This window comes from Hibiscus syriacus, unplaced genomic scaffold (assembly GCF_006381635.1).
Source record: "Hibiscus syriacus cultivar Baekdansim isolate YM2019G1 unplaced genomic scaffold, ASM638163v2 tig00110890_pilon, whole genome shotgun sequence".
Taxonomy (NCBI): Eukaryota; Viridiplantae; Streptophyta; class Magnoliopsida; order Malvales; family Malvaceae; genus Hibiscus; species Hibiscus syriacus.
In genome coordinates, this window is record NW_024062900.1 from 10,307,408 (window position 1) to 10,379,496 (window position 72,089).

At 34.6% G+C, this 72,089-nt stretch overlaps 2 protein-coding genes and 1 pseudogene across 2 annotated transcripts; 1 reads left to right on the forward strand and 2 right to left on the reverse strand.

Annotated features, from left to right (window-relative positions):
• The first annotated feature begins 15,952 nt into the window (after nucleotides 1–15,952).
• Nucleotides 15,953–19,267, forward strand: LOC120144619 (annotated as a pseudogene).
• Nucleotides 19,268–20,804: 1,537 nt separating this feature from the next.
• Nucleotides 20,805–48,083, reverse strand: LOC120144620 (tRNA (cytosine(38)-C(5))-methyltransferase 2-like). The gene is made up of 10 exons (XM_039158651.1): nucleotides 47,864–48,083; nucleotides 23,375–23,485; nucleotides 23,079–23,172; nucleotides 22,855–22,973; nucleotides 22,628–22,750; nucleotides 21,805–22,156; nucleotides 21,605–21,699; nucleotides 21,417–21,482; nucleotides 21,261–21,325; nucleotides 20,805–21,148 (listed from the first exon to the last, which is right to left on the reverse strand). The coding sequence occupies exons 1-10, from the start codon at nucleotides 47,936–47,938 to the stop codon at nucleotides 21,070–21,072; spliced, it is 1,179 nt and encodes a 392-aa protein (XP_039014582.1). The 5' UTR covers nucleotides 47,939–48,083; the 3' UTR covers nucleotides 20,805–21,069.
• A 12,152-nt stretch (nucleotides 48,084–60,235) lies between these two features.
• On the reverse strand, nucleotides 60,236–63,304 carry LOC120144795. Its single transcript, XM_039158764.1, has 3 exons — nucleotides 63,119–63,304; nucleotides 61,166–61,397; nucleotides 60,236–60,554 (listed from the first exon to the last, which is right to left on the reverse strand). The coding sequence occupies exons 1-3, from the start codon at nucleotides 63,232–63,234 to the stop codon at nucleotides 60,258–60,260; spliced, it is 645 nt and encodes a 214-aa protein (XP_039014695.1). The 5' UTR covers nucleotides 63,235–63,304; the 3' UTR covers nucleotides 60,236–60,257.
• Nucleotides 63,305–72,089: the final 8,785 nt, after the last annotated feature.

Here is a 72,089-nt window from a genome sequence, read left to right on the forward strand (position 1 = left end):
GCTGCTAGAGTCTCCTCTTGAGCTCTTTCGATGGCCTTAGCTCAGTTAATAACTTCTTGTAGGCTAGGCAAATTTAAAGCCAATATCATCTCTTTCAACTTAGGCCTCAAACCCTCGATGAACTAATCACATCGAGCCTTATCATTGGGAACTACCTCAGTAGCAAAATAACTCAGCTTGATACTCAGTCTCGTACTCATGTACTGCTCGATCACCTTGATTCATGTTAAGAAACTTTGGTAGCATCGCCCGCATAAACTGCTCCCCGATGTACTTGTTCTTAAATTCATCATGAAAGAATTGCTAGGTCACTTGCTTAGGGGATGCATACATCGTAGTGTTTGTCCTCCACACTCGAGTTGATCCTCGAAGTAAAGATACAACTCTGCCCAGCTTTTCAGAATATGAGAATTAAAGACATTCCAGCATCACCATAACGTTGTTTAACCATAAATCAGCATCCATCGAACCTTCATCCTTTTCTCCCCGGAACTCAGGAGCTCTCAAACTTTTCAGCTCATTTGGGATTAACATCTTCGCTGCTGAAGGAGCAGGATGAGGTAAAGGAGATTGGAACTGAGTCAAAATGGCATCGATAACTTACATAAAAACTCCAAACTCTGGCATGAGCATACCCTGATGTGTCGGTTCACTAGCATTTTCGGACGGGATCGGATGCTCACTATTGGCTTCATAGTTCTCGCTACTCGACCCTTCTGTATCTTCTTGACCAGTCGCTCTTCGCGAATTCGTAGATTCCTACATCTATTAAAACATACATAATAATAACACTCAAGTTAGTAAGGAGTGATATCAATCATATTCTAACTATACCATGTCAGTAACCTTGACATCTTAGTGGCATGTAAACCCTTTTTAAAGTGAAATACACCCTGTTTCGGTCGAGAATCTACTAAACATGTAGCTATGATACCAATAAATGTAACACATATTTCTCGTATACGTTTTCGAACACAAGTCACAGGTGTCACATGACTTTTAAAACATTTCGTTATTTGTAAACCCATAAAATTTTATTTCTAAAAATAAAACATTTTAATAAAATAATAATAAACATCATAAGTTAAATACAATCCATAGCATTTTCATAAATCCAATACATGCCATCTAATTATTAAAAGTCGACATAATTGCCCTACAGTTACTGATGAGGCAACCTTTGATTGATGATATCCACTGCACTCCTTACTCCACTAGTCTTTGCTCTTACCTACGCGTGAAATCAACACACGCTAATTATTTACTTAGTGATGCAATAATAATAATGAAGTGAAAACAATACATAAGTAAATCATAACTATCAAAATATGAATTAATTATTGCAACTCATTATAAGTTCTGTGGGGTGCACACGTAGTGCCAATACGGTCGTTCATAAACTTATGAATTTGGTGGGTTGCACATATAGTTCCCATACGGTCATTCATAAACTTATTATGAATTTCGTGGGTTGCACACTTAGTGCTGATACGGTCGTTCATAAACTTATTATGAATTTCGTGGGTTGCACACTTAGTGTCAATACGGTCGTCATAAACTTATTATGAATTTCGTGGGTTGCACACTTAGTGCCAATACGGTCGTTCATAAACTTATTATGAATTACGTAGGTTGCACACTTAGTGTCGATACGGTCGTTCATAAACTTATTATGAATTATGTGGGTTGCACACATAGTGCTGATAAGATCGTTCATAAAGTTATTATGAATTCCGCATGTTGCACACTTAGTGTCGATACGGTCGTTCATAAACTTATTATGAATTTTGTGGGTTGCACACTTAGTGTCGATACAGTCATTCATAAACTTATTATGAATTCTGTGGGCTGCACACTTAGTGTCGATACGGTCGTTCATAAACTTATTATGAATTTCGTAGGTTGCACACTTAGTGTCGATACATAAAAATACAACATATGCATTAACCAACATGCACTTATAACTCTCAATGTACATAATAAATGCACTCAACTGATTTACCTCACTATTATGCACTGATGTAGTCAGACTATTCTACGACTTTATCCTTGTCTTTCTGTTTGCTTAACTCGGGAGCTTGATTACAATTTACACAAGCATCCATAGTCACACATACAAATATGATGTTAGTATACTTACTAAGGTTTATATAAGACACTAATACTCAAAAGTACTATTAAATTTCGAATTCTATTAAAAATTTACCCAAACATAAAATTTCTGACTGAATAGTATCGGTACCCTCCTATGGTATCGATACTTCCCTATTATGGTACCGATACTCCTTTCAGTGTCGTTACAATTTTTGCATTCTGGAATCCATTTTTCAATAATAGTATTGATACCTTCCTCTTGGTATCGATACTCCACTTCAGTATCGATACTTCGTGTATCAGTATCGATAATGCTCATCGTGTTCATCCTCTTTCCTCAAATTTAACCCTATAGTATTGGTATTGTTCTTCCAGTACCGATACTTTTACCCATATTTTATATATTTCACATCGATTTTTACCCAAATTTTGCCTAAATATCTTATTCTTATCTCCAACCATACCATTAAACTTATCCTTACTTAATCCAACTAATATACATCCATAAATCTTCCTATACTATATCTCTCGATAACCCTTAAAACTAAAAATCACACCCAAATTTCAAACATGATTTTAACCACTTCTAAGGCTCCAAATCTCTTATTTACCTCTTTAGCAAGTCAAATATACCTGTAAACATGGTCTTTCGAGATCGTTCACCTTATCGGAGAAACTCCGTATAATATTAAAACTTTGGTGCGTTTGGACCTATGGGTTCGTCTACCATAGCTGAGCGATTTCACGTCGGTATGAAATTTTAGCCTGCATCACCTAGATAGACCTTTATTAGAGTTTACTTTGGGCGTCCTTATAATATTTCATGATGATACATAAATAATGTTGTTTCTATGCATGATATACATGAGTTGGTTATTGATGATTATAAGCATCACATACACGTGTTTGCTACTGGTTATTATGAGCATGACATACATGTATTTGCTACAGATGATTATATGCATGATATATATATGCTTTCTAATGATGATTATATACATAATATACATACGCTTACTACTGATAATTATATGCATGATTCACATGCGCTCGCTACTAATTATTATAAGCATAATATACATGTGTTGGTTACTCATGATTATATGCATGATTTTTTACCCATGTCGATGATAGAATTAAATATGTTAATCTGGATAAGGTAATTGCCAAATAAACCATTAATGATGAGACTATTATGATGGGAACCACTTTAATGAATCAGATGATTATCTAAGATTAGATAATTACCTTGCCTACTACATAATGAACTTAGAGTTATTAAGATCATAAATATGATAGAATGTAAGATGTAATCTGACGAGAAAATACATTATATCCCTAGACTTAGGGTAAATATAATGAACGTAACTGATAACGATAAGACTATGAGAATTATTAAATAATGTCTTAAGATCATAAATGGCTAGTACGTTGAATTTATGAGACTCGTGAAATATAGTAGGGTCGATGTATACTCACTGGGCTTAATAGCTCATTCGTTTAATTATTACCTTTACAGGTTCAAGTTTCAAGGTCACGATGGGACACTAATGTTATGAGAGGAGACACAGCAAGAGTACGAGTACGATGATGATAACTTTGAGTGGGCATGTAAAGATTACAAATTTGTTTAAGTCGGTTGTAAAAAATTATTTTGATCATATTGGTCTTTAGTAAAAGTAGGAGCAAGCTAACTTGGCATAGATACAGCCGGCCCCTGGAAACCATCCCCCAAACTTGCTTGCTGTCTACCATTAACAACAGCCACTTGAACATTCTTGCCTTTGGAGAACTTGAAATAGGGTGGAAACCCAATTAACCTATAGCAACTCTCTTTTTTGTGACCCTTGATTTTACACTGATCACAAACCCCTGAAAACCGACGACAAGTAGGAGGATTAATCGAATTGGTAAAAAAATACAGAGGAATCTTTGGACAAATTTGATTAAGTAAGAACCCGTTGTGACTCCTCCTGGACGATCATGGAGTACGCCTTGTTAACCGAAGGAAGGGGTTAAGAAAGCAAAATCTGGCTCCGTGCGATAGCATACGCATCGTTCAACCCCATTAAAAACTGGAAAAGCCTTTGTTGAACTCAATGCTGAAGATTTTGTTGTGAAATAACACATTTAAAGGAAGCAAAAGGTAGAAGAGTATCTAATATTCATCCCACAACAATTTGATACGAGTGTAATATCCCGAAACAGTTAACTCACCTTGAGAAAGAGTAGCAATCTCACGATGCAGAAAATAAACCCTAGAGCCATCAATTTTATCAAAATGCTCTTGTAAATCCTTTCAAATGAGGGCAACACTAGGGCGAAGAAAATTCCAACTGAGAGCTCCTTACTCACCGTGTTTAAGATCCAAGAAATTACAATAGGGTTGCACCGATCCCATTGTGACTGAAGAAGATCATCAAAATCACTCCGACGACATGACTCATCTATCAATCCGAGTTTATTCTTGGCCATTAAAAAAATCTTCATAGTGCGGCTCCAAATGTTGTAGTTCTCCAAACCCGTCAACTGGTGTGAAACAAGCATCGTTCTTGGCGTCTCAGACGGATGTAGGAACAGAGTGTGATTAAAATCAGCAACATCGGACAGTAAGGCCGACGATGTGGTTGAAGTAGATGATGGCATCAGGGGAGAAATTGGGAAGAAAACAAATCGGCAAAGAAGAGAAAAATGAGAATAGGCGAGAGAAACAAAACTGAGAAAAAAGCCTCTAAACGGCCCAAAGCAAGAAGCCCAAAACAATCAATAAATCTATGATACCATTTTAAGACTGTAAATTGAGGAAATATTCTCTCATGTATATTCATTTAACTAAGAGCTATATATACATATATGCACAGCTAAAATAATCAACCTAGAAAATTAACAGTAATGTAACAGAATGAAACTAACTAACTATAATTACACATGTTAATCTCTAATAGTATCAATATTAATTATTGAGGTATTGATACTTTCTATAGAAAATTATAAATAAAAAAAAATCGATTCTAAATGCTTTCTAACTCGCTTAAATGAGGTTTAAACGTATGGTGCTGATTTGGATAGCTCATAAACATGAGAATCTAGTAGGAAGTTCAACCAAAAGACTTTGAAAAGCAACTTTTATCATATTTATTGTTTAAAACCTACAGTTTAATTCACTTTTATAGAAGAATTTGAACCCAAGTTTTTGAAAAGCAACTTTTGATACAAAAAGGACTTCAAGTTTCGATTCAACTTGACAAATTTATAATTTGAACAATGTTGAAGCTAAATACACATCAATTTTCATACTAAAGAAATAGATAGAGCAAGAAGTAGCAATCAAACACCCTTCATCAAACACTTAAGCACTTAAAGTCATGCATCATTTAAAGACCTTTACAACCTCATTAACTTATCTTATAAATTTCCTTACTCTACAAAATAAATATATACATGCCACTACAAAAAAGGAAGACATTGGTTGAAAATACTTGAGAAGCAACAATGTGACACCTTCAAGCTTTCATCTTACTCAAGGTATAATCTTGCATTGAGCAGAAACTATATACCAAGTCATAAATTCATGATATTATCATCAACCATGCGCGCTCGCACACACATCATGAGCACATATAATGTAACTTGAACCTGTAAACATGAGTACTAAAGTACTAAGCACACAAAGTTTGTACTTGTAATAGGAGCACATAAGTGTTAAGTACACAAATTGTTAACTTAAATTTGAAAGTTATGAATATTAGTTCACTCTACCCTTTAGGGTTAATCATAAGTACCATTTAGATTCCACATTCTCTACATGGTCAAATAACATATAGCATGTTCATTATATTTTTCATACTTGTGCATAAGATATTTATAGTCAATTTTTCATTATCATAATCATTAAGCTTATTGCATCATTTATTCATCATTATAACATTTTAAAGAATCGTATATCATGGCAAAGGGATATAAAAAGAACTCATACATTCTTGCTTGTTCCTCCAACTATCACTAGCCACTTGGGCCTTTACCAAGCCAATTTTGAAACAATTAATTTAAAGACTTAGCTCAGTTTAGTGGGGCTTTTGAAAAGTGACTTTTGAAAGTGCGGTAGAAAAAACTTTTAAAAGTGTTGTTTAAAAGTGCAGTTTAAAATTTAACTGTTTGAGATTTTTTTTTTAAATGAGTTTGAAAAGATAAAATGCCATTATAGACATTATGTTGTAAATTAAAAATATAGAATTTAAATTATAATATTATGATATATAAAATATATAAACTTAAACTATAATAAAAAGATAAAAATATTTTAGGATAACTCATTAATAATATTTTTATAAATGAAATATTTTATTAAGAAAAAATATATTATCAATGCTTTTTTAAAATGTGGATATAAAATTATCAAGAAATATTAATTTAAATACTTGTTTTAACAAAAAGGACATGACGGAATCAACGACCCGAAAGAGATGTATTGAAGCTCTCAAGCGGCCAAACCTATATCGAGAGGGTTACAGCGGGCAATCATTAATACGCCTTAGGGAAAGTCATGCACCTGGCCGAGACAGATAAAGGAAAGATTATCTCACCAAAAACAAGTAAACGAAATAATTACTAGTGCCCGATCGAAATGTCACGTAAGGTATTGTCGCTCCCGGAAGAGCTAATTCGGATAGTGAGGGAAGAAAGAGAAAGGAGTGACCTTTACTCGAATTAGGGGCTAACCTTGAATGTTGAGGTGAGTCGGCAAGATCAGGGAAAGAACCTAATGAGACCCTGTATAAAGCTCAAGTGTGTTAGCATGATAAGTCAACATCAATGCTTCTTGTGATGAGTCAGCAACAATGATGTTAGTACTGCAACGTGTATGAGCTTAGACTGTATGGGATTATTACTTGAATATTTAGAAGCTTCTTAAAGTTGTTAATAGCAGTTAAGCTTGTTAGGTTGTTAGCATGGTTAGTTGAATAGTTAAGGTTGTTACATTAGTCATTAGAAGCTGTATATAAACAACAACATCCTTGTATTCAATACATAGTCTAATACTCAATATGCAAGTATTATTCATTTGTTTCCTGAATTCTCAACATGGTATCATTCGCTATTGATCTTGGGATCGTGTCTTCATGCTTTTGCTTGTGATCTAAACATTGTTGAAGTGATGACTGATCATGGATTTTACCTCTAGTGTTCCTCGAGGTTTCACCAATAAGAAGGTTAATGTGGTTCTTGATTAAACTAACTTCTTATTGTGGAAACAACAGATCTTGCTCACGATTCGGAGTCCTTGACTGGAGCGAATGTTGATTGGTGGTGTTTCTCCTCCACCTTTGACGATTTTTGATGCTAATGATGAGACTCAAGCGAATGAAGCATATGAAGATTTCATCAAGCAAGACAATGCTCTGGCATCTTGGTTATTGTCAATGGTAAGCATGCATCTTTTACCATAATTTGTTGGAGTTGAAACAGTTGTTGCAGTTTGGGAGACAGTGATCAAGTTATTTGCAAATCGCTCAACTATGTCAGTTATGAGTTTGCACTATAAACTGGAATCTATAAGAAAGGGAAATGACAGTATGCGAGTGTATCTAACGCGCATTAAGGAAATATGTGATGCTCTTGCCTCGTGTGGGAGTGATGTTCCTCCAGTTGAACAAATAGTAAGCATTTTGAGAGGTCTTCTTCATGAGTATCATCCATTTATGGTTGTTGTCTCAACAATGAAAGAAGCACTCTCCATAGATAATATACATGCTATGATGATGGATGCTGAGGTACAGCTTACTAGATTTGATAAGCAGTATGACAACTTGCCTATGAGTGCAAATTATGCACGAAGTGATATTGATCGTGGTTCCTCTAATCGTCAGGAACACAAATCTGATCGTGCATCGTCTGGTGCAAGAAATGGTGGTCGAGGGCGAGGTCGAACGCATGTTCAGTGTCAGCTCTGTGGGAAGCTAGGTCACTTGGTTGATCGTTGTTGGCATAGATTTGATGAAGACTTTACTTGTGTCTCAGCCAATAATTATCCTATTTCCAATGATAGTTCCTCCAGCAGTTACTCTTCGACTGGTTCCACATCTACTAGTGGTAGTCAAGGCTATGAGTGTTGCTCTCATATGAAAGCAGACTCTCAAGTAAATGTTGCTACTGCAACTTCTGAGCTTTGGGTGGTGGACTCGGGATACACTCTCCATGTCACACCTGATAGAATGAATCTAGTAAACAGCTCTGACTTCCATGGCCCAGGTAATCTTATAGTTGGTAATGGTAATTCACTAGATATTTGACTCATTGGTGATTCAAGTTTACCTAATGCATCTAGAGTATTGATGTTGAATGATTTATTGCATGTCCCTCTTATAACAAAGAACTTGCTTTCGGTTTCGAAGTTTGCTAGGGACAACAACATATTCTTTAAGTTTCATGCCAGTAGTTTCTTTGTACGTGATGAGTTTACTAAGCAGGTGCTTCTGACTGGTGAAGAATCTGGAGGGTTTTACTCATTTGTGATAAGTAAGACAGCAAGAGAAGATAGGTGTATTGATGTTGATGTTAGTTTTGTTGCTAAAACTGCACCTACTGAGATAGAGGAGTTGTGGCATCGAAGACTTGGTAATCCTTCTAATGACACATTAAGACAAGTTACTAAAGAACTTAATGTAGAAGTTGCTACAGAAGTAAATAAAAAATGCACATGGACAAAATCCATAAATTACCCTTTGTGCAATCGAATACGTCTTATGATACTCCGTTTCAGCTTATCTTTACTGATTTATGGGGACCTCCACATGTTTCCTCGAATGGATTTAGGTTTTATGTTTCTTTTGTGGAGGTATGTACTCAAGATACATGGGTTTACCTCCTAAAAAATAAGTCTCAGGCCACTGAATCTTTCTTATTGTTTCAAAAAAATGGTGTTAACTCAATTCGGTGCTTCCATTATAGCAGTTCAGATTGACTGGGGTGCTGAGTTTCACAGTCTCTCACCACTACTAGTCAAAGCTGGTGTTGTTCACAGGCTATCATGCCCTCACACATCTAGGCATAATAGAATTGTTGAAAGGAAGCACAGACATCTGGTTGAAATGGCACAGGTGTTATTGGCACAAGCATCTTTACCAATGGAGTACTGGTCATATGCTGTTATTACTGCTATTCAATTGATTAACAAACTGCCTACTAAGGTTTTGTAGGGAGTCTCTCCTAGTGAGAAGTTGTTGGGGAAGAAACCAAACTATAACGACCTGAAGGTGTTTGGTTGTTAATGCTTCCCTCACCTGCGACCTTTTCAAGCTCATAAGCTTGCATTTCACTCTCATCCATGCACATATCTTGGTGTCAGTCCCCAGCATAAAGGGTTTCAGTGCCTGGCAGCTGATGGAAGGGTCTACATTTCTAGACATGTAGTTTTTAAGAAAATTATGTTTCCTTTTGCAGGAAGGTCAACCTCAATTAAATCACATGTGGATAAGAATCAACAACCACAATCTCTTGAGATTGTGACTAACATACAATGTGTGCCTATGCAGCAGCAGGCTTATTCTAATAGTCAAGGAAGTGCTGAGTCAGGATCACCATTACCTTATAACATGGAAATGTATGTATGGAAGAAGATGCAGGTGAATCCTTGAGTGTGGTTGTTCCTACTGAAGCAACTACTGAACCTAGTTTAAAAAATGCTCCTGGAGAAGAAGCTGTGGAAGAGCCTTCTAGCCTAGCTGCACCTAACAATATTGTTATTAGAATTGGTGCCAATATTGAAGCCTTTTTTGTGGTTGATGTGCCACGTGTGAAAAGTCACTCTATTCTCACAAGAGGCAAGTGTGGGATTTTTAAGCCCAAAGCTTACTCAAGTCACTTTGATGAAGATGTTCCCTCAACTGTTAATGAATCATTACAGTCTCCAAAGTGGGCTGTTGCAGTTCAGGAAGAGTTTGATGCTCTTAAGAGGAATGAAACTTGGACACTTGTTAAGCTTCCTCCAGGACATGTTGCAGTAGGTTGTAAGTGGCTATTTAAAGTAAAACAAAATCCATATGGCTCATTTTACAGGTACAAGGCACGAATGGTTGCAAAAGGATTCTCTCAAGTGCCTGGGCAAGACTACCTTGACACATTCAGTCATGTTGTAAAATTTACAACTCTCAATGTTGTCTTGTCTATTGTAGTGACCAATAACTGGGAATTGAGGCATGTTGATATCAACAATGCCTTTCTTAATGGAGACTTGAAAGAAGTAGTGTTTATACAATAGCCCCAGGATTATAGCAGACAACAGCTGATGGTGTACCTCTTGTATGTCAATTACAGAAAGCATTATATGGGTTGAAGCAAGCTCCCCGTAATTGGCATGCCAAATTAAAAGATGTGCTACTGCAAATTGGATTTCAAGTGTCTCGAGCTGACACTTCTTTATTTTTTACAAACACAGGTGTTGAACGTGTTTATCTTCTGGTCTATGTGGATGACATAGTCATCACAGGTTCATCAACTTCTATGGTTGCTAATATTGTATGCATGCTGCAAGATACTTTCTCTCATAAAAATATAGGGTCACTTAGTTATTTCCTGGGAATTGAAGTAAAACGGGGCAATGGCTCCTTAATGCTCATTCAAAAGAAGTTTATCCTGGAGCTGTTAGAAAAGGTTGGCACGAGGAATGCTTCATCGTGTGCAACACCTATGGTTATTGCACCTAAGTTAGCTTAGGATGGTGAATTACTGGTTGACTATACTATGTATCAATCCATTGTTGGATCGTTATTATATGTTTGTCATACCAGACCTGAGCTTGCTTTTAGTGTTGGAAATGTTGCTCAGTTTATACATGTGCCACGTGAAAGTCATCTAGTGGTAGTGAAACGCATTTTGAGGTACCTTGTAGGAACTATGGACTATGGTTTGATGTTTTTGGCATCTAAGTTAAGATTTACAGTCTCAGCATTTGCTGATGTTGATTGGGGTACAAATGTTACTGATCGACGATCAATCTCAGGATATGGAGTGTTTCTTGATAATCACTTGGTTGCTTGGAGCTCAAAGAAACAAAAATATGTCTCCCGGTCAACGATGGAGGTTGAGTATAAAAGATTAACTTATGCTACTACTGAAGTTACATGGGTAAGTACTCTGTTAGCTGAGCTCGGGTTGAAACAATATGGGAAATTAGTGATCTGGTGTGATAATACATGAGTCGTGGAAATGTGTGCCAATCCGGTTTATCATGCACAATCGAAACATATTGACCTTGATGTGCATTTTATCCTTGAGAAGGTGACAACCCAACAATTGAGTGTGAACTATGTGCCTACAACTCATCAAGTGGCTGATGGTTTTACTAAATAATTGACTAAAGCAGCATTTGAAGTTTTTCGAGAGAAGATTGGAGTACAAGTGTGTTCAAGGTCAGAAGAATAGAAGAAGAAGAAGTAGTAGAGGGAATGTTAGCATGATGAGTCAGCAACAATGTTGTTAGTACTGCAGCATGTATGAACTTAGACTGCATGGGATTATTAGTTGAATAGTTAGAAGCTTCTTGAAGTTGTTAATAGCAGTTAAGGTTGTTAGGTTGTTAGCATGGTTAGTTGAATAGTTAAGGTTGTTACATTAGTCATTAGAAGTTGTATATAAACAGCAACAACATTGTATTCAATACATAGTTCTAATACTCAATATGCAAGTATTATTTATTTGTTTCCTGAATTCTCAACAGGGTTCTTCATGTAGAGAGAGACTGAAGCTAGTCTAGTTCACTTCATGATGACAAGCAATGAATCAGTCAAGTAACAGCTCTTGACCGGTCTTTGGTTTAAAAACATTTGGGAATAGACCATCTTTTTGCTCTTTTCAATATTCCAATATTCATCTAGCTTCCTATGCCTAACAACTGAATATACGCTAAAGGGGAACACATTAGGTAGAGTACTTTATTGTGAAAATAACTATTCTTACTAAGGAGAATGAGAAGCCGTGAACACAGAATCAACAGAAAAAGAAGGTAATGAATGGGTTAGGAAGCCACTGATTAGAAAAACTTAGGGGTTTTCGCTTTCCTTATGACACGGACAACTAACCGAAGAGTAGTACACTCTTTCAAAGTGCCTATTGTTGTTTATACTACATTGCAGACCCCGATTGAATGGAAAGTTAGAGGGTAAGACTAGAACGATAACAATATATATTTACAGAGATCTACGCACCTCTGTTCCTCTCCTTTCAGTCGAGATATTGCATAACCTATTTTACTATACGATATATATTGTTTTAGGTAGACGAATTCGAATGTGAGAGGAAGCGCTAACGTAGTGTAGTCATTGTATATGATTACGTTCGTAGCTATGTTGGTATATAAGATGTAATGGGTAACGGTTTTCATGCGAAAGGCATAAAACCCATAGTCGTCTAGATTGGGTTTTTGTTCTTTGTACCACACCTACTTGGGATAAAATTATTTGAATATGTTATCAATGATTCCATTGAAACTGTCTTGTGTTCCTTATACCGTATCCGGGTGTCAATAACTACATTAGCGGGATCCATAATCATAACAAAAAGTTTTTTATTCCATCAACCCATTCGTAGAGGAGGAATCATTTACATACCGTTGATTTTTCTTCATGAGAAAACATAATCATGATACCTCAGGAGGAGACAATTGTAAGAATTCTAGCAACAGATGAGGTTTTACAGGGTAAAGGATCCCCCTAGCTACAACTTACTTTGTGTTATCATCCAACTACTCATCAACTGAATTTGTGATATCATTCAACTACCATCTCGTGCAAAAGGAGAGATGCATGTGCCATCACTAGACTACTAGCCATTTCGTGTACAATTTTTACACTACCAAATGAGACTACTATGGTGTATGGACTAATATACGTCACCAGACTACCATCCCGCACAAGGAAACTACTGTGTGCATAGGACTCTTCCCCGTCACTAGACTAAGGAGCCTACTATGTGCCATTGACTTTCCATTATCATCCAACCACCTGAACCATTGGCAATGAAATAGCATCAGGAGGGCGTGAGGGAAAGGATAGAGATATGTGTAGTTCTCCTTTGTTGCATGCATGAATTAAGAAAGCTTGGATTTTATTAGTGGTTTCGTCCGATAAGAGTAAAGCATCCTAAGCCGTCGAATGGAAAGCCATCCTCGATTGTTCCGCAGGCCGAGAAAACAACATATATTCATTCAGATAATCACTTGGATTTTGTTTGTGGTCTCAACGAAAATGCTAAAGGAAAGAAGCTGCAGGGCAATTGGGATTGAGTTTTGTGGAATTTCGAATGGAAGAGACAAAGCTTAGGGACGGAAATACGATTGGAGAGGCAAAAAGTGAAGCCCACGGAGCGAGAAGGCTAGTTGCGAATTCTGGTTATCCTTCCGAGAGTTCTCGGGTGTATTATATTAGGGAGGTCTTCCGTGCTAGGACAATATTCTAAGTTTGAGAGAGGTTATTTATACTTCCACGTCATCAGTTAAGTCACTGGAAACGGTAGGAGCATATTCACGTTCTGAAACAGATTTTTCCATCGACAATGAAATTATTAGCCAGAGTGAAAGGTAAAGGAATGGACCCAAGATACGACCAGGCTATAAAATAGGCTGACTCGGGTGTCGAGACCAGAGGTTAATATTTTATTTAAAAAAATACATTAGTGCTTGCAAATTAAAGTGAATTTCAATACATCAATTTTATTTACCTTTAAGTAATTAAAATAAATTATTAAGTATAAATTATTTTTTAAAGGAGGTTAATATTAAACTATTAAAACAAAATATAAATACATAATTGAATGGAGCACATGCATTAGTAAGGGTAAAATTATAATTTGCTTACAAACGTAAAGTTGAAAATGAAAAAACAACAAATCCTATTTTTGCGGTTAGTTTGAAACCACAGTTTCCACCGTAATTTTCTTTTTATTTTTTACTCATTTAAGATTGATTTTACGCTCAAAACCAAATTTATAACTAAAAGTACATTTAGAAAGTCACACAAAATGGAGCCTTAATTAATTTTCACTAACCTTAGACAGAACAATAAAACAAGTATCAAATCTTCACTCTTTGCCTTTAATCTTACTTGCTTCTCCTCTCTCACTAACAACTAAAGTTAATACTCTGGTAGCATAAATGAAAGCTTACTCTAAATTAAACTAATATGAATGGATGAACTTTCCTAAACTTCACTCAATTTCGACCATCATTTTCCTTATCTCAAAAGTCTTAATACCATAGCTTCAAAAATGAAAAATTAGAGAGTTTTACTTTCTTACTTTAATGAAAAAAATTCTTCTCCAAATTTTAACTCAAAAATCTCATATCTTGGTCACAATTTCAAAAAAATCAAAGAGAATGAAAAATTATCTATTTTCTCTCCATATCCCACTGTTGAACACGAGCAAATAGGAAAAGATGAATCCTAGTTCTGTCTTTCTTTACTCATCATTTTGGTCACCGACTTAATTAAGCAATCGCTCATGCTTCCTATTTCTTTATTAATATAATTACTCAATGACAATATATGTCATCTCTTCCTACACTCTATACTTCTTTCTTATTTTTTAATGATTGTCCCTTGTTCCCATATGTACTGGGGTTAGGGGAGGTAAGATAGTAGGATGTCCCCAACACTAGGTTGAGAGCAACTTCCATAAGAGACCTCCAAATTATGAAATGCCCTCCATGAGACTCGATCCCACGACCTCAAGGTTAAAAACCTTATGCTCTACCAACTAAGCTGGATGGTCATTTTCTGTACCAACATAAGTGCTAAAATACAATATCTCAATGAAAAACAACATTCTCTTTAACCACGTAATAGGTTACTCATCTAATAAGTTAAAAGCTGATTTACAGTTTGGAGATTGCAGAACGTATTGTCCTCAACTCATTCCTTTGTTGCGTTTACCGTTCCTGGTAATGGTATGGCCAATAGCCATAGACAAACAGAAATGGCGGCGCAATTCCATGACCCCAACTGAATTGCCTACCACCATGCTGTATTCGTGTTACTTGCTGCCATTAAAATAATAATTATAATAAAAATATTATAAAATATATCAATAATAATTTAAATATAGTTAATTTTAATTTTAATTTAACCTAAGTATTAAGTGTTGGGTTATTCTTTTCATAGACGTAGATTTAATTCCCTAGGTTTTCACTTTTTTTCTACAATAAATGATGACATGTGTTATATTCTAAGTAGATAGAATTATGATATTAAATAAAAAATAAATAAATAATATTAGATAAAATTATAAAAATTAGAAATAGATAGGAACGATTTTCTATTAAATGTTTTTTTAAGGATTAAACCGAATAAAAATAAATTTTAAAAGATTTAACATGCGTAATCTACTGACCCATAATTCAAAAGATATTGAGTGTTTAAAAATATTTAATATTATATTTTCATGTGTAATCTATCAAGGATAATGCCAATTAAAACTCAATCAACCATAATAGTAATATTTATTGGAGAGAAACTTTAAAATAATAATTCACTGCTGTTAAATTTTAGGACATTTTATTGGGTGTAAAACAAAATTATTTGAGTTATTATTTGAACCAGAAAAGCATAAGACTTGGATGATAGAACCACGTGAGGAACGTCCCGATACTTGAGGGCTCGCAAATGGAAGTTGAACCCGATAAAGCCGCTCAGTGTTTGAATCAATACACCCAAAGACACAGTAAACTAACGCTGTAACTTAATTGCTGCAACTTTTTAGAAACATTTACCAACACATGTATATATATACACACACAAACATCTTAGATGTGTCTAACAAAGAGTCCAAAGCACTGAGGCTTTTCGTTTCAGAACCTCTGCCGTGAAATCTTCGACTACATCGGAAACTCTGCCACCGGCGAGGAAACTTCAAAACTCGTAACTTCATTTTTTTTCCTTTCCTACTCACGCAATTGTAACATGATTCCATGCCATCACTACTATTTTTTGCCTTCACATCCACATACATGAACTCACATGCATGCACACATGCATAGTGCATACATACATACAAGTTGTCCTCCTTTGTTTTGCTATTCTTGTGATTGTTGTGAGCTGAAGAGGGTGTTAGGATAAAGGTGTATAGGTAATCTATACTATTCGTACTCCTTATGTTTGCTAAAGTTTCCGAGTTCAACACTTATGTTTGGATGTTAAGTACACTCGTATCATAAAACTCTCCTCTGAATCCATTTAACATATATGAATGCAAACGTTGTTCATTTTTAATCGAATCAGTTATGGACTTTGAACATCCGTTCTCGGGGATAATCAGTGACTTCAACGGAAGAAAGGCATACTATGAGCACGATTGGGTCAGCGCACTTTGCTCTGGCTTTCGGTATGTCTTCGTAAATCTGATGCACTTGTGTAACCATCTTTTATGTTCCTGTAGGAAGAGATTTCATTTTTTTTGCTTTGTATTTCTATCAGGATATTAGCTCCTACTACCTACATCTTCTTTGCATCTGTTCTTCCTGTTATTGCCTTTGGAGAGCAGTTGAGTCGAGATTCAAGTATTATAACAAGTTACTCCGATGCAAATAGTCGTACATAATGAACATTGAAGTAATGAAACACAGTTATACATCCTCTTTTGCTCGAGTTTAGATGGCTTTCTGAGCACGGTCGAAACGTTGGCTTCGACGGCTATTTTCGGGATCATTCACTCCATTATCAGTGGGCAGCCTATGTTGATAGTAGGTGTTGCAGAGCCAACCATTATAATGTACACTTACCTGTACGTTTCAGCAGGGAAAGGCCAGAGTTGGGCAAGGAACTCTATTTGGCTTGGACCTCATGGTAATGGATATAATCCCCTATGCTTCATTCTGCAGAAAATGTGCTTTATGTCTAAGTTCGTTTCTTTGTTTCTTTTGTTTTGCTTCCCCAGGGTTTGTATATGGACCGCCATGATGCTCGTCCTCCTTGCTGTATTCAATGTAGCCACAATAATCAACAGATTTACCAGAATTGCAGGCGAGCTTTTTGGCATGTTGATAACCGTTCTTTTCCTTCAAGAAGCTATTAGGGTATTCAATAACTTAGGAGCAATGTTTATGATGACTAAAATCATGTCCTTTTGACCCTGATAATGATACTCTTTTTCATCATTAGGGAGTGGTCAGTGAATTCAATGTGTCCGAAGGCGAAAATCCTAAAAAGGAGAAATATCAGTTTCAATGGCTATACACAAATGGATTGCTGGCAATCATTTTCTCATTTGGGGTTCTAATAACCTCCCTTAAGACACGAAAGGCAAGATCATGGCGTTATGGAACAGGTGCATCAACCAACCGAACTAGGATGGATCGATAATTGTTTCACCTTAGAAATTTAGGGTATGGTTGTTTGTTCTTTTTTCTTTCTGTCCAAACAATGTATTTACTGACTCTGGTTTCAGGTTGGTTTCGAGGTTTCATCGCAGACTATGGTGTTCCACTAATGGTTGTATGTTGGACAGCATTGTCTTTCGCCATACCCCGAAAAGTCGTTTCTGGAGTTCCTAGGAGGTTTTTCTGCCATTTCTTTGGGAACGTGAATCAATGTATCATTGGACAGTGATGAAGCTATATAAGTTGTATAGATTATAATCAAATATAAATCTTGACTGAATCATATCTCTTATTATAGGATATGGGAAGGGTACCAGTGCTGTACATCTTTTCTGCCATTATACCAGCATTAATGATAGCAGGTATATACTTCTTCGATCACATCATCGCTTCGCAGATGGCACAGCAAAAGGAGTTCAACCTTAAAAAGCCCTCTGCTTCCCATTATGATGCCTTGATTCTCGGAATTACGGTACATAATTGATTGTTTCACCTACAAGTTTTGTTTTGAAATCTGTTACCTGCTAATTTTTAGGCTCACAACATCGTTTCAGACTTTGATCTGTGGTTTTTTGGGACTCCCTCCTTCGAATGGCGTCCTACCGCAATCTCCCATGCACACAAAGAGCCTTGCAGCTCTCAAGAAGCAGGTATGCTGCCACAAACTCTTAGAAACTATTCTCTTAATGTTAATATCGCTCGGTTTAATGTCGGTTCTTAGACTATATAATCCTTGAATGCAGATGATTCGAAGAAAAATGGTGAAAAGTGTCAAGGAGGGAATGAAGCAACAAGCAAGCCAATCAGAAATCTATGAAAGAATGGAAGCTGTGTTTATAGAATTGGACGCATCTCCATCTGCAAGTACTCTAGACTCGTCCTACAGCTTATATAGATAGGGAAATGTTCGAGTGCGAGACTCATTGCAACATAACATGGAATGTCATTGCAGTGTGATTCAGTAGATAAAGATTTGAAGAACTTGAAAGAGGCTATGATGAAAGACAATGATGGGAAAAACGGAAAAGAAAAATTCGATCCTGAGAAATATATCGATGCTTATTTACCGGTTAGAGTGAATGAGCAACCTGTTGCAGTCGGTCCTTACTGGAGTTTCGTTGTGTATTATACCTCTAATAAGGATGATCCCTACATCAGTACTTTGGGGCTATTTTGCCTATATGGCCATTGACAGCCTCCCAGGTTGCCAGCTCTGGGAAAGGATATTGCTGCTCTTCATCACTCCCAGCAGGCATTACAAGTATGTCGATCGTACCAGAATAACACCTTCGAATAATATTGAAAACGAAACTAATTTCTCATGTGTAACATTTGGTTGAACAGAGTCCTGGAAACTGTTCATGCATCATACCTGTAGTCGGTACCTTTCCATGTGATTTTGCTGTTTACAGCCTGTTTTACCATAGTTGATATGCAATTCGATTCGAACATTAATGATGTGCATACAGGAAGGAGAACCATCTACTGGCGGTGAAGACACAGATGATGACTTCCATGATGCCGAAGTATTGAATGAGATGACAACCAGCAGAGGAGAGCTTAAGCTTAGAAGTAGAAGCTACAAGGAAGAAAGGATATATCAGGTATATCTTTAACATTTCCGTCACATATTCGAACATAAGTACGATATAACATGTTGAATACATGCATGTTTCGGATACTCACACTCGAATCCATGTTATTTCGAAATCTTATTTTGTTGATTCTTATGCTTTGGCATGGTTCTACAGGTTCATCCAGAAAATCCCAGAACTGGCTGAGAGAAAAGCTAAGAAAAGAAAAGAAAGAAGATAAAAAATAGGCATATATGCTATAGAAAAAAATAGGCTCTTTTCATGTACGTATTGTAGATGTGGTTCTTTTCATGTTTTAATTGTAATGGTTAATTCTTTCCTTGCTTTTATTGGAGTGCGCTTGTGTGTGTGTATATCACTCTACCATTGTATCATGAATTTCTTGAGCTCGATTCTAATCTCTGACTTTTGTGAATATTCCCACCTTTAATTTTAAAACTTCATAATGAAAAACTAATCCCAATGCCTGACAAAATAATTATTTTGGTGTTTGTTTCTTTAAAATAGTTTAATCTTTAACGTTTTATTTTACGGTAAAATATCTCTTGATTGAATAAAAACTTCTAGTTGAGTAACAATTAATATTTTCTGCTGAATAGACATATTCATATGGACTGAAATGCTGACATGACATGTTCATATGGAACATGGCATTTCAGTCAACGTGGACATGCCTAGTCAGCCGGAAGCGTTATGCTACTTACAATTTAGATCCAACTAGGAATATTTTACCCCAAACTTTAAATATTAGGAGTCAAATTGCTTCATAAAACAAGAGCCAAAATAATTATTTTGTCAAATATTCAGACTAATTTTATCATACGTCTTCAAAATTTAAACTCATTTCAAAATAAAATAAACAAATTACATATTTTACTATTGAATTTTTTTCATTTTTATTTTGGTCACTAAAGTTTGAAAATTTTCAATTTATTCATTAAACTTTAAAAAATTTTTTTATCATTTTATCATTAACCTTGGCTGAATTAAATAAATTCTAAATATAAGAAAAAAAAATTAAGGCTTCGTTTATTTCACTGAAATTGATTTTTCAAAAAATATTTTCCTTATTTTTCAATGTTTGGTTGACGAAAAACAAATTATTAATGCAATTCATTTTGCTGGTTAACATAATTTCTTTTGCGTTTTCTAGAAAATGACTTACAATTTGATTTTTCAAACTTTTCACTTCAAATCATAAATACTCAAAACGATATTTTTATGTATTTTATATTAATATATTGCTTTAGTACTATTTTAATTAAAATATTAATTATTAAAATATTTTTATTAATAATTTTAGTAATATAATATTACATTTTTATTGTTATAATAATATTAGAAATTATATTATAATTTCTAATATTATTATATTCTTATTTTAATAATTTCATATTTTTATTTTAATAAATAATTAATATAATTTTTAATATTTTTAATAATATAATATTACATTTATATTGCTATAATAATATTAGAAAATTATTTTTTAATCAAAAAAATAAAAATAAAAACTTGAGGAACTCTTTGAATAAATTTATCATTACTATAGCGTGATAATAAGATAGAACCTTTAGGGAAAATAACGACTTACTGACATTTGCAAAAATAATTACGAGTTATTATAATTGAGTACAAAGAAGGTTTTGCTTACTCTTTTAGTAGAAGTGATGTGATTCCTCAATAACCACAAGTGCTTGAGAAATCAGCAAGCACTGTTGCTTCACATACAGCTTATTGACATTTGCAAATGGTAATTTGGAGTCCATTGATGCTACTCAACTCATTGTTGTACAAACTAAACTATCTTGGTTCGGTGGTTAAGGGATGTTTATTATCTCTAAAGATTCCGGGTTCGAGAACCAACGACTGTAGAGCATTTGATCTAATTGGAGTCTCGATGCCATTGCTTAAGAACTTAAACACTCACCCTTGCATGGAAAACGGGCTAAGGTTATGTCACGGAAGAAGCAAAACAGGTCTGCATCTGGTGAAAGGAAGTCTTGAGCTAAAAAATCACGATTGTTCGGCAAACATATACTGGAGTAAACGGGCAACAACAGCTACACTCAAACTATTTCCGAGCATTGCGTAACTGCATAAAAAAAGATGCTTCAGATAGCTCTGTATTGCTCAAACAATTGGAAACGCTTTTTAATGCTACGTTCATAAAAAGTTAGGCATTGTCAAGGACAGCAGCAGCATACCGTTGTCTAAGACTTATGTGCTTCGGGAACTCGAAATCCTTTGGAAAAGAATGCAAGTTGGCAACCTAATCATTCTCAAAGAAAACTCGTTGGAAGTTGTAAAATCTCTTCAGAAATGAGAACACAAAACTAGCGTTCAATATAAGAAACACGTACCTCCCTAGGAGTAAAATATGTAAGGCACTGCTCCTTTAAGGAAGATGTTTTTCCCTTTTTCTTTGGCTCCACATTGACCGTTCAAATATTATATCATATCATAAAAGGGGAAACGCCTATAGCATATCAAAAGCCTCAACTTCTAGCATAACATTATAAATATCAATATCCTAAGAAGGAAACTCTACCTGGACAATTGCCAAAAGGGAGCCAGTACCTTTCACATACCGATAATAGCTTTTCGTAAAACAACAACACCGTTTGGAATCAGGGTAAACAATATCTAAACTTCATTAAGGATTACTTTTAACTTTTAAGACGAAAGAATCAATAAATGCATTAAAATAGAATTTGGTATCAATAAAAGTAAACCATAATGTAAAGATACCCATGGCACTTCCCCACCTCTCAATCAGACTTAATGGAACAATGAACTGATCTATAGAACCAAAATCACATGCATTTTCTTCAACAAATTTATCTGAAGTTTCCTGGTCATCTGCTGAATCATCTGTATTCACTAAAGAAACTGTCTCCATCTCTACTTGATCACTTGAAGATGTAAATTCAAGAAACTTCTCTATTGGCTGGCAAGAATCAATTAACTTATTCCAGTTCTCTTGTGATTGACCATTTTCACCAATCATTGTCTTTTCATCATTACCGAATAACAGACTCGGAGACCAGAGAAGCTGTTTATTGAACAGTTGGCACTGGAAAGATAAAGGTTTTTGTTTTGCCTGTACAATTAAACCAAAATTATACTAAATTCTTCAAAGATGAAATTAACAATTTATCAAACCAAAAATAGAAAGAAAGAAAACAATAAAAGAAAACCTAAAAGTACTAAACAGTTTACCAGGATACAAAACACAACTGTCTAACAGTCATAAATTGGCACAACATTAAGAGAGGCCACCTATCAAAACTTTAACACCAAATCACACAATTTATTACCTATATCAGACTTCTCCCCAACTACTTGCCATAGTCTCAGATTTAAGTACTCACACTTATATATGAAGGAATATTCAAGTTATGAACAAACTGACACAATATTGGATAACTTCAGCAATGAATTAAAACTTGAACATTCGTCAAAGTGAACTGAATTTATTTGTTGAATCATTCTGTCGCTCGACGTTTCTGAAAACCTAAGCTATTTTGCTGACTTATAGAACATTCTAAGTATTGAGAGAAAGAGAGAGAACCAGGCAAAAATAGCGTGGTCTAGAATAAGGAACCCCAAACTGAACTGGGCTCAATATAAACTCCTGCATAACAAAATCAGATTTTGCCAATACATCTACCATTTTTGCACGAGTATCTGAAGTCTGCAACATTGCCACACAGAGATGAAAGATTAGAAAGATGAGAAGTAAAAGAACTCATGTTACACATACAGATTACGTTGCAAAAACATCCTCAAGAAACATACCTCAATTCCAACAACATTTTCTACAAGTAACATATTTGGAGGTTTTGACGTGCGTGGTATAAGTTCAAGAATATTAAGAAATGAAAATGCTCGAGCATCAGCAGAGTGCTTCTGGAGACCTAACAAAATGAAACCAAAAAAAGTGTTGTCCCATATTCAAAGCGCTATTCATCGACTAAAAATAATCTTTTCAATGTGTAATAAGCAACATTAGCAAGCTTCACCTTGTCTAGTATAGGGCTGGCAAGGAGGTGAAAGAAGCCATACATTTGCACCATAACTATCGAGATCGATTTCAGTTAGGCTCTGAATATTTCCCTGTCTCCACCACATTGTTCAAAAAAACATAAACAAATAAATAATAATAACTTTCATTGTTTCAGTAGCCTAAGACCAATGCATAGAAACTGAAAACGAAAATTTACAGTGAACTATAACCAGATATCACAAAAAAAGGAAAGGAGACTATACATAATTCGAAAACATATAAAATCATTCTAGGAAACTCATTGCAGAAAACTTGATAAGGTCGATGACCGAAATTGTGCTGATAAACATCATTAGCTTTTTCGTTGATTTCAAAGGCTTGGACTACATGATAGTTGATGCCAGCTTTCATTAGAGAGTACCCCTAAAACAGTGAAATGTGAATAAATATATCTCACTACAATAATCAGATACTATTTCGATGAAAGAAAAAAAAAAGTGGAAAATCATGAATTTGGGGGGTTTAAGGAGGGTGTAGACATTAATTTTTTCATAATAATAATTATAATTATTATTAATATAATATATTATTATTATTATTATTAAATATATATATATATATATATATATATATATTACAAATTACATTAGAGGCCCAATCCAATACAAACCCGATCAATCGGCCCAGTAAAACCCAAACCTTTTAGGGTTTGTAACATTTCAGCTAGGGTTTCTAAACCCTAGCTCCCAGCCGCCGTTTCCAGAAGCCCCGCGCGACGCCGCCTCATGTTTCCAGAAGAGCCCAGCTGCCACCTCCAGGTGTTCCACCCCGATGTAGCCACGACATCACCGCCTCTTCGAAGACTCCAGAAACATCACGCCGGTCGTCCACGTCTCAGCTATGGGGTGAGTCACCACATAGTTTGGTGACTCACCGAAGTTTCCACTCTTTAACCAGTCCGAGAGGAGCGCCGTGGTGGCTATAAAAAGCCACCGTTACATGCAAAATAAAGAACACACACAGCAAGAACAGAGAACAAAAAACAGAGAGGAGACCAACAGCCACGGAGCAACCAAACAGAGAGTAGAATACGAGAACAAATCAACACCCAATAACCAGAAAGAAGAGGAAAAGAAGCATCTTACCATCATAAAAGCCTCCAAACCGTTTGGAACCACCGGAATCATTGTAAAACCGAAGGTAAAACCTTCGATTTATTTTAGATCTAGAACGATCTAAGGCGTTTTAGGACAAGCGAAGGCCATATTCGGCCTTAGGAGGTCGAGATCTACACTCTAGGGTAATTTGGGAATTCCGGCCACCGTTGGTGGCAGCCGGCAGTGGTGATCGGCGCCGTTGGTGGTGGCCGACCGGTGACAGAAAGCTAGAGAGAGGCGAGAGAATTTTTCATTCTCTCTCAGTTAGAGAGAGAAAGTGAAAGAGGAGAATGAAGAGAATGGCCCTTAGGGCCGGTCATTTGGGTCTTATATACCCCTCCCAAACGGCGTCGTTTTGGGTAGGGGTATATGAGTAATTTTTCACGCATGGACAAACCCTTCCCATAGACATATGAGTTTTGTAACTTTTATTTTAGTTACTGAATCAGATATTAGACTCTTTTAATTCGGTTTCTTAATTTTAATTCTTAATTTAGTCCTTTATATAAAATAATAGATATTTTAAGTAAAATAACCGACTTAGCCCTCATAATTTTATTAATAAATATTTTAAACACCGAATAACATGTTTTAATTTCTTTTAATTTGATATACGAATTTTATATAATATTATTTTAGTCCTGAAAATAATTAATAGATAAAATAGTATGATTAATCCTTGTAATTTTAAATAATTAATAATTAATTAGGTATTTAATTTTATTACGTTATAATTTAGTCAATAATTTTAATTGTAAGTTTATTTTTTTTATATTTAGTTTTAATTTTATTTATTTTACTCATTTTATATTTTAATTTTATATGTTTAAATTATTATTTCATAATTATTTTATTGTTATCTTAGTCATGTAAATATATACTTATATTCTTTTAAATAATAATGTTTATTTATTTTCAATATCAAAGAAAAGGGCAGTCTTAATACAACTGGATGTCCTATTTTGTTATTTTAAATAATTAAACATTATAAAATTATAATTTAGTTTTATTTAAATTATTACATTTTTAATATTTATTTTTATTTATTAATATCGAAGAAAAGAGCTGTCTTAAGGCACCTAAAAGTTCTTTTCTGATATTTCTAAATAAATAAATATTTTATTTATATTTTAATAGATTTTCTTAAAAATTATAGTAATAAATTTGAAATAACAGAATTATAAATTAAATATATTTGAATTCTTAAATTCTATTATTAGAGACAATTTATAATTAAAAAGTACCAATTTTGGGCGTTATAGGGGTGCTAATCTTTCCCTAAACGTAACCGACCACGAATCCCTTTTTATTATTAAAAGAACGAATTTTTGGTTAAAACACATATCAGTTTATCTTTTAATCGATGTTTTGTTAAAAACTCTTTTAAAGGATGATTTTTAGGTATTCGACCTACCTGATCCAAAAGACCGATGGCGACTCCCAAATTATTTTTAAAAAACCATTTATTCACATCACTTTTCCCGCCAAGTAAAAAATTTGTGCCCGGACGAAAACCGGTTACGACAGCTTGGCGACTCCGCTGGGGATTGTCAAACTTTAAAATTAATTATAAATTGTCTCTATTAATTAGAAATTAAAAATTCATTTATTTAATTTTTAATTCTTTTCTTTCAAATTTTTATTACTTATTATTTTTATTAATATTTTTTATTCAGGTATTAATTATTATTTATCTGTTAGAGGTTTGAACATTTCTCCACACACAACACTGCATTGCATAACATAAAGCTCTATAATTGAGTTTGTCCCTTTTAAGTGGGAGTGAACGCGACGTCTTCGTGAGAATTTATTCTCCGTGTCAGACCTAGCAAGTAACTTTCGGGGTTCATATGCTCTATGTCTTCGTGAGAATTTATTCTCCGTGTCAGTTATAGAGAAATGTGTCCCCTCGAATTGAACTCGATCCGCTTAAATCTGTAATGGACTAGGATTAAGGGTTGACTGCCCAAGGGGGCATCAACAAGGACAATTTGAGTACCTTTACTCCTAGAACTGAAACTCTGCATATAATAAACCCTAAAAATTCACCTGATCTAAGACAGTATTGAACCTCTGTTAGTAGGTATACACAAAGGAGAAATAAGCTCAAGCTTTTAATTTATTTTATTTCCTTTTCTTTTTTCTGAATAAATGCATGTGAACTAGAAATCTTGCGGTTAGGTTAATTTTTCAAACAATGCATGCGAACTAGAAAGCATGAGGTTAAGATTTATACCTTGATAGATAGATTTTTTTCCATTAGTTGGTACTAACTATTCTATTTATTCTATTTTTTTCATGCATGTTACATTGCTCTAATATGTTCATATTGATTTCTTTTGTTTACATTGCATGATCATGGCATAACCAAAAGGTGTTTACTTGAAAGACTGTTCATCATATTGGAAAGAAATCGTAAATGGACAAAAAGTTCTATGATCAAACAAAATATGATGCGGCCAAGAAAAGACATCCTGAGGGAACTCTGAAGATAGAGAAGATCTATGCACTCAAAGATCGTATGCCCATTGAAGAGCAAAAGGAGATACGAGAAATAAGAGAGCAGATGCCCAAGATGATGGATAGAATATCTGTTTTGGCCAAAAGAGAAGAGATTCCTGCACAGAAAGAGAGAAAGCTTAAATAATCCTGTAATTTCATATATGCAAGGGACTTCTGATCCTAACCAATTTGAGAAGTTGCAGACAATCATCATTTGTATTCACAAATCGTCTGGAGATACCAAAGAAATGGTGACCACTGTAAAAGCTCCCAGAGATGAGAAGAAATCATATAATCAGAAATCATCAAAGTTTGGTCTGCTCTCGACGTCTAAAACTCAGGTTCAATCCAAGACAAAAGGTGGTTCTCATCTTGATACTATCCCCATATCATATAAAGAGTTGTATGAAAAGTTACTTGAAGCACGAGAAGTGGATCCATATTATATAAAACTGTTCCAACCTCCGTATCTGAATTGGTATAACATCAACGTTTATTGTAAATATCATGCCGGAGCTCAAGGACATACCATTGAAAATTGTCTTGCCTTCAAACGTCGAGTCCAAAGTCTTTTGGATCATGGAACCTTACAATTTATGGTAAATGATCGACCTAGTTTGGTAATTGAAGGTCCTGCTAGATTAATACCAAAAGTCTTCAAAGGTAAGAGTATCAGTAGGGGCACCCAGAGAGAAGAAGATTTGCTGAGGTTTGAAGCTCAAATACGTCATTTAAAGATTGAAAACGATAAATTGAGCACCAAAATAGAAACCATACATGAAGATTTCCATAAGGTCAGTCAAGCCTTTCAAAATGCTGGCATAGGAAACACCCCAGAAGAGTGGATAACAGGGGTCACCAAACTGAAAAAGAATTGCAATATAAATGAAGGACGAGCCAAGAAGTTTTCTCATGATTTACGAGTTACAGAAGAAAGACTCAATACAACTGTCATGGAATCGAGAAAATATCAAGTCAATAATCAAAGGTTGAATAGTGCTATGACCAATAGGGAAGCAGTATCAGATCAATCAGCATGAGATGGATACTGAATTAAAAGCCACTCGACAAGAACAAGACATTGAAGAAATGTTTAGATGATTATGGAGATCTTGTACGAGAACTCTGTAACCATAAAGATTCCCTTACAAGGGAAAATGAGCAACATTGCCTACAACTCCGGGAATTGACACAGAAGATGAAGGAAAAAGACATTGTCATGAAGGAAGCTGCTGTTCAAACAAACAATGTGGCTCATAAGTTGGTGGACATAGCTGGCTTCGCAAGAGAATTAAAGCGATTGAGAACTCCCACCTGAGTATGAGTGGAAGTTAGTTGGCTTTTAAGGGAAATAGAGAAGTTAGGAGTGAAAGTTATCCCCTACATGTAAAAGTTTTGTTTGATGTACCGAAACTTTTGTGTTCAATGAAATCTGTTCTAAGATGCTCACTCTTGAGTAGACACCTTTTCATATATGCATTTTCATTTTGAATCTTTGCATTTTCATTTTGCATTCATACTTTATGTTTGCCTTTGAATTGCACATTTGCATTCTTATTTTTCCATTATGCATTTTTCACATTTTATTTAAGTATGTTATGTACTTTAATATAAAAACATGTTAATAATCTATGAAAGGTTTTGTAACAGTAAACCAAGATCATTCATTCATATTACTTTACCATCATCATGAAAACAATGGAGCAATCTTATGAGGGACTACAAGATCAATGGCTAGAACAATTGACAGGGTTACCTTAGGATATAAGGAAAGAAACATCAGATTCAGTACCAGATGGATCAAATCAAATTATTCAGTGTGTGGCATCTGATAAAGAAGAGATAATTGATAAAGAGCAACCATGCTGTCAGATTGAAGAGTCGAAAATGGTAAAACCCTCTGGGGCATCCCACTTGAACCCAAAGAATAGCCTTGTTCATTATTCACAATATGAGGAAAGATTCAAGAGGATGGATGAAGCAATCAGAAATATGAAATATTGATACTTTCCACAAAGAACTAGAAAGCAAGAACTCAGCCTGGTTCCAGATTTGGTTATTCCCCATGATTTCAAAATGCCTGATTTTGAGAAATATGATGGCACAGTTGTCCCTTATCCATTGAGAATGTTTTGCAGAAAATGAAAGGATATTTAAGTTCCGATGATCTGTTAATTCACTCTTCCATGATAGCCTTGTGGCTCAGCAGTAGTCTGATATAATCAGTTGACACAAGAACAGATCAAGAGATGGGTTGATCTAGCTGATGTATTTTTGGGACAATATCGGTATGTTAAAGGTTTAGCTCCAACACGTATGGATCTTCGAAGAGTAAAGAAGAAAACTGTAACATCCGCAATACCGGGTTAGTGACCAAATTGTAAAGTTTCAGAATTTGGTGACTAAAGTATAAGAATGAAATAGTTTCAATGATATTGATATATATGATGAAGGTTATTTAGTAATTATTAAAGAAAATAAAGGGCAAAAGGGACAATTGACCAAGAAATGAATTAAAAATGGGATTGGTAAGGATAAATGCACGTGGAAAGGGAGAGAATTCTCCAGAGTTCTCTTCTCTTCTCATTTCTTTTTCTTCTTCACGTGGAAGACAAGAGCCAAAGGTAAGTTTCTTTGTTTATAATTGAATTGTTGATTTTAAGGTTGGGTTTTAATTATTAGATGATAACTAAGCTTAAGGAAAGCTTAAATCATCTTAAAAGCAAAGGATGGTGGAGTTAGGAGATTAAAGATTTAGAGTTTACAAATGAAATCTTGGAATAAAGTTCATTTCTTAAATTGGAAGTTAAATTTGACTGTCAATGGTTTAAAAGAGATTTGGAGTGATAGAATTGGATTTAGAACATATAGAAAATTTGGTATGATTCTTGAATCTCATAAGGAAGATAGGATTTTGAAGTTAAAGATGATTTACATGGATATAAGTTGGTTCAAGTAATGGTAGTTGAGTTTAATGTCATAAGAGGGGCTTAAAATAGAAGAATTGGGAAGAGTTGATGATTTACGTGCTAAATGTCAGTTCTGGGCAATGTGCATCGATGCACATTCATGTGCACCGATGCATCGATGATAAATCCCAGAAATTGTTTAAGATGCATCGTGCACATGCAGGCATCGATGCATTAATTTAAAAAGAACATCGAATAGGATTTTACATCGATGCATAAGGAGTGCATCGATGCATCCCCATGTAGTTGAGTTTAATGTCATAAGAGGGGCTTAAAATAGAAGAATTAAGGGAAGAGTTGATGATTTACGTGCTAAAATGTCAGTTCTGGGCAATGTGCATCGATGCACATTCATTGTGCACCGATGCATCGATGATAAATCCCAGAAATTGTTTAAGATGCATCGATGCACATGCAGTGCATCGATGCATTAATTTAAAAAGAAAACATCGAATAGGATTTATGCATCGATGCATAAGGAGTGCATCGATGCATCCCCATTAAATACAAACATCTAATAGGATTTATGCATCGATGCATGGTGTAGTGCATCGATGCATACCTTTATTAAAAGATAAAAATGACTCTTCTTTTAGCCCAAGAAATGATAGTTAGAATATATTAATTAGTATACTGATTAGTATCAATGAATTATTATGTAGATACAGAGCCTAAACAAGTTTCGGAACTTATCAAGTAAGATCGATCAAGGAAAGATAACAGATCGATATTGACTAGTGAGGCCAGGTGAGTGCGTACTATTAGAATATACGTATTGTATATGGAAATTTGACTTGCGACAAGTCTGTTTCCAATATGTTGAATATATGATTGTATGATTATGTTTGATATTACATGAATATGTTTAGTTGTATTACATGTTAGGTGGTATGAATTTATATGATATGTGTTATATGGCAATGATTTATGTATTATAGGAATTAGATGAGTTATATGAACCTGAGATATAAATTATAGGAGCATGAATTATGTAAAATAGCAATGATTTATATGATAACAAGAGAAAGGATATAAATTACATGAGTTAGATATATATATATATACATATATATAGGAATTGTATAACCAACTTATGAGATTAGATGAAAAGTGAGATAAGATAAATAAAATTGATTTATAGGACAATATAAGAATAATATATATAAATGAGGAGACATTGACAGAAGTGATTATATGAACATGTAAATAAGTTATATGGAGAAGATATATGAGCTGAAATGAACATATAATACATGAGTCATATGGTAAAGATTTATGAATCTATAGGAAAATGTTATGGGAACTATGTGATGATAAGTTATGATAAAATATTTATATAGGTAACAAGCTATGTGAAATTGAATTAAGTAATATATGAAACTAGAATATAATTAATGTGAAATAAGTGATTAGGTAAAACTGTGAGAAGTTATAGGGCATTGTTATTCGAAGTATATGAAAGTATGTATATGGATACCTGTATAAGTTTATAGGTTATACTATATGCTATGTGATATACTTGGTGTATGAGAATCATATGAGAATAAGAGATGAAAATGAGTTACATGCCAGATGAACACAAGAGAAGTGTTATAAGCTACGTGACAGATGATTATGAAATCATATGAAAAGTGAAATGTACATGTGAATATGTGAAGTGATATGAATATAATGCCCATGTTATATGATACGAGAGCTATAGGTATAGTTGGCATGCCAAGAGTCGAGGGTTTTACCTATGTCTTTCGAGACATATGGACAGTATACCTATGTTCTAAGGAATATATGGACAGTATACCTATGTTCTAAGGAACATATGGACAGTTTACCTAGGTTCTTCGGGACCTATGGACAGTTACCGAGGATCTTTATGACCTCTGGATAGTTACCGAGGATCTTTATGACCTCTGGATAGGTCCTTCGAGACATTGATCGAGCTGTGGTGACAGCATATGTGTGCACAACCTCAATATACTCACATACCTCAAGTTCTCACTAGTGTACATGGGCTAATAAGAGATTAAACAAACATACTGAATGTGATATATACGATGGGTTTATAGATGGTTATCAAAGGTAAATGGTTTGAAATGTGTTACATGAACCATATGATGTTATGTGTGTTTCTTAATGATAATGATAGAGATTATGATAATGATGGTATATGTTTATGTATGCTTTATGTTATATGAAATATTATATGTTTTATATGCCTCACTAAGTCAACGACTTAGCGTGTGATTGTTTCACACGTAGGTTACAGAAGTGAGAAGAGTAAGGAGCAACGTGGAGCAAGACAGGTCAGTTCTTCTTACCAAAAGTCAGATCAGAAGAAAGATAAATAATATGTATTTGAATACATAAAGTTTTAGTTGGCATGTATTCAAGATAATATATTGTATAAGCTCTGAATAGTTCGATAAAGGTTTTGAATAAGTTATATGTAATAATAAATTTTAAATTACTCACTATTTTATACAAGTAAAGGTTTTTGAAAAGTCCATGTGGCACTTCAGACTCGGATCCGGGTCGGATACGGGTTGGGGGTGTTACATTTAATGGTATCAGAGCTACGGTTTAGCAGATTCTCGGCATAAACTAAAGTCCAAAGTGTCATAAAATGTGTACATGCCAACACATAGTGAAAATTTCTGATCTGATAGGGTAAGGAGTATGTTGTCTTGCCAATAGAACAAGATTTGTATAATATAGTAGAAATTGATTATAGAAATTGTCGAAATGAATCGATAGCTGACAAATCTGATGGTGATAGCAATTCCCTTGCCCTGGCCAGGCAGGATGAAGAGCAGAAACATCAGAAAGTGTCTTATAAGATTAAAGGTTGATTTCATAAAGTTGAAATCATATGAGAATAGTGAAAGAATATCTTTATTATTTTGAATCGAAAAAGCGATATGGATTAGTTTTGTTAGTATGTGGATAAGATAGAATATGGTGAACAAGTGTCACCATAAGAATGTTAAAAAGATCTAATGACGTGCTGAGTACTTAGTTTGACGAAGTGATAGTATTGAGCATAACAAGAGTTTGTTTATGATAAGGGTTTGCAGTTAGATGGAAAGAGTTAGCGATGGCTACCAGAGTATGTGATAAAAATGTACTGGAATTATAAGATTATGAGGATATGAACCAATCTGAAATGGATCTGGAATAGTTGCATATTTGGATCATAGTAATGTGGTATAGTAAAGGAAAAGAAAGTAAGAATTTGTATTTGAGTAAGCTGAGGATTGATAAGAAGAGTTTGAGAATGTGTATATCGATGATCAGATTATAGGACACAGGAAGTCAGAATGTTGAGTTTGAGCAAAAGAAATTTCAGGATGTATGAGAATAGAGGTGAAATTGATAAGTTGAGTAAGCGAATTTTGAGATAATTTAGATTGGAAAGGATGTATATGATTGGTATAATAGGGCTTGTGCCCTAGATTGAATAAAAGTTATTATCTAGCTGTCAGAGTAAAGGTGCTAGAGTTATAAGATTAGAGGAAAGATAAGTGGAGTTAATCAAATATATGAATCTGGATGTGGTTATGTATCTTGATCATACAGATATGATGTAGGCAAAGAGATAAGCATTGGTATGTTTTAAAAGTGGCTTTAAAGAAGAAATACAATACAAGAGATGATAAAGAATAAAGTTCGGTATAAGAAATAGGGATATCAAAGTTATGAGGATGCAATGAGATTGTTACACAGAGATGAATTAGGTGATAAGACAAGAGTATGTGAACATGAAAGGAAATATGATTTGTGTATAAGGAATAAATAAAGGAAGAATGGAATAAAGAAATAAAAGGGATTGAGTTAAAGGATCAAATACGATAAAGGTTATATGGAATGTAGATGATAATTTTGATATAGAAGTAAGAAAAGTGTATAAGGTTATGTGAATAGATTCTTTAAAAGGGTATGTTGAATCATATTTAAAGAAGATTTAAGGTCGTGTTTTGGTTAAATGATGGAAAACGAATTTGGTTAGAGATGGATTTAGGTTGTTGATTGATGAAATGGATTGAGTTACTGGTTACTGTTAAATGATAAGTGACATGATATGAATATATATATATAAAGGAAAAAGGTAATTGAAAAGCTAAAGGATTGAAAAGTAAGTTTCTGATGATGACAAGAAAGATTAATTAAATGAAGCAACATGAGAACTTTAGAAGATATGTTTCTATCAAGATGTCCAGTGAAAATTCGAGGACGAATTTTCTTAAAAAGGAGGGGAGATTTGTAACATCCGTAATACCGGGTTAGTGACCAAATTGTAAAGTTTCAGAATTTGGTGACTAAAGTATAAGAATGAAATAGTTTAATGATTATTGAATATATATGATGAAGGTTATTTAGTAATTATTAAAGAAAATAAAGGGCAAAAGGGACAATTGACCAAGAAATGAATTAAAAATGGGATTGGTAAGGTTAAATGCACGTGGAAAGGGAGAGAATTCTCCAGAGTTCTCTTCTCCTTTCTTCTTCTTCTTCACGTGGAAGCCAAGAGCCAAAGGTAAGTTTCTTTGTTTATAATTGAATTGTTGATTTTAAGGTTGGGTTTTAATTATTAGATGATAACTAAGCTTAAGGAAAGCTTAAATCATCTTAAAAGCAAAGGATGGTGGAGTTAGGAGAGATTAAAGATTTAGAGTTTACAAATGAAATCTTGGAATAAAGTTCATTTCTTAAATTGGAAGTTAAATTTGACTTGTCAATGGTTAAATTAAGAGATTTTGAGTGATAGAATTGGATTTAGAACATATAGAAAATTTGGTATGATTCTTGAATCTCATAAGGAAGATAGGATTTTGAGGTTAAAGATGATTTACATGGATATAAGTTGGTTCAAGTAATGGTAGTTGAGTTTAATGTCATAAGAGGGGCTTAAAATAGAAGAATTAAGGGAAGAGTTGATGATTTACATGCTAAAATGTCAGTTCTGGGCAATGTGCATCGATGCACATTCATTGTGCACCGATGCATCGATGATAAATCCCAGAAATTGTTTAAGGTGCATCGATGCACATGCAGTGCATCGATGCATCAATTTAAAAAGAAAATATCGAATAGGATTTATGCATCGATGCATAAGGAGTGCATCGATGCATCCCCATTAAATACAAACATCGAATAGGATTTATGCATCGATGCATGGTGTAGTGCATCGATGCATACCTTCATTAAAAGATAAAAATGACTCTTCTTTTAGCCCAAGAAATGATAGTTAGAATATATTAATTAGTATACTGATTAGTATCAATGAATTATTATGTAGATACAGAGCCTAAACAAGTTCCGGAACTTATCAAGTAAGATCGATCAAGGAAAGATAACAGATCGATATTGACTAGTGAGGCCAGGTGAGTGCGTACTATTAGAATATACGTATTGTATATGGAAATTTGACTTGCGACAAGTCTGTTTCCAATATGTTGAATATATGATTGTATGATTATGTTTGATATTACATGAATATGTTTAGTTGTATTACATGTTAGGTGGTATGAATTTATATGATATGTGTTATATGGCAATGATTTATGTATTATAGGAATTAGATGAGTTATATGAACCTGAGATATAAATTATAGGAGCATGAATTATGTAAAATAGCAATGATTATATGATAACAAGAGAAAGGATATAAATTACATGAGTTAGATATATATATATATATATATATATATATATATATACACATATATATAGGAATTGTATAACCAACTTATGAGATTAGATGAAAAGTGAGATAAGTTAAATAACATTGATTTATAGGACAATAAGAATAATATATAAATGAGGAGACATTGACAGAAGTGATTATATGAACATGTAAATAAGTTATATGGAGAGGATATATGAGCTGAAATGAACATATAATACATGAGTCATATGGTAAAGATTTATGAATCTATAGGAAAATGTTATGGGAACTATGCGATGATAAGTTATGAGAAAATATTTATATAGGTAACAAGCTATGTGAAATTGAATTAAGTAATATATGAAACTAGAATATAATTAATGTGAAATAAGTGATTAGGTAAAACTGTGAGAAGTTATAGGGCATTGTTATTTGAAGTATATGAAAGTATGTATATGGATACCTATATAAGTTTATAGGTTATACTATGTGCTATGTGATATACTTGGTGTATGAGAATCATATGAGAATAAGAGATGACAATGAGTTACATGCCAGATGAACACAAGAGAAGTGTTATAAGCTACGTGACAGATGATTATGAATCATATGAAAAGTGAAATGTACATGTGAATATGTGAAGTGATATGAATATAATGCCCATGTTATATGATACGAGAGCTATAGGTATAGTTGGCATGCCAAGAGTCGAGGGTTTTACCTATGTCTTTCGAGACATATGAACAGTATACCTATGTTCTAAGGAACATATGGACAGTATACCTATGTTCTAAGGAACATATGGACAGTTTACCTAGGTTCTTCGGGACCTATGGACAGTTACCGAGGATCTTTATGACCTCTGGATAGTTACCGAGGATCTTTATGACCTCTGGATAGGTCCTTCGGGACATTGATCGAGCTGTGGTGACATCATATGTGTGCACAACCTCAATATACTCACATACCTCAAGTTCTCACTAGTGTACATGGGCTAATAAAGAGATTAAACAAACATACTGAATGTGATATATATACGATGGGTTTATAGATGGTTATCAAAGGTAAATGGTTTGAAATGTGTTACATGAACCATATGATGTTATGTGTGTTTCTTAATGATAATGATAGAGATTATGATAATGATGGTATATGTTTATGTATGCTTTATGTTATATGAAATATTATATGTTTTATATGCCTCACTAAGTCAACGACTTAGCGTGTGATTGTTTCACACGTAGGTTATAGAAGTGAGAAGAGTAAGGAGCAACGTGGAGCAAGACAGATCAGTTCTTCTTACCAAAAGTCAGATCAGAAGAAAGATAAATAGTATGTATTTGAATACATAAAGTTTTAGTTGGCATGTATTCAAGATAATATATTGTATAAGCTCTGAATAGTTCGATAAAGGTTTTGAATAAGTTATATGTAATAATAAATTTTAAATTACTCACTATTTTATACAAGTAAAGGTTTTTGAAAAGTCGATGTGGCACTTCGGACTCGGACCCGGGTCGGATACGGGTTGGGGGTGTTACAAAAACCAATGAAAGATTTCAAGAATATGCCTTAAGATAGAGAGGAGTGGAAGCACAAGTTCAACCTCCCATATTAGAAGAAGAAATATCACGTATGTTTCGTGATTCCCTTCCAGCGCCTTTCTTCGAGTTAATGCATGCAAATCTGACAAAGGAATTCAGGAATCTTGTGACAAGTAGAGATTTAATTGAGAATATAATTAGTGAAGAAAACTCAAAAGTTACATCCAAGAGCCCGATGGATCAAATAGTAAAAGCTGATGATGTAAATGAGTGTCGTATCTAGAGTTTCCGCATTTGCAAAAGAAAAAGAGCAAGTAGCTGTTCAGATCGACCAAAGAAAGTCATGCGATCAAGAAAAACTTTGGAAGTGTTCCAAACTTCCATTTCAGACTTGTATCCTCATTTGGTTAAAGGTCAATACATCACACCAAGACCAACTAAAGTGACACCAAACCCTTCTGCTCATAGCTATGATCAAGATAGAGTTTGTAATTTTCACTTGGGGGTATCTGGGCTTTCTACAGGCAATTGTAGGCCACTGTTAAAAGAAATTGAGATGCTTGTTGACAAAGGGGTTTTGACACAAGAAATGATCAAGAAATGGGGGGCGAATGAAGAAAAGAACCCTGATCCTATTACATACCCAACATTATAGGAATAATGAGGCATGATGCATAAACAAGTGGAAGTGTTATCTACCACTGTAGTACTTTCTATTTTCAGCATCTTGTTTGAATATGTTTTTTTTGTTCCTTTCTCCGCCTTTTGTGCAATAAATAAATATGTGTTTCTTTTATGGTTATGAGCAAGGAGTCAAATTTTAATCTTGAGATTTTTGAGTATCAAGTAGATTAAATATTCTTTTAATTTTTCAAGAGTTATAGATCTATTGGCAAGTGGTAAAATTATATCTTCAATATCCCATCCAATGCCAATTACTCAAACCAAATCCTGACACTACAAAGATTCTGAAGAAGTGTCTCCACCTGTTTTTGAGACACTTACTCCAGATGTTTACCTTTTCAGGAAGAGTTGATTGATGATACTACATTACACCATATACATGACTTCAAAAGTCACACATTTGTCTTTCCGAACACAAAACCATCATAAACCAAAAGACCTCAAAAGAACCAAACTTTCAATTATCCGTAAATCTTACTACAAGAAGAGACGAGATGAGGCATCATGGACCAACTCATTGAAGATGATTTCGAGTGATTAGGGCATACTCAAGAAGAAGGAAAAAGTGATTAATTAAAATAAATATATCATGCATTAATTACATTTTTTCATGTAAGTAAAGTTAATCTTGAATATTCATCCCCCTGGAGATACCTCTTTTTATAAGGACTTCTATGTATGAGATGACTAAACTTCGCGCACAGATCAAGCACGCCAGCTCAGTGTCATATCACCCAAAGATGAATGGGGCATTTGCAGGAGCAAATAAGTACCTTAAGAGGATCATTACAAAGACCACTAAAGCTTACAAGGATTAGCACGAGAAGCTACCTTTTGCCTTATATGCATATTGAATTACTGTGCGAACATTTACTAGGTCAACATCTTATTGTTTAGTCTATGGGATGGAAGCAGTATTACCAATTGAAGTTGATATCCCATCATTTTATATCCTAAAGGAGGACAAATTGGAGAAGAATGAACGTATCCAATCTCGATTTGATCAATTAAACCTTACTGATGAGAATCAATTGAAAGCTATTTACCATGAGCAAATGCATTAGAAACAGATGATGAAAGATCACATCCTAGAGAGGTCCAAGAGGGGATTTAGATGTGATCTAGTGTTTAAAAAGATCTTGCCTATACATAAAGATTTCCGTGAGAAATGGATGTCTAATTGAGACGGGTCAAATATTGTAAAAAAGGCCTTTTCCCGAGAAGCGTTAATCTTGACAAAAACGGGTGGGAAAGTTCTGAGAAACCAAATAAACTCATATTATATCAAGAAATATTATACTTGAAGAAGAAAAAAGGACAAAAAAGAAAAGGAGGTGTTCAAAGCAATTGAATTCTTATACTCATCCAGCAAAGAAAGAAGAAGGAAAAAGAAAAAAAGAAATGAAAAAAAGATGAAAAAAAGAAAAATGAGAAAAAAGGAAAATTGAATCAAGATGGGTGACTTATTGAGCCTCAAGTTACAAGGTTGATCAAGTACAAACAAGAAGAGCAATAAATGCTGGAGATGTGAGAAAATGGAAATAAACCAAAAAATTTGGCAATCTAGAGGGATCCTGATGATAGAAAAATCCCCAACAAAGCATATCCAAGTCAAGCAAAGCAAGATTGAAGGCATCTAAAGAGAATATCTTCAGAATTCATTCCGCCTCTCAAGATTGATTTTCATTTGCAAAAAATTGGTTTTTAAAATCTTTAATGCATGATATAAAAAATGATAAAAGGGGGGTTCAAGATGTAAATTTTTAAATAACATCTTGAAACCAAAGGAAGATTCGAGTTGAAAACCTGAAAAGGTGACTTGAATATTGAATGGTGCAACAATGACATAAGAGATAATTTTAAGCTCTTAAATGAAGCACCGCACATCCCAAAGACGTTCCTGAGATTCTGGAAACGAGAAGCATCTCTACAAGATGAGCATAACAACCATTTCTTCAAGTTAGTGGAAGCCCGAAGCGACATACTGAACCAACTTAAAAGAACCTACTTTACCAGAATCCACCTACACCTTAAATCAGTCAATAGTTTTGACACTTGCCATAGGACTATGATTTTTTGAATGATTTAAAAGTGTAGTTGATTTATTTGATATTCATTAAACTCATTGTTTATGATTCGATTATATTGTGAACCTGAAAGGGGTAATACTTTGTAAAATTCTTTCATTCTTCAATAAAGAAAGGAGAACAAACATTTTCAAACAGGACAGTCTCAAATGAGGAAGGTCCTTGAATCAACTGTTGCTTATTCTACCTCTGTTGTAGAAAAAGAATGAACGAGGCCAGAATAATGAAGCACTTCACATTTTTGAAGGCAAATGGTCCAAGAAGCCAGAAAGTCTGGAGAATTGAACTTGTGACACTCTCCTATGACATTATTAACGGCTCATCAAGAAATATTATCGTTTATCTCATGCTGAGGGCGATAAGCATCACCAGACAGATTATTTTTCCCAACCATCAATTCATGTTCTCTAGAAGATTATATCATAAAGCCATGAACAAGTCACTACCTGCACTTTGGTTATTCCGTGATGCTGGCTCAAGTTTTGATACATCATTGCTACTTTTTCCATGCTGATCAATTTCCTTGATAAGATGATATCCATTATGTTCTTCAGAAGATTGTTGAATTTTAATTTGAGGACTTATAGTACAAAATAAGACATTAGAACAGAATCTACCCTTATAGGCCTTTTATGTAGAGTAACATTGGTTACAGGATTCCAAAAAGTTGAAGATGACCAGTTTTACTGTCAATTAAACCTTTCCATGATTCGAAAAGAGTGGGATATACTTGAGCAGCAGAAGAGACAGTTGTCGTAGCAATCATTACAAGAAAATGCACCAACAAAAATCTTCAAGCCCATCACAATGATGTTTATTTCTTTCAGTAAGGTTGTTACACTGGATGCTATCGGTAACAAGGTCGAATTCGACAAATCTACTCATTAATTGCTCCAACCGTTCATCATTCAGTTCTTGCTCATCTGTTTTCAAAAGTAAGTCAAGACAGTAGAAGGCGACCTTTGCATCACTGATCCCAGAGAAAAAAGACAGGACATTGATACCACCATGGAACATGTCTCTATACAGATCCTCGTGTATGGTTTTTAGGAAAACCTAGAAGCATTTCCACCTCATCAGGTTCAAGTGGAACAATTTTATTCCTTCCAACCCATACCAGATTCCATTTTCAGCACTCATCAAGAACATACTTCTGGACACTCGAAGGTGGCTCATCGTCATAAGATTCAAGAGCCTTACATATCCTTTCTGTCAATTTGGCACTTCCTGTACATGTTTGTAAACAGTTCAACTTTCTTCTTGGATCCCAGGAAGGCCATCATATCTTTGTCAATGGAAAAATATCATGTATAGTGCGTGGAGAAAACAAGATAAGAGGAAATCTGTTCTCAATTGGCAGATTATGAATATAGCCCCTTTTCAGTGTAGCAGCATGAAAATGCTTCGAATCTACAAATTATGGCTCTACATCGAATAAGTACTGTGATATTCCAGTCCAAACATTAACTAGAGCAAGTGCCACGTTCTCGTAGTAGAAATAAGGAGACCCAATAGCATCTTCTGGAAGTGTTCTTTGAGTTATCTGATCTGATTTGGTATGAACCCCAAAACCAATCATTGGATTTGAAAGATGAATTTGCTCATAGTAAAAATAAGGAGACCTAATAGCATCTTCTGGAAGTATTCTTTGAGTTATCTGATCTGGTTCGGTAGGAACCCCAGAACCAATCATTAGAATTAAAAGATGAACTGCATGATCGTCTTCAATAAGAAGCTTCTTTTCAAGCTTCTTCTGCTTATTCCTTTTCCAAAAATCATAGCTCGAGTTTTGCCTTTTCTTGTAATTAGGATCATTGCATAATGGATTCCTATCTTCTATCAGAAGAAGTGCGTCAGCAACCTTAGCCATTTGAGCAGCACATATTAAATCTGTCAATTCTGTAATTGATGAATCTGGACCACATCTCTCCATGGCTATTGAAGCCTCAGCCTCTAAGAATCTCATTTTTGTCAAGTATAACAGTTTACTCTCCTCATCAGAATCAGAATTCAGGATTTCCTCGGTATCAGAAAGAACTATCAATATTTGTGAAATCATCCTGAAAGATCGCTTCATAATCAGATGAGTTATTATCAGAATCAACATGTTGCATGGGTGTGGATTTTTCAAGAGCCTGTACCACTGTATATGTAGTCTTGCTATTGCATCAGATTACTGTTTGCATAAATTGGTTACTCTCCCACAGAAAAGTATATTTCAGAGATGGCCTTCACTGAAAAATGATAAGCCAATGTGTCAGCCTGGAACGGATTACCAAGCTATTTTTACTACTCTGTCTGACTAGATTCCTCCAGGTACAGAAAATGGTCACTTCATTCAGAAGACACATATCTCAGACGTTTCTGTCAGAATGATTGAGTATTTCTTAAGTTTGTGACAACATGAAAAAAATTTCTCCAATCACTTGACTATACGACTGTTTAGTGACATCAGAATGAGATTATTCAAGATAAACAGATTTAGGGCACGAATAAAGCTACAAGTACCTACAACAGTTCATTGTCAAAATTGGACCTTGTGGGGATCATGACATTTCAATCAAACAGACGTCGAGAGTAAACCAGAAATAGAAAATTGAGGCATCTCGAAAGCCCAATTCAGACAGATCTATAGGGATATTTTGAGGGTCCATTTTCAACCAAAAATAGAATATTGGGCATTTTGAAGGCTCACAACAATATGAATATTTGGGTATTCTTAGAGGCTCATCTCAACAAGAAGTAATGTTGAGCATACTTTTAGCATTTGTATCAACAAATATTGGGGCATTTAAAAGGTTTCCTCAGACAGATCCATGTGGGGCATTTTGAAGGCTCAGATTAACAAGAAGCAAATGTTGGGGCATGCTGAAAACCCTTTTCAATCAGAATCAGGAATGTTGATGTATCCTGAATGTTTATATCAGCAAAATGCTGGGGCATGCTGAAAGCCTTTTTCAATCAGAATGAAGAATGTTGATGTATTTTGAATGTTCGTATCAGCAATTGTTGGGGCATGCTGAAGGCCCACATCATCATGTGTCAAGATCATTGACTTGAACAAATATTTCCAATGAGACAGAAAGGTATGAAGAATGAAAATGGTGAAACAATGACAGTGAAGTTGACTATACATAATTGCTTCGTTCATCAGGCAGTTACATTATGATCATGTTGTTGAACAAATATCTACTCAGCAAGTATGTTTTCAAATACCCAATCTTCTTAACCGTGTTTCACATGACATCGTGTTCTTTGTTAAGCTACATCATGGTTGCATGAATAAAGATAGTCCCCAGGTAGACTACTCAGGGTTCAGTTCCTCAAGATCTCAGCTTTGAATTTTGCATTCTGTGTGTCGGTGATGATTGGAAATATTTCTTTGAGATTCCTGGTAGTTAGTTTCAACCATAAAGTTGAGATTATGAAGTTGTTTTTCACATCAGTTTTTGCTTACTTGATGACATTGAAAAGGGAGACTCAACTCTCACTTATATTACTGTTATTCTCGTTGTTATTGGGATCATTATTGCTAGCCAAGATGAACTGAGTTTCCATCTATTTTGGGTTTTATCATGTGCGTTTCATCCCCAGCAGCAAGAAATCCACGGATATCTTTCTGTACATGGATCCTATAGCTGAAGTGTTTCTAATTTCTACAATGCTCATTACAGAAGAAAAAGTGATCAATATTACACTTGCCCTTGCCCGAGATGATATCAAGATCAGTTAGTGTCTCTTATTCAGTTCGACACTAGCATATCTTATGAATTTGATCAACTTTTTGGTCACACCAGCATCTCATTTGTATTCCTATTGAGTTTTGTTCTCAAGTGGTCTTGTGACGTTATACGAAAGTTCTGAGCGCTACAAAAGAGCCTCACTGACCAGAAATCCGGGCAGAAGCCATAAGAAAGGATGAATGTGTTTTCAAATGTTTTACATCTGGACAGAAACCACAGGAAAAGATGAATGTATTATCAAATGTTTTACGAACCAGTGATTATGGTGCTGAACCAATGTTGCAATCATATGGTTTCCATTTATTGATCCAAGATGAAGTCTGTCTTCTTCAACCCCAATATTAGAAGTGAGATATGATGAAGATTTCTTTCCACAGAAGGAGAGCTAAAACTTTAACAACAAGAAGCTAGTTGAACGACAAGTTGTTGTTAAGCATCTCGACATGATATGGTCCAAGTTGCCTTATTCGAGATCTGATTATATGTGGAGACATGAAAGGAATTGGAATAAATCCTCCTTATGATGTGTTTCAAGAGTCAACTCAAAAAAGACTCTACTCTCTTAATTAATCTCCGTTGAGTCAGACATATCTACATCTGCACTCTTCAAAGATTGATAAATTTTCTTTTCAAAGATGATAGATTCTCTTTTTAAAGATGATAGATTCTCTTTTCAAAGATGAAAGCTTTATTGGATTTCTATACAAGTCCAGACAAAGAAAGCCGGTGTTACCAAAGACAAAATGGGGCATCAAAGTCATAGTTTTGACTACAGCAAGAGTTCCATAAATGAAACATTTCTTCTGAGACTTAAATGAAGTTAAGAAGACGCAAAGATACAAATTGATCAGATGATTCTACAGAAATGCAAGCTTGATAGCATAAGTTTCTACACTGATATCTAGAGGTAACCTTGGCAATAAATGATGAAGTGAAGGAAGACCAAGTTCACCACTTTGAAGTCAAATGAAGATTGCATCAACATTCATGCATTCATAAGAACATCATTTGCACAATAGACAATGCATTACATTGATACATTTGAGTGCATTCAAACATGAAGTTTTACAGATCTTCGGAAGAACAAGAAGATTCATGGTAAAAAAATACCTTACAAGAAGAAGGTATTCAAAACCGCAAATACAGGAATCATGCAAACATCTGAAGAAGAGATGAAAGCAATCCACAAAAATTAGCATTATCTTGAGATTGGGGCATGTTACCCAATCAACATGTTATTTCAAAAAAACAGAATGAGAAAACGATTTCCATAGTTTCTCATTTTATCTTTTCTAAAATGAAATTGTTGAAAAGTAAGAAAACGATTTTCTTAGTTTTTTTTTACTTAGTAAACTATTTCCAACAGCCTTATCTTGAGATTGGGGCATGTTACCCAATCAACATGTTATTTTGAAAAATAATGAAAACGATTTCCATAGTTTCTCATTCAATCTTTTCTAAAAATGAAATTGTTGAAAAGTAAGAAAACGATTTCCTTAGTTTTTTTACTTAGTAAACTATTTCTCACATCTGTAAGTCCTGCATTGCATGATGTTTCTAAAAAGCCTTCGGGAGTTTTTTGATGTTTTCAAAGCCTTAGGGTCATCTGTAAGTCCTACAGTGCATGATGTTTCCAAAAAGCCTTCGGGAGCTTTTTGATGTTTTCAAAGCCTTAGGATCATCTGTAAGTCCTACAGTGCATGATGTTTCCAAAAAGCCTTCAGGAGCTTTTTGATGTTTTCAAAGCCTTAGGGTCATCTGTAAGTCCTACAGTGCATGATGTTTCCAAAAAGCCTTCGGGAGATTTTTGATGTTTTCAAAGCCTTAGGGTCATCTGTAAGTCCTACAGTGCATGATGTTTCCAAAAAGCCTTCGGGAGCTTTTTGATGTTTTCAAAGCCTTAGGGTCATCTGTAAGTCCTACAGTGCATGATGTTTCCAAAAAGCCTTAGGGAGCTTTTTGATGTTTTCAAAGCCTTAGGGTCATCTGTAAGTCCTGCAGTGCATGATGTTTCCAAAAAGCCTTCGGTAGCTTTTTGATGTTTTCAAACCTTCTGGTCATCTGTAAGTTCTACAGTGCATGATGTTTCCAAAAAGCCTTCGGGAGCTTTTTGATGTTTTCAAAAACCTTCGGGTCATCTATAAGCCCTTCAGTGCATGATGTTTTCAAACATTTTCATCATACTCAATAGAGGCCAAATGAAAAAATTATTGTCTTTTTCGTCTTTACTCTATTCTAGTTAACACAAGAATGAGCAAAGAGGGGCAGCTGTAGACATTAATTTTTTCATAAAAATAATTATAATTATTATTAATATAATATATTATTATTATTAAATATATATATATATATATATATATATATTACAAATTACATTAAAGGCCCAATCCAGTACAAGCCCGATCAACCGGCCCAGTAAAACCCAAACCCTTTAGGGTTTGTAATATTTCAGCTAGGGTTTCTAAACCCTAGCTCCCAGCCGCCGTTTCTAGAAGCCCCGCGCGGCGCCGCCTCATGTTTCCAGAAGAGCCCAGCTGCCACCTCCAGGTGTTCCACCCCGTTGTAGCCACGACATCACCGCCTCTTCAAAGACTCCAGAAACATCACGCCGGCCGTCCATGTCTCAGCTATGGGGTGAGTCACCACATAGTTTGGTGACTCATCGAAGTTTCCACTCTTTCACCAGTCCGAGAGGAGCGCCGTGGTGGCTATAAAAGCCACCGTTACCTGCAAAATAAAGAACACACACAGCAAGAACAGAGAACAAAAAACAGAGAGGAGACCAACAGCCACGGAGTAACCAAACAGAGAGCAGAATACGAGAACAAATCAACACCCAATAACCAGAAAGAAGAGGAAAATGAGCATCTTACCATCATAAAACCTCCAAACCGTTTGGAACCACCGGAATCATTTTAAAACCGAAGGTAAAACCTTCGATTTATTTTAGATCTAGAACGATCTAAGGCGTTTTAGGACAAGCGAAGGCCATATTCGACCTTAGGAGGTCGAGATCTACACTCTAGGGTAATTTGGGAATTCCGGCCACCGTTGGTGGCGACCGACAGTGATGATCGGCGCCGTTGGTGGTGGCCGACCGGTGACAGAAAACTAGAGAGAGGCGAGAGAATTTTTTATTTTCTCTCAGTTAGAGAGAGAAAGTGAAAGAGGAGAATGAAGAGAATGGCCCTTAGGGTCGGTCATTTGGGTCTTATATACCCCTCCCAAACGGTGTCGTTTTGGGTAGGGGTATATGCGTAATTTTTCACGCATGGACAAACCCTTCCCATAGCCATCTGAGTTTTGTAACTTTTATTTTAGTCACTGAATCAGATATTAGACTCTTTTAATTCGGTTTCTTAATTTTAATTCTTATTTTAGTCCTTTATATAAAATAATAGATATTTTAAGTAAAATAACCGACTTAGCCCTCATAATTTTATTAATAAATATTTTAAACACCGAATAACATGTTTTAATTTCTTTTAATTTGATATACGAATTTTATATATAATATTATTTTAGTCCTGAAAATAATTAATAGATAAAATAGTATGATTAATCCTTGTAATTTTAAATAATTAATAATTAATTAGGTATTTAATTTTATTACGTTATAATTTAGTCACTAATTTTAATTGTAAGTTTTTATTATTATTTTTTTATATTTAGTTTTAATTTTATTTATTTTACTCATTATTTATTTATATTTTAATTTTATATGTTTAAATTATTATTTTCATAATTATTTTATTATTGTTATCTTAGTCATGTAAATATATACTTATATTCTTTTAAATAATAATGTTTATTTTATTTTCAATATCAAAGAAAATGGCAGTCTTAATACAACTGGATGTCCTATTCTGTTATTTTAAATAATTAAATATTATAAAATTATAATTTAGTTTTATTTAAATTATTACATTTTTAATATTTATTTTTTTTATTAATATCGAAGAAAAGAGCTGTCTTAAGGCACCTAGAAGTCCTTTTCTGATATTTCTAAATAAATAAATATTTTATTTATATTTTAATAGATTTTCTTAAAAATTATAGTAATAAATTTGAAATAATAGAATTATAAATTAAATATATTTGAATTCTTAAATTCTATTATTAGAGACAATTTATAATTAAAAAATACCAATTTTGGGCGTTGTAGGGGCGCTAATCCTTCCCTAAACGTAACCGACCACGATTCCCTTTTTATTATTAAAAAAAATGAATTTTTGGTTAAAACACAGATCAGTTTATCTTTTAATCGATGTTTTGTTAAAAACTCTTTTAAAGGATGATTTTTAGGTATTCGACCTACCTGATCCAAAAGGTCGATGACGACTCCTAAATTATTTTAAAAAAAATATTTATTCACATCACTTTTCCCGCCAAGTAAAAAATTCGTGTCCGGACGAAAAACAGTTACAACATAGGGTTTTTAACAAATACCAACCATGCCGCCAATGCCGCTGTAGAATTCTAAGACTCTACATGGATCCTTCGTCCCTTGACAAGCGATTTCCGCCATTTCTTTCCCTTTCTTCCTCAAGCCGCCGCCCTTTTTCTTGTTGGCTTTTTGTTTAAGCTTCCAATGCGAAGGCTGAAACCCCTGCCTTCCAAAATATGGTAAACAGCGTCGTTTTTGTCAAATTCGGATTTTTCTTTTTTTTTTAACTTTTTTTCTTTATTTGAACAATATGAGATGACAATTTACAAAGTAATACGTATTTAAAATTCTCTCAATTAATACCCAAAAAGTAATTTCTCACTTTTTAATAATTAATGATGAATTATCTGTCAATCATCATAATAATTAGGATATACTATAGACCATTTAATTGAAATGACCATCCAGTTTAGTTGGTAGAGTTCAAGGTTCTTAACTTTGAGGTCGTAGGATCGAGTATCATGAAGGATATTTCATAATTCGGAGATCTCCTACGGAAGCTACTCTCAACTTAGTGTTGGAGACATTCTACTATCTTACCTCCCCTTACCCCATTACATATGAGAACAAGGGATAACCATCATATAAACCATTTAATTGATTTAATATTTTTTAAGTTTAGTGAACTCACCCTCAGTTGAAAATGAAATTCTTTCCGGCAAACCTTCAATTGAAATCTTTTCTTTGAATTTAATATAAAGCGTTTATCTCCCCTCCCCCATCATTCATTTTCATCATTTTTGTTTCGAAGATACTCCATACATTAGCTGGTCAGCTGAAGTAACGCACGCCTTTCTCATGATTTTCGATCGCTTTGATGGCTTCCTTAGTTTGTTGACTGATCTCGAGCCTAAAGTTCTCATAATGATTCCCATGTTTACTTCTTTAACTTTAATCAATTTTTAGAATTTTTATTATTAAATTTTATTATTTTTGGATTTTATAATGTCATTTTAATAAATTTTCATGAATAAATTTTACTTTTTTAATGGAAGAAATGTATAAAGATGTTTCTACTATGCCTATGGGTATACTGTTGATTTGTAGCAATTCTTGAAGTTTATGATTTTATGTTCTTTTTTTTTTAATGCTTAACTCATAAAACCTAATCCAGGCTCACTAACGTAGCCACTTCACCAGGAGGCTCCCAGTACATAATCGAACCAATCGGACAGACTTTGCTCATTTCAACAAATTTATCGGCCACCGCATTTGCTTCCCAGCGAACATTTTTGATCTTCAGCTCAGCGCATTTCCTTCTGCCATCTGAGGGGCTCCAGTAACCATTTGAATTGCTACTAGACAATCAGATTCCAATTCCATTTTTTTTAGCCATGATTCCAAGAAATGACCAGCATTTCATGGATAGCTCACAATTCTGCATTTAGGACGGAACAAATGCCTAGATTTCGGGAGAAACCTAGAATCCAGTCATCATTTTCACCCCGTAAAACACCTCTAACCGCAACCATTTTCCTTCGCATTGTTAGTGTTCGCCTTAACCCAACTTGTAGCAGGCCTTTTCCATCTTTCAACAGCTCGGTTCACTACCTGGTTCCTTGACGTAGCACTCATGTTTGCTATTATTTCATTTTTAAACCGCACTCTAGATTAGAATATCCTCATGCTCCACATAATTAGGCTTAAACAGTAACTTACATTTGCATTTTCAAATGTTCCAACAAATGATGGGAAACCCAACTTTCCAATGCGCAAAGTCACGTTGTTTTCTCGGATTGGCCAAAATTCATTCTTCATTCGGCATTTGTATGAATTCTTTGATTCTGATTATATCTATTACTCGACTCCATTTTGAAAATTAATGGGGCAACTTCGAAGGGCATCGGTCATATCCTCATTGTCTCTGCAACAGAGTGCGCATGTTGCTGATGAAGCAAGGTGTCGACGGTATCGTTCTCCACTGGTGAGTAACTTCCCATGGAGAGCTAGCCATAGAAAAGTTCGAACCCGTTGTGGATCTTGCATTTTTCAGATTTCCTTCCAATGGCCATTGTTAGTCGTTTGCGTCTGATTCGTCAAGGCTATGTAAGCAGACTTGACTGTGAACTTGTGATTAGCCTCCCAACACCACTCAGGAATATCCTTGCCAAGAGCTGGATTCGGTGGGCAAATTGTTGCAATTCTATTGCAAACATTCTCCGGGATAATAACTTTCAAAAGGTCCCAGTCCCATTTACCAGCAGCAGTGGTCATTGAAATGACCGATGTAGGAGGTGGATTGCTATTAATTGTGAAACTTGCTGCTAAAGGTCCTTGTCCTTCAACCCAATTGTCATAACAAAAATCAGCCTCAGACCCATTTGTGATAGTCCAGAAGATGTTGCGCCTTATGTCATCCCAAAAGTTAGAGAAATCCGGAATGAAATTCGTGTGAAGAATACTAAAGTTTCATGGCATAAACTACTATGGTTCCCTCTCCACATCCCCAAACATAGCTTAATTGCTTGGATGGCTTTCCTTGATAGGCTTCCTACTAAAGAAAGACTGCAACACATGAGACTTATCAACGACTGCCAATGTGTTTTTCTGTGGTGATGTTATGGAAACAAGGGACCATTTGTTCCTTGAATGTCCCACTGCTGCTTCTTTATGGACAGCAGTTTTCTCACTTAATGGTTTGCAACAAGCTCATCAATTATCATGGAATGATTTTCTTGCTTGGGCTTCTACTTTTTGGAAGGGTAAATCCATGTTCACTTATATTTTGAAGATTGCTTCCAATGCCCTTATTTACACCATATGGGAAGAAAGAAACAAAAGGATTTTCCAGCAACGATCTAGGAACGTTGAAGAACTGATCCAAGATATTAAGGAAATTGTTGGTTTTCAATTAAGGGATAGGAATCTTAATAGATTAGATAGTGTTAATATTACTCTTTGTAACAATTGGGGTATTGTTTGATTGCTGATTTTTTGTATGTAGGGAAATTTTTGTAATCAGAACTCTGATTTTTTGTAGCAGTTCATGCTCTTTGGGTAATAAAATTTAATTATCCAAAAAAAATACAGATCAATCCTCGCCAAAGTCTTGAACACTTTTGGCGATATATATTCTCCGGCAGATCACCATTCCATCGATACTTGTTCATGAGCACTTGTACCCATAATTTATTTTCCCCTTCAACCATTTGCATTCCAATTTTCATAAGAAATGCTTTGTTTTGGTTATCCAAATCTTTCATTCCCAAGCCTCTCTACTCCATTGGAAGTGTGACATTTTCCCAATTAACAAGTGCAAGACCATTGGAACAATTTGAAGAATTCCAAACAAAACGGAGAATTAATTTCTCCAAAGTTTCACACACTCCTTTCGGTAGCCAAGTAGATTTCATGGCATACCTAGGAATCGCTTGTAGGACTGCTTTAGCCAGGGTAATATGCTCTGCTAAGGATAGGGACTTAGCTGCCCAACCAAAAAGTCTTTGCTCCACTTTTTTGATAATTTACGGGTAGGTTGCCGCGGCTACTCTGTTATGAAGCAAAGGGACCCCTCAGATACTTTCCAAGATCAATAACTTCTTCAAAACCCAAACTCTAAGATATCATAGATCTTCTGTTGGCGTCGCAATTATTAGAGAAGAATATTTTCGTTTTCGGAGCAAGCACAAAAACTTTCTATTACTTCCCTTATAGTGCATACTTGATCCATGGACATTTCCACAAAAAGAATCAGATCATCAACAAAGAATAAGTGGGATAAACTCGGGCCGCTACAGGCGAGCTTGATTTGCTTCCAATACCAAGTCTAATCCGTCGATTAATAGCATGAGAAAGCATCTTCGTACATAGCACAAAAATATGCGGTGATAATGGGTCACCTTATCGGATCCCCCTAGATCGGGTGAAACTTTCCAACGTATTTCCATTCTAAAGTACCTGAGTAGTAGTAATCGTAATACAAATCATAATTCATCCAATGAAATTATTTGGCAATCCAACTTCCACCAGTGTTTCTTCAATAAAGCTCCACTCTAGTCGGTCACAGGGTTTCTCTAAGTCCACTTTTATTGCCATCCACGCTGTGTGACCAGTCTTCAAATTCATAGTGGATCACCTCGTGTATAAATTATATTCCTTCTCGGAACAAAACTAGATTGATTCTGGGACACCGAATCTGGAAGGAGGGGCTTCAATCGATTAACGAGCAGCTTGGTTATGATTTTGTAAGGGACTGTGTACAAGCTTACAGGCCTAAACTGTGTTATTCTCTTCGGAGCATCCACCTTAGGAATAACTACTAGCAACTTTTTGTTCGCCTAATCTACTAGGACATTTGATTCGAAAAAATCCATAACAAATCGGCAAACACTTCCTCTTACAATATGCCAATTTTTATGATAAAATTCTGCATAGAATCCATCAATTCCCGGAGCCTTTAAAGCATTCATCATGAATAGGGTTTGCTGAATTTCTTCAATATTGATCGGCCTTATTAGTATGCCCAGCACGTTTGCATCCAAATGCCGAAAGCCACCTTTTTCCTATTTAATACTCTATCAAATGGACATTGCCTAATCATTTTTATAACTAATGAAATAGATACGCTAACTGTCACACCCCAATTTTATCAATATTAATTTTATTGTTTTTAATTGAGGGACTAAAATGAATAATTTTGAAGATTTCTGAGTCAGACTTGAAAGTTTGGGAAGTTCATGGACTAGTCCCATAATTTTCCCATAACCTATCTAAACCCAAAAATAAAAACTAGAACCCATTTTTTCCCCTTGGGTGTGATTGAACTCGTGTTATCCAAAACCCCCAAATTGATTAATTCTCATTCAGCGCTATGTAACCATCGTTTGACTAATCAGCAGCCGACCTCCTTTCCATGAAACAGTGCCTAACGCCATAAATGTTGACGCAAAGTTTCGTCGGTTTCAACCCCCACCGCCACGAATTTCCTTGATTATGGTCGATCCGACGACTGTCACATATCACCACTCTTCCCATCGACTTACTCAGTTCCGTAAGACCAAAAACGACCGGGTTTGTCACCTATCATCGCCGTTTTTTCCGATCACCGGCGTGGGTAAGCGTTTCGGTCCTCTTCTTTTAATTACGATGGATTTTGGTTTAATGTTGATGTTGTTTTGAATATATTTTGTCAAGTACTTGAACATGTAATCGGGTGTTAGTACTGACACTGTCGTCGCTGTCACGCACCGTCACACGCCACTGTCTCCCGTGGGGCTTCTTGGTAAGCAAGGACTTTTCTGGAACCGACCTAGTTGGACTGGACTGGATAAGCTTGTTTAAGTCGAATCGTTTGAACCCGAACCGGCACACTGAGTCAACTCGCTGGATGAGTCAACTCGAACAAGTCTAGCCTATTGACTTTGATTGCCCGTTGACTTTGACCAAATTTGACTTTGATTTTAACTAGTGTTGACTTTGATTTTGACTAGTGTTAACTTTGACTTAAAAGTCAAAATTTTTGAAAAGTTATATTTTATGTTTTTCGACGTCCTAAGCCTGAATCTGAAGTCTGTTTTGCCAAATTCGCATTCGGTAAGCCGTTTTTCAGTGTTTTATCTTCGGATACAATTTAGTTTTTTAATTAAGTTCGGTTTCTGACGTAAATTCATTTGCTACATATCCGAGACATTATGGGACGTGGAATTAAAGTTCGAGGGCGATCGAATGGAGTTTAAATGTATGATCGGTGGAGCACGAAAATCGAGGTAATACATTACTACCTTATGTATGTTTTATGGAACATGCGAACATTGGTTGATGCACAGATAAATAAGTTTGGTTACATATGTGTGATTAATAAATTTCTAAATTCGATCCGAATGCGAGATAAAATAAATTAAACTCAATAAGGCTCAGACTACCTGTATAGACACAAAAAGACTGATAAGAATAATTTCAAATTCAACAATTATTCGGAAAAGCAAATAACCTCAGAATCTTTAAATTTTATTTATCCTTGTTAAATACTTTAATACCGAAACTACCTGATTATGAAATTACGGATTTTCCCCTGGAGTGTAAAATGACCAAAATACGCTTGAAGTGTAAAATGATTATATTAGATGACCAAGTTGAACTAAATGGAAGTATTGTAGGTTTATGAATTATGAAAACGACTGAATTACTCTGGAAACTCTGAAGTGATCGGGATAACTTGACTACTAAATTACGTAAGTACCCTCAAAGACCTAGAATTAAACGAATAACTTGGATAAGTTTGGAAACGCTGATGATCTTATATGGCGTATCGTCTATAAGGGTTTTGAACCACGAATCAAACACGTTGACATTTCCTGATATCATTGCAATACAGAAATGAAATAAATACCATTGGAATACATGTTCGTCTCCCTCAGATTTATTCAGTGATGATTTTGAAGATGATCAGTTTGAAAAGAGTTGTCTGTATTCAAGTGTGGATACCCTTGAAATGCAACAATTTGACCGGTTGACAGGTATCACAGTACTGGGATTTGATTAGTTCGAGTTAACTCAATATCCGATAAATCAACACGAATCTTAAATACCATGAAACATCGTTTCTCCCTTATTAGATCAAATTACTAAGAATTCTCCAAAAACCTAATGTCCAAAATGCCCCTGATTTCCTGAATAATAGAATCACTCATGTCATATCTGAAATCACAAGTAACTCTGATGCAAGAGATTCCAAAGACCTTTCTAATTACATATTGCCTCCGAAAAATATCTGAATACTATATGATCTTGATAAATCATGTCTCGGATAACTGATGAATTCGTCAGCTATCAAACCCTTTTATAGGGATGCCATTTTTGAATTTAATCAGTTTACAGAAGTTTCTTAGCTCCCTACCTGATAAATACCAAGTACCTTCGGAAAATAACTGGATCCTCTAGTGTGTTCCCTATATGTTATATGATTGTTTTATCTGTTCTGAAATATGTTTTACTGAGATTTCTGAGTTACTATTATTACTGAATTGATATGTCTGAACTTTGATTTCTCTACTACCGTAATATACTGTCTGAAAACTTATTTCTTCGGGGTACTCTGGATCTGGTATAGAGTTTTTGCAGGTTCAGCTCGGTCAAACTGGTAATTCCTTATATAGGTTCAGATCGATCGAGCTGGTAATTCCTTACAGATCTAAGGTGACTCTTGGGTGGGCTCCTAGGAGTAATGGGCCTAGTGATAAGACCTTATGGACCCTAAGGTACTCCCTTAAGGTGGCACCTCTACTGTGTGCATTGGGTAGGTCCTTATAGACCTGAGGGCACTCCCCTCAGGTGAGCACCTACTCTTCGGCTAGGGTAAGACCTTATGGACCCAAGATGTTCCCTTAGATTGGCACCTAAGCCCAAAAGGGCTTAGGGTAAGTCCTTATGGATGTAGTTCTGGGTAACTACATATTGGTGTATGGTTGGAGGTTTTTTTCATCGTTTTAAAAAAATATTTTAAACTGTTACTGTTTTTAAAAAAAAATCTATACATTTTCACTGGTTTTGTGGGAACACACTGGATACCCTATTCTGATCTCTTGAACTTGGTTCTCTGAAAGTTTCCTCGAGACTGTTTTAAAAAATTGATCCAATACAGCTATCGGCATCAGTATTAGAGTTCCATCGGCGTTACTTGTGGAGTACGGTGCATGTGATTATGGGGCATGTAGGTTGTATTCTGTTTTTATATCCGAGTCTAAAGCGTGTGTGGTTTTAATTTTGTTTGTAGTATATGAATGATTTTTTGAACTTGTATTTTAATTATAATCTGTTTTATGATTTTACACGTTTTAACATAAATTCTAATTTTTTTCTGGGATTTTTATTGTGGGTCACTCCGGTGGTCCTGGTGTGACACCTCGGATCGGATATGGTCACCCGCATCAGTCTGTGGGTGTTACACTAACATAGAAATGTACAAATTATAATAAAGTAAGAATGTATGATATGATATAATAAAAAAATTGCTTGAATTAATGAAGTTAAACACTATAGCTTATCTTGTTAAAAGATAGTCTTTTGAAAGTTGTATTTTAGTTAGTTCAAATATCATCTCTCAATTATTTTAATAAACGATCATTAGCTCGATTTTATATTAAATATGATATATCATTATTAAAATAAAAATCTACTCATATATATATATATATATAACTAAAAACTGCATGATATAAAGAAAATGTAAACAATGTAATATAAAACTAATATGTTCATAAAAACATATTAATAGAAAATACGAATGTGAAAATATATGTATATATATACATAAATGTAAAGGAAATTTACATATATAATGTAAAATATTTATATATACATATTATAATATGAAAAAGAATATATATAAATATATAAGAGTAAAGTTTTTTATTGAACAAATTTATCCAGAAAAACGAGAAGTTTACTCCTAATGTGTATTAAATCTATGACTGAATTCATGGTGAAGCTGCAGAATTGAAACCATTAACTTTTGTTGTTAAAAAAGTTTATATGCAAGGTAAAACTAGATCAATGTGATGATCATTCTTAATTAGATCATCCTAGGGTTTTAAAGCAACAAGCTCCCTCACTTGTTCATCCAACATATTGAGTCGATATTTTAAATCCCCGAATCAAAATATTTAACTGTTAAGAAAAGTATTTATTTAGAAAATAATTTCATATTTGATTAATCGTAAAAAAATTATCAATCATCAAAGTTACTCCATAAATTCAACAATGATTAATAAGTTATGATATGAAATTGTAAGGGGTTGTTCTGTATTAATGACATATGAGAAATGCAAATGTTTTATTATTTTATACACACGAGAGTTTCGTTTTCGTTCAGCTCTAACCTTATTAATGAAGTTAGATGAGAACACACAAAGCACGGTGGGTTTATTAAACGGTAAGTATTAAATGAATTAAATAATATACTCTAGGTGTCAGCATATAAGTGGAGGTACACAAACAAAACACGAAACTTAATAATCAATAACCATGTCCAGATTTGGTCAATCCCCAATGAGAGCGACAACAAAGCAATCAACTCAAATCTAATTCTCCATGCAAGGATCTCATATCTTGACTTTCCGTCGAGAAAGATTGGGTTAATCACCTCTACCGAAATCAAGGTTCTTGGATTGATCCTCGGAAGCTACAAGACGTGCTCACTTGTCAATGTCACTTTCAAGCTCAGGAGAGCGATATCTTCCTTGTCTCCAATCCCAAATCGGGAACCACATGATTAAAGGCTTGCCTTGATTAACCGGTTCCAATATCCATTCACTGATGACAATCACCCTTTGCTCTCGGAGAAATCTCACGTTCTTGTTCTATTCTTCCGGGTCGAGCTTCACGTCGATGATCAAATTCCTGATTTCACCGATTCTACATCTCCAAGAATAATTGCTACTCACTTTCCCACCTTTAATCGCCGGACTCCGTAAAGAAGTCGCCTTGCAATCTTGTGTATTTATGTAGGAACTCGAATGATAATTTTGTCCCGCTTTGGCACTTCACAGTTCACAGACAAGCTAAAAGGTCAAAGGCTGAAATACAAAGTAAAGGTGCAGTTGCAGGTGTGATAGGAAAGCGGTGGCGGATTAATGAATGTTGCACTTGTTAAAGAATCAAACTTAGAAATCTCTAGACTCGATGAAGAATAAAGGGATGAATACGAGAAGGTGGCAGAAGCAGCAAGGGTCTTTTAGAGTTTCTTTTAAGCGTTTGATACAAGGTAAGAAACAATATTAGAATAAGATAAACAAAAGATAAAAAAAATTGATAATAAAGTATAATAACCAAAAAATCAAAATATCTCCCTTATGAAGGTGAACGGTAAAGATGGTGATGGTGAGCATGGATTTGTGGAAAATAGATGGATAAGTGTCCTATCGAATTATCCTAGTCGCAATGAAAAGACAAACTCGATAATATGACTTTAACCAATCCTCCTAGTCACGATGAAAATGCAAATTGGAGTGTGAAGATTAATCTCCCTCACAAGAACTTGAAAGAACACTAGGAGAAGAAGCTTACTTGCAAAAACGAACTCTCGTTGTATTATTAATCAAAGAAATATGTTTTACAAAGTTAAATGAAGCCTCCTTATATAGGGATGAATTCTAAAGTTCCTAAATAACTAATAAATAAAATAATAACAAACTAAATATGTCTTAACTCTATTTTCTAATAAAATAATAATAACTAAAAATAATGTTTTAACTTAACCTTAATTCCTAATAAAATAATAAATCTAATCCTAAAAGATAATGCATCATCTTATGTTAAATTATATTACAAATAATCAATAAAAATATTAAAAATTCATAATATTTACAAAATCATGTATTAATCCAGTATAGGATTTTATGCATGCACTATCTTCACTAAAATGATCATATATTGAGTTTCCGATATTAGATTGATGCAATTCAAGAACCGTTGGAAGGCTAAGAGACAGTCGGTCGTATCTCCAGAAGACATGTTAACCAAATAAGATCAGAATCTCATTCAAAAAGTTGTCGCAAGTATGTTGTTGTTCTGGTCTTCTTTTTCATGGCTTGGACGAGTGTATCATTTGGAAGAGTTATTACTTCTTCCTTTGATGTGAGTCTTGTGATGCATGTATCCTCCCTTTCTTCAAAAAGATTCGACCTCGAATCTGAAACATTAAAAGGAGCAACATTAGAATCATTTAATGACCCATTCACACTATGCTTACCGAATAGATATGCTTTGAATCTTCGAAACTTTGTTCTTCTAATAGGTTCGAGTAGAAACATTAATCCAAAAAAACAGGTATTATCATTATAGACTTTGGTGCATGTATTAAGGGGAAGTTGATTTGAACTTGTCCCAGGTGGCGTACAAAGAGCACTTAATTTGCTTGCCACATGGAGATGATTGAGTGTTCCCTATCTGGTTAGCCAAAACAGCCAAGACGTGTGTATTATATCATGTGTAATAAAGCCAAAGCCTTTTTCATGCATGCTGAACCCGAACCTCCTCGATCACCCCAACACCAAAAGCATAGAATTGATTATTCATAATTTTAAAAAATTAACATAAAAAACCAAGAAAATCATAATCATTGAATGATGATGTGTGACATTCATCATCACCGTTAAACCCAACGACAGCAGCAATGGCTGAATCATAATCTGCTACAAACCCGAAAAAGAAAAAAAAAATACCAATCGTGATCGCCTTTGTTGGAATTAAAGGAATTTGCTGGGCATTTTTTTATGATTATTTTGCCTAATCTGTGAATTGGAAAATATATTTGCATGTGAATTTTGAGAGTTTTGGTTGATCCCTTCTTAGGTTCTTTTAATCTTCTTGCATGGTTTATTGTTCTGTTATTGGAGTGTTCATTACATTATTGGATTTGAGACATTTATTGATTGATCAATTAGAGAGTTAGAAAAAAAAAAGATTCTGGAGAATGAGTTTGTTAGAGTATTTCCTATGTACTCTATTTTCTACTTCTGCCATCGCAATGCTATGCATGAAGTCAAATTTCCAAGGCACCCAAGCAAAGCATTAATTAAAATTTCACAAATGACACTTCATTATATTCAAATAGAAAACACAACTCAGAAACCTTAAAACAGAAGCAAAAGGGATGAACTAAAATCCCATGGCTGAAACAAGATACTAAACACAACAAATCAGAACGAGGCAAAGTACGAAAACTGATTGAAGCTCCTCAAAACTGCAAGACTCAATGCCATGCCTGCTAGCTAGAGATGCACATAGCCGGATTTAAATCCAATCCGGATCGGATAAAAACTGATCCGATTTTTTCACTAAACCAAAAAATCGATTTATAAAAAAATCGGTTCAGATCATAACCTGTTTGGAGGGCCGGATGATGTAATCGGTGTAACCGGTTTCGGTTTGAAAAAAACCGATTTTTTAAAAATACCGATTTTTAATCCGCTAAAAAATCCGATCATCAAATTTTTTAAATCTCAGACCGAATTTTTTTCCGGATAAAAAACCAGTTTTTTATCCGAGTTTTTTCAAACCGGTTTTTAATCCGGTAAAAAATCCGGTCGTCCAATTTTTTCCCAAACCGGTTATATTATCCGATTTTAAAATATCCGATCCAGTTTAAAAAAAAACCAATTTTTCTCAAATCCGGTTTCAAATATTTTTTGCGCAAAATCGGATATTCGAATTTTTTGTGCACCTCTACTGCTAGCGGTCAATATGTTGTTGGCTTCAAACTATGGATTCTTTCCCTTATTTCACCCACCATGCGGTAAATCTACGTCTCGGTATCAAATTTAGTTCCAAGCAGCTCCAGAAAACAATGGCCTAATTCAAAGCAGACAATGAGGTTTTGGGAACTTCTACGGAAAGACACTTCAGCAGATTGATTACAAGAGTTCGTATAAGAGGAAGTTATTAAAATGGGGAAAAATCCCAATTATTTCAGCTTAGATTTGGAAGAGCTCTGCAGAGGCTTTGCAATCGGTCTTGCAGGTGCAGTTCTCGTAACTTTCTTCACGTCATATTTGATTGATGACAAGGCACAAATTAGTGCAAGCACCATCGTCGGATATACATATACAGCTTTTGTAGGATCAGTATTTGCCGGCTTTCCTATGATCCCTTCCTTGACAAGACCCCATATTACTAGAAGTGTCCCGAACATGCTCATTCTTCCAGGTTTTATAGGTCCCACAAGTGCTCCTGCTACGCAGAAGTAACTTCCTGCCAGAACCTGTATAAGAACCAAATAAACGAGATGAGATTACAAGATGGTTGCATTTTCAACAGGATTGGGATTATGAAAGGAAACAAATTTTTTGACAACAATTGTGGCAAGTATGGTGAAGACTATAATCGAAGAAAATAAGCTCGGTTTGAGAACAAAATCGAACTGGTCAAGCTCATTTGATTAGACTCAAATAAGCTTACTTAGATAACAAAAAATGAGCTTGGTTCTATGCTTGAATTCAAAAAATTCCATTACTAACAAAAAATACAAACTCAGTTAGGCTCATAATTGGAAAAGGAAGGTTGTATATTTGAACTCAGCTAACTCAAGCTGCTCGAACTCATGCTTGGTTCGACAATGACCAAATCTGAATCGAGTTTCAAAGCCTAGGCCAAGTAGCTTTTGTATATAGGTTTTTTGTTTACACTCCTAGAGACAATGCCCAAATCCAAATCATGCTCAGCTTTAATGGCATTTGGTCAGCAAATACCTTACATAGGGACCCTTAAGATTACATATATGCTTCTCTACAAGCTCTACCAATAACAGACCAGTAAATTTCTTCATACAAATACTAAAAAAGCTTAAAAACTGAAAATTAGATAGATACAAACCTCTAAGCGCTGGAGATCAGGTACTGGAGACGATTCCTTTATACCGGTTAAGTTATAGATGTTTAACAGGTTGTCCCACCTCGGAATAGTCATGTTCTTGACAAGGCCATTAGTAAAGGCCCCCGGGTAGAGGATTGCCTTGATCACAGGTACAGGAAAGATGTCACTTGCAATCAACTGGGACGATGTGACATGAATTGGAGTTGAGCACATTCCAGATCTGCATGATATCCTGCCAAAAGAGAAAAGCTCATAAAGAGCCCAAGTCCAGAATCAAAATTCTAGTATATTTTAATCATCTATATGTTTATAAATCAATAAGATCACTGAAAAAGAAAAGAGGAATGTCTTCATCTATTTCAGCAATATTTCCAAAAACGGTGAATGAATAAATGCACATATATCCAGTAAAGCATGCAACAAATGAGCTCAGTTTGCATCAATGCTAACAAGAGACCTATCCAAAAATTGGAAGAACTGTTTTCATGAGAGCGGAGCAAACTTAAAATAACACAATGCAACAGTCTATATTGTACTGAATAATTGATCAGGTAGAATACATGTACAGCCACTAGTCAAGGACACCGAAAAAAACAGAACTTGCAACTTTGTTCCATTTCACATCTTGAAAATAAAAAAACAAGAATCCCGTTTACAGGAACAAAAACAAAGTTGTATAGTGATTAAGGAACCACAAAAAAAAAACATTTTTCTAAAGCTAAAGAAAACAAAAAAAGAAAGATCATACACCTAAGTACTAAGGGAATTGATCCTTCTTGTATAGAAGCTGAAGCCAAGCAAAAACAGATTGATCCCCTAAGAACAGAAGCTGAAGCAAATAAAAGGATAAGCCCCATACATATAGAGGTTAATCTCATTACATTAATCTAGATGTCCCAGGAAACACAGCTAAAGAACAGAACATTTTATGCAAAATCATCAAACAATAGACAATATAAAAGAAAAACCCAAAAATAAGTCCATTTTTCAGAAGTGACTTTTCAAAAGACATTTTCACGAAACAAATGAACCCTTGAATTCATTGAATGTTTCCTTAATAGCACATCCCCACACCCAGTGTTCTGTAACCCATGGACATTGTTAGACACAAATTCTGCTGAGCAGTTACATTCCAGATATTGCTGGCTTTAGTTAACAAATTCACAACCATGTGCTCTCTTTTGACTAGATTTACGAAAAGAGTCAAATGTAAAACATATTTTTCTAGCATTAGCTGATTCAGTTTAAGTCCAATGTGATCGTTGATGATGATTGAATCATCATTCATATTCCAAGTCGTCCATCAACTAAATCCCAAATCTTTTAATACGTGGGCCAATCTTTATTAACTTTGGAAATATTTTTCTCATTCTGTTGAAGCAAAAACACTTTCTGGGATTCCTATTTGCAGTGACTAACACTAGATTCAAATGCAGAGTGCCATTCCTCCATTCCAGGGAACTTTGAACCTAGGAGAACCTTTCAAACAACCTTAAAAGCCCTCATCAGTCGGCCAATTCTTTTAATAATGTCATATCCCCAAAAGTCAACCTCACAACAAAATATGATAGAAACAACATTATTACGAGATCCCTTGAACAGCAGATAAATTTCAACATTCCATAGCTTCTTCTTGGTGTTTCCTTTCAAATTCACTGTTCGTTTATCAAATCCAATTTGAAAAAATAAATAAATCTCGATAGAGAACATCCAAATAGACCAATCACCTTTATAAAATAACTAGTTGCTAAAAATAAAATGACGGAACTTAAAGGTAAAGAATACAACTAAATACAGACCCAAAACGTAGCTAAAAAGAACAAGCAAGAGAGAGCAGTAACGCAAAAAATAAACCCAAAAGTCGAAATAATTCTAAAACATGAAAAAAGAGAAAAAAAAATGAATACGCAATTGAGAGACAACTTAGGATATAAGCTTAGGGGGGAGTTTGACCTGAAAAGTGGGATCTGAAGGAAAATCAGGAAGAAATAAATACGAGAGGAAATTGAGGAGATGCTGCTGAGCCATCCCCTCCTCAACGATGATGATGATGACGCCGGAGTTGCCATTCAGAGACCTTTGAGGAAAATCGAAGATCCCCAGAAACAAAAACCGACAGGAACAATGTTGATCTGATCTCGACTATAAGGTGGTATTTGTTTTTGAAGAGGTAAAATGTCTGCAGTCTGCGGACTACATCTGCAGGCATCTACAGCAGAAGAGGTGGACCAAAAGTCTGCAGTATGCAAGAAAAAGACTGTTTGTTTTTTAACGTCTGCAAACTGCTAAAATAAACTGAAATATAAATAAACTGATTTTTTAAACTTAAAAGAGTTTTGTAATACTGATATTTAAATAATTTTAGTTTTACAATACTAAAATTTAAATAATTTATACAACTACAATAATAATTTTTTTAAAAAAATAAACACTACCTTATTAATTCTATTATACGTCGCACATAATCACATGTATTATTAGTTTTATAAGTTTTATAGAATAAAATTTATAAATGATCATTAAATTATATGATTTTTTTAAATATGTAATTTTGTAATACTTTTAATTTTTTTAAATATATATTCATAATTTTTTTTATAATTATATGATATTTTTAGAAAATATTTTTTAATTTATTAAATTATTTTATGATTATTTTTTATTTAATTGTGATTATATTTTAAAATTTTAAAAACATAATTTATAATTTTTTATATTTTAAAATCTTAATTATCAAACAATGAAATCATTTTTTATTAAGCAATGTGGTTTAAATACTTACATTTTGTATAAAAAGTTTAAATATAATTTAAAAATAACAAATCTAAAAAATATTATATTTAAACTTAAATCAAAATAATTAAAATAAATATAAAATTTTAATAATATATAAAATAATTTATATGATATAAAATTAAATATCTATAATATAATATTAAAAAATTAATATTTAATTTATTTAAAAAATTAATATTAAAATTAATATCTATAATATAATATTAAATATTAATATTTAATTTATTTAAAAAATTAATATTAAAATTAAAATAAAATATAATATAAAATTAAATAAAACCTCTTTGAAGAGGTTAGAAGACGTCTGAAGACATAAGACCACGTCTGCGCCGCGCAGACCACGCGCAGACGTTAGAAGGGCTTTTGTCTTCTAAAAAATAAACGGTCTGCGAAGCCCAATGTCTGCGCGTGGTCTGCGTGACGCAGACATAAGAGCTTTGCAGACCTTACACAGTAAAAACAAACACCACCTAAATCTTCAAAGACGGTGCGTTTTGAATGCGTACAAACGGCGTCGTATTCTACAAACCGAATGCTGTATGTGACAGCAGTACTAGATCAAAAACCACAGATAGACGACGTCAAAAGATAAAGAGTAAACTACATATTTAGTATCTAAACTATTATTTTTATTTTGTTTGGGTATCTAAAGTTTATATTTGTACAAAATCATACCTAATATTTAGTTTAGGTTTCATTTTGATACCCACCATTAAAAATTAATGGAAATGTTAGTGTCACACCATAAGGTAATGTCACATTATCATTGAAAAAAATAAAAAACATATCATATTAGCAGATTTTTTAATTTTAACGACATATATCTAATTGAAATATAAACTAAACATTAGTTATAGTTTAAAAAAATAAAATTTATAGAATAAAAGGAATAGTTTAGGTATTAAATGTGTAGTTTACCCAAGATAAATAGCAAGTAAACTATGTATAAGTCACTAAATTATATAGTAGGTTCTATTTTGACCATTGAACTATAAATTTTTTTAATCAAGTCACTAAAATTATGTCGGTTGACTCTATTTATTGTACTTTTTGGTTATGAATTGTATTTCCTGAATGGATTAAACCATAAACCCTCTTTTCTGGGAGGTTCTAATGTGAGGCGGTTAAAATACGGCTAAAAAACAGTGTGACTGGTTAAATAGGTGACCGATTAAAAGTTATATCGTAAATGTTATATGTTTTCACCGAAAATATTATTTGTGTTGGTAATAATAATGGTAATAACCGTCAATATCATTGTTGTATGTAAAATGCTCCAAAAAATGTTTGACTTTAACATAATCAGTTAATTACTGGAAACATGATCAAACATAATAACAAAACATGTAGTGTTTATTTAACGTAATAGGTAGCACCTTTTTAAAGCTGATGGGGCCTTACAAATCCGACGATAACAAAATAGGTTAATTACTTAATTTATTATAAATATTATCAACATATTAGGTAGTGCCTAAAATGTTACCAAAGTTTAAGCTGAAGGAGCCTTAGAAATCCGACGATAACAAAATATGTTAATTACTGGAAACATTATCAACCATAATAACATAACAAATAACACTTATTTAATGTAATAAGTAGCGCATGTTTAAAGCTGATGGGGCCTTAGAAATCTGACGACAACAAAATAGGTTAATTACTTAATTTTTTTCAATATTATCAACATATTACCATGTACATTGTTAATTTACCTATTACTTTAAAGTTATAGGTTTCGAAATTATAAGTATCGATACTTATATGACAGTATCGATACTTGTACATTTACGCTTATTTTCATTATACCGGTAGAAACGTTTACTGTGTACATTGTTAATTTACCTATTACTTTAAAATAATAGGTTTCGAAATTATAAGTATTGATACTTTATATATGAGTATCGATACTTGGACATTTACGCCTATTTTTATTATACCGGTGGAAACATTTACCTTGTACATTGTTAATTTACCTATTACTTTAAAGTAATAGATTTCGAAATTATAATTATCGATACTTTGTATATGAGTATCGATACTTGGACATTTACATCTATTTTCATTATACCGGTAGAAACATTTATTTGTACAAAGTAATAGGTTTCGAAATTATAAGTATTGATACTTTATATATGTGTATCACATTTTGCGTGCAAATTCCTTGAGAAGCATACTGGAATAAAAATATCCATACCTATATAAAAGTATCGATACTTGGTATTTACGCCTAGTATCGATACTTGGTATTTACGCCTATTATCAATATACTGGTAGACTTTTACCATTTACATTGTTAATTAACCTATTACTTTAAAGTAATAGTTTTAAAATCCCAAGTATTGATACTTTATATATGTGTATCGATACATTTTGCATGCAAATTTTTTGAGAAGAAACTAGAATAAAAGTATTCATACCTATATAAAAGTATCGATACTTGGTATTTACGCAAGCAAATAATCAGTCTCCTAAAGGTATGTTTCTCTTAGACAGTTTTGGTTTACTGTTATCCTATATTCATGAGCTGGATGAAATGAATTCAATCCAGTATATTGATAGTAGGCACAAATATCAATTATCGATGCTTTTATATAGGTATGGATACTTTTATTCTATTATGCTTTTCAAACAATTTATACAAAAAATATATTGATACACATATATAAAGTATCGATACTTATAATTTCGAAACATATTACTTTAAAGTAATAGGTAAATTAGCAATGTACACACGAATGAAAGAAAAGTCAAGAAAATCACATCTTATAATAGATTATTTACAGTGCCCCATCATAATGGACTATTTACTGTGTAAGTCACATGTTGTATTGTGGATATGAATATTAAAATGTTTGATATATAGTTATTGTTTGATATGTTTAAGTACATTAGAATTGAAAATAATGCATTATGTGTATGGATAAAAAATATACACACAATATAACTAAATCAAACATACAAAAAAATGTTATACATAACAATCATGACATCAATAAATAAATTAAGCATGTTCTAATTGTCCACCCATAAAGAAATTAAACCGAAGAAAAAGGGTTATTTCTGAGAAAGTCCGGAACATTAGGTGCCTTCGCCAAATTTTCCAAATACTCACGGATGTTTCCGCCTTTTTCTGATGATATATATAAATAATTAAAATTATAAAACCAAACATGTTTAGTAATGTAATAATAAACCAATTTTGCATAAGTGGACATAAATTTGTGTCATACCTAAAGCATTGTCGTTCAAAGATGAACCGTCAAAGGGATGTGGACATATGTAATTGTATTGCTATATAAATACATAAATTGTGAATGAACAAATGTATCAACATATAGCTTAATAGAAAGAACATATGGCAAACATATAACTTACTGGATTATAAATCATTTTTTCTGTTGAATCACCCAACAATACATGAGACCCTCAGAGGAAATGAATATTCACCATATTGAACTATATAATTTTGTACATCAAATTCCTCCATCAACGATCGATACAATTCCCTCCGAATTGGTCGATCCCTCATTCATATCAAAGATTAAAACTCCATTTCTTCCAGCACATGTACTTTGTTCTTCTCCTTCAAGTGTTCTGTAACAAACCAAAAATATCAAAATAATATTTAATTGGAATTTGAAGATTTAATTGTGTTATTGGTGAAAATTTAGGGACTAAATTATAAGATTTTAAAAAATTGTAGCTTATTTTAGAGTTAAAGAAAATTCAGGGACCAAGCCCTGAATTTACCCAAGAAAGGTTGGTGAAGTTTGGTATTATATACGGCAATTGGTTTCTGAAAAATCAGAAACCAATTGCTCCTAAATTGAGCCTAAACTCCCTTCCCCAACCTCAACTTCTGACTACGATCCCGACGCCGTCTGAATTTTGATCGTCGTTTTAAAACCACCATCGTGTTCGTTATCGAGTGAGGAACAAATCCCTTAAGTTAATTGAAGTGAAACGCTGCCAAATGCCGTGAATTTCAAGTCAAAACATCGACGTTTGTTTTAGCTCAATCGTCGAGAAAATCTTAAATTCATCGCCGATCGTTGCTCCGTTTACGACACCTCTCGCACCATCGTGTTCCTTGTGCCATTCCGAGTCCACCGGTGTCATCCTCGGTCTCCGTCGACGGCGGCGCGTGGGGAGGTGAAGCAGTCAAACTTTCCGATTTGTTGAAAACGAGCTCTCCGCCGTTCAAAAATTTGAACCGATCTTTGTAAGTATCTCGAAATCGCTCAAAATAATTTTTAGAAATTTTTTCGTGATTTTTAGAGCCCCGGATGACACCTCACGCGCCCACACGCGCCGCTGCAGGGCGAGTGAAAGCTGGAAACCGGTTTAACCGGTTTTGAACCGGTTTTGACCGGTTTGACCCGTTGACCCGACCCGACCCGTTGACCCGACCCGACCCGTTGACCCGACCCGACCGTTGACCGGTGCTATTCTGGGAATTTATTCGATTTTGGTGCTATTTTGGTAATTAATTCGAAAAGGGGTGCTATTTCTGTAAAATGGTTGACAGTTTGTTGACCTCCTTTGACCAGAACTTTGACCAGCTTTGACCGGCTATTAAACGATCGTTAATCTCTTCCAAAAATACCTATTCTGACTGTTTTTGACGTCTCGAATCCGTTTTTGGGGTCTGTTTTGCTAAATTCAAACCCAAAAGTCTCCAAATCATCAGTCAAACCCCGTTGACTTTAATTTTGACCAAGAATTTGAAATTTGGGAAGGTCATACTTTATGTTTTTCGATGTCCTGAATTTGATTCCGAAGTTCGTTTTGCCAAATTCTGACCCGAAATTCCCGAATCGAGCTTGTGAACCCAAAAGGCTTAGTATTTTAGTATTTTGATTATTTATTTGAGATATGGTTAAGGAATTGATTAAGTAAGATATTTTATGAAGGTACTCGTGTTTCACCTGAGCAAGGATCAGTCAGGTCCGGTGTTGTCCGTTCTTCAGATCAGTCCGAACCGCGTATTACAAGAACTACCCGTAGGTTTCCATATATTATTTAAGTAAAGATTAAGATTATTTTTTTATTAGAATTCCAATAAGGATTTTTCCAATTCGTAGGATCTAGCGCTGCAACAGAGCGTGATCGACAAACCCAGTAGTAGGCTTCCCTATCCGATTTCTCAGACTGTTACAGGTGTGTGTTTCCTGATAGTGTTATATTATTGTTTTAAAGTATATAAATATCTGAATACTGTGTATCTGATTTCTGATTTACTGCATATTTCTGATATGATTTCTGGTTACGGTATTTATTCCATTTTCTGAATACTGATTACCCAACATCTGAATTACCATACATTACTGATTTGATTTTTGATTTCTGTATTTCTGTTTATGGTTTTCAAGCTTGAAATATTTTTATGTTTTTAAAGAATTATTCATTGTTTTATACAAATACATTCATGTTCATTTCTATCATTGGGGGGGAAAATATTGTTAGAGGAAGATTACTGCAGGCTCCTCGGCTATGTGCCCAGGGCCTTACTGTTACTGGTTGTGCGGGGTGTATAGTTCTGGGGAACCTACACAAACAGATTGTGAAAGGATGTGGGTAGTGTTCATGTTTTCAAAACATGTGCATAAACATATTTTCTTGAAATATATTTCGTTAATATGTTTTTATACACTGTTTGGAGCACACTGGGCTTTTTAGCTCATTCTGTAAATTTTAATCTTTTTCAGATAACAGCAGACCGTAAGCTAGCAGACTTGACATCAGGAGAAATCAACTACTTTATTTTGTACGAACATATATTTTTATATATGTTTTTCGGTTATGTTTGGTGACATGTATTTTATTATCGTTTTGGATATATCGTTATTACCGATATTTTGTTATGTATTATATATAATGTTTTATAAGTTGTTTTAAATATAAAGGAATCTCTGAATGGGACATGTGCCCCGCTTAGGTTTGGGTCTAACGTTTAGACTGGGTCTAGGGGGTTACATTTGGTTGTATCAGAGCTTTCGGTTTTAAACACTCGGTCTGTATATGGGTCATAAACTTTGGATTTTTAAGAAATTTTGAAAAAAAAATGTGTCACCTTATGTTATGATTTAAAAGTTTTCTCGAGATCCCTGATGCTAATCAGACATATGTTTTAAATTCTTTATGCAGAGCCTTATAGATCCAACGATGAATGCTGCTAGAGGTCGTAGGACAGGACGTAGACGTGGTCGAGGGCGAGTCACTCGACCTTCTGTTACGATAGATGATCCGATATCATCACGTGATCCTCCTGTTCCACAATTAGATCCGACTCTTTCTCATGATGATCAGTTTACTCCTGTGAGAGATCCTCTCGTCATTGAGGATGAGGATACTGAGATGAATGAAGACGCCATTAACAGAGCTATCTTTCGCATGTTTCAGAGAGCTGCTAGAACCCCTAGTAACATGACTGCAGTGGAGATTTCAAACTCTCTGGTTGCTGCTGGTGTAGTTCCATTCGAGGGTATTACTGGTGGACCTCCGAAAGACGCTGAGTATTGGCTGGAGGACACAGAGAGGATTATGGATGAGATGGACCTCAGACCTGAGCAGAAGTTGAAGGGTGCCCTAACTATGTTGAAGAAAGAAAGCTTCAGATGGTGGCAATCCATTTCTGGTAGTATTCCGAGGAACCAATTAACATGGGATCTTTTCAAGACGCGCTTCCGGAGTCGCTACATCGGAGAGAGATATATGCAGGAGCGACGCCAGGAGTTTCAGAATCTGGAGCAGGGTAATATGTCTGTTATGGAGTTCATCTGATTGAGCCGTTATGCCCCTGGACTTGTTAACACTGAGGCAGATCGATGCTTGAGGTTCAAGAATAGACTCAGGTATGAGATCAGGAGTCGAGTCGCTACCCATCGAGAGAGAAATTTTGACGCCCTGGTTGAGATAGCCAAGACTGCTGAGGAAATAGAACGATTGGGTATAGAGCACAAGAGAGATAGTGATCGAGCCCAGAATCGATTCAGGAGGCCTTCTGGTTCTATTAATTCTTCTGCACATCCTAACAAGAGAGGCAGGGGTGATTCCTTTCAGAGAGACGGTGCGAGTGTCAGACCTGTTGCATCTGGTGCTTCAACTTTTCAGCCTACTAGACATGGTGGATCTTCTGGGTCGCAATCTTTACAGTCATGTAATTATTATGGAAAACCTCATTATGGGGAATACAGGAAGAAATTGGGTACATGTTTCAGATGTGGTTCAAGTGACCATATTGTAAAGGATTTTCCAGAGATAACTCATTCAGTTCAGACACCAGCTCGTACTCCCGCTCGTACTCAGAGTACTGTTCAGACTCATGCGGGTGGTCGTACTCAGGAAAGAGCACCTGGATTAGCTAGTAGAGGCCGAGCATCTCAGAATAGGGGTCCAGTCAGATCTGAGGCCAGACAACCTGCATTGGTTTACACTGCTAGACTTCGACAAGATCGTGATGGGCCTAATGTGACTGCAGGTACTGTTATTATTCATTCAGTTCCATACTTTGCATTGTTTGATAGTGACTCTACAAATTCCTATGTATCACATTCCGTTTCTAAGGGTCTAAATATTCCTGTTGAGAATACTGAGCATTCGGTGATAGTTCAAAGTCCCTTAGGCAAATCCATCGTGTTGGATCATATTTTTAGAGAGTGTCCTATTGAGATTAATGGGGAGATTTTTTTGGCTGACCTGATGGAGTTACCTTTTGAAGAGTCCGATTTGATTCTCGGCGTAGATTGGTTGGACAAACATCGAGTAAATATTGATTTTGAGACTAAGAGAGTTGTTCTGAAGACCTCAGATAATCGAAAGATTGTAATGATCGGGGAACGACGTGGATTTCTGACGAATGTTGTGTCTGCCTTGGTAGCGGAGAAGATGATCAGAAAGGGTTCTGAGGCGTTTCTTGCTTATATTTTGGACACTAGGAGATCTCAATCAGATATTGAAGGCATCCGAATTGTCAAGGAATTTTCTGATGTTTTTCCCGAGGAGTTACCTGGATTACCTCCAGATAGAGAAGTCGAGTTTGAGATTGAAGTTTATTCTGGTTCTATCCCGGTTTCAATGGCTCCTTATCGTATGGCCCCAAAGGAGCTTAAGGAACTGAAATCCAACTCCA

What these genes read in the sequence shown, in the direction of transcription:
- LOC120144795 (XM_039158764.1), bottom strand. Translation starts at nt 63,234, where the DNA reads ATGGCAACTCCGGCGTCATCATCATCATCGTTGAGGAGGGGATGGCTC. An exon ending in CTTCAGATCCCACTTTTCAG is followed by an intron (nt 61,398 to 63,118) that starts GTCAAACTCCCC and finishes CTCTTTTGGCAG; the next exon opens with GATATCATGCAGATCTGGAA. An exon ending in CTGATCTCCAGCGCTTAGAG is followed by an intron (nt 60,555 to 61,165) that starts GTTTGTATCTAT and finishes GTTCTTATACAG; the next exon opens with GTTCTGGCAGGAAGTTACTT.
- LOC120144620 (XM_039158651.1), bottom strand. Translation starts at nt 47,938, where the DNA reads ATGGCGGAAATCGCTTGTCAAGGGACGAAGGATCCATGTAGAGTCTTA. An exon ending in ACAGCGGCATTGGCGGCATG is followed by an intron (nt 23,486 to 47,863) that starts GTTGGTATTTGT and finishes TCACTGTTTTAG; the next exon opens with GGGTACTCTCTAATGAAAGC. An exon ending in CCAGCCCTATACTAGACAAG is followed by an intron (nt 22,974 to 23,078) that starts GTGAAGCTTGCT and finishes TCATTTTGTTAG; the next exon opens with GTCTCCAGAAGCACTCTGCT.